We start from the raw sequence: 72,089 nt of genomic DNA, 5'->3' as shown, positions 1-72,089 counted from the left end.
TGGTGAAACACAGAACCCCCTCCAGGAAACTGAAGCAAGGAATAGGACATTTAATTTCTTAGAAAAGTACGTTTTGCAGCACACAATTGTATTTTTGTTGCATTTTTGCAACACATTTGAATTGTGTTGAGGGTGTGAGGGAACTCTAGCATGCAGAAGAGAGCCAGGGCGGGAAAGGGTGGGTATTCAGCAGGCAGATGGTGCAGGTTGAGGTGTTTCTGGCCTCCTGGTAGAGCTCCAGGTGTGACATGGCAGGAAAAAGGGGTCCTATATGCCATTGTCTGGTACATACTGTTTATAATATGCAATAGTCCATGATGACTTCTTGTTTGACGTGTTTGCTTTCATTTTCTTTTTTAATGTCGCAAATTTGTTCAATAAATGCAGCCTTATATTTTCCAAAGAAAGATGTGTGCGTGCATGTCTTCTTTGCAGTCCCTGACACATGCACTGCCCATCTATTAAACCATGAGTGAGGCTTTCTTTTGTTGAAAGATTGTACTGCAAACTGAATCACTTCTTGGGGCACCAAATGTTTGCAGGTAAGGCACAGTGACAGTGAATGATTTGCCCATAATCATTCACTTTGGTTAAGTGGTAAAGCCAGAATAGCTTTTATTTAGGTGCTTGACCACATATCTACCCTGCTTAAGTTGGTACAAATATGTGTTAAAGTTTGGTTTTGAATACATAAAATAATACTGTATTGTATACATATTTCTTTAAAAATGCACAGGTGACCTGATAAATCAACCTGACAATGTATACATCACTGTAGAAACGTGTTGATGGGAAAAGATTAAGGAGATCATTTTGTTTTCATCCTGAAATGGACGGAGGAGAGGGACCACTCCTGTTTGCACATGGTTGCAAACGGGCCCGTCCATGCAATTTTAATTGTTTCCACCAAGTACTGGAAAAGTAAATAGTAAAACACAGGTAAAATCGCCTTTGCGATTCATTACTCCATTACGTGTCTGGAAACATGTAAATCCCTCCCACAATTAACGTTTGTGGAAGTCATCTACCTTTGGAAACTGCCTGCTTTTACCAGGTGCATAAATGAGGCGGTTTTCATGGGAATCCATTAGTTTTCCACCAACACAAAAATACATGCTAGTGGAAAACCAATCAGATATGTCTGGGGGACCTTCAAGAGCAGGCAACATGTTAAGTGAGCTCTCCTCTCCAACTTTGCCTGCCAAATCATACAAAATCCTGCACCACATGAAAAGTGTCGGATAATCTCTGCTTGACTTGGAAAATGACCCCCTATGATTGTAGCTTTATTTTCCTCATCCTGAATGGAACCCTACATGTTCCAGCATGCAATTTAATGAGAATTTACATAAAACCTCAGACACAAAGTGAACTGAAATGCACCTCAAGGTCATTGTTTCACACAGCTTGTTCTGTATCCCATAGTTTCCAATCACCCAACAATCACACTTAAATAGCTTATTAAAATCTGATATAATGATGAACGGAGGATAGCACAGGGGCAACGCGCTGGTCGTGCAAGCAAAATCAGGTAGAACAACAGAGGTTTGAATCCCTGATCTGGGCTTAGAAACCAAACTCTGGTTCGGTATTAGGCGCAATATAAAAAAAAAAGAAATTAAAGAAAAAAGTGCCACAGCAATGATCTTTTCCCATCTCGAATCACTTCCTGTTGTAAATAAACTGCTGGTAGGACACATTAAAACAATAAGACCTCACTGGGAGAGCCTGTGCAGCTCTGGCTGTCTCTCTTTGAGGGGTGAGAAGCACAGCAGTGGTGCCACCTTGTGCCCTTTTGTTCGACTGTTAAATACACCTCTGATTTCACTCTGAAGGTAATATTTAAATGCCACTTCTTAGGTTTAAAAGATATGCCCATTTTATACTTTACCAGCAACATCACAGTAAACGCTCCTCTCTTGTGTTATTTTTCAGGTATTCATGATTATCTTCTGAAAGGCAAATGTTTATTTGGGTGTGGGAACCATCCTCCCCTCTCATTCCCTGCCCCTCTATCACTGGTGGGATCCCACAGTAAATCATTTCTTATTGCGACACTGCATTAACATCCAGCGCCCAGCACATAATACCTTCTAAACATGACCCACAATAATTCATGATGTGTTCTGTTTGCATTCAAACTGTTATTGTTACTCAAACAGTATGAGGTTATCAAGTCACTACTTATCAGTTTGAATCGTGAACATTTCTGTCAGGGCAGGCTAGGCTTCCACACAAAGACAATTATGGTCAGAACCCACTTGCAAGAATGCATGAGAAGAGGTTATGACATTGGAACATGGGATGTTCACGTAAGACCTTTTTGGATTAGCACAGCCATGATTGATTCCCTAGGTGGAGTAAGCAAGGCACCCACATCTGGGCTTATACATTTCATCTTACTGAAACCAACATACATTTGCAAAGCCAACAGCTTGGCCTTTTGAGTAGGCATGGGATAGGCATTTGCCAGGCACTGCCATAAGGGTACCACGTGACCATGAGATTGGAAATTCTAGAAACTGGTGAAAGTACCTGGGCATTTGATGTCATTGCCTGGCAAATGTCTGTGTAATACATATATATATAAACCAACATGTTTGGCTTTGTGATTGCTTGTTTTAGACAGTGCAAGGAACAGAGGCATGGCACAGATATTGCATATGAAATGGAATGTGATATTTGATGTAATTTTGTAAAGGTTCTTTTAGAACCATACGCAAATAAACTAAACTTAACAAACTAAACTAAGCTTATAAATAACCAGGATTCAGAAACATTACACCAAGAGCTCAATTATAGTTGCATTTAAGTCATTAACACCTAAAAGAATGCATAGATGTAACAATGGCAGGCACTATACAGCACAAACATTGCTGCTACTGTGCAATAGATCTTGCTAAAATAGTTACCAGTAGGGTATGTTTGATCAGGGAGGGGCGGGTTGTTGGTGGGAATGCCATAGGGATTAACATGGCAATGGTTATTCGAGGAGTTTGTGATTGACCAAACACTCCCATACGATGCGTGTCCCACCTCACATCCCATCTCCAGCCTATCTGTGCGCCAGGGCAATAGCTCTGGCTTACACCTAACAGACAAAACTAAACAAATATGGATGCAAGTCTCTGAATCAACCAGAACCACCAGCATTGCTTTGGCCAGCCTTCCAGGCCATTGTTTGCGAATTAGCCTTCACCCTGACACTAATGGGAACATCTGTGCTCAGACTGCTAGACCACAAGGCCTACAAATGCCTGCCTTGGCTTGTGTTTCAGTGGCCTAGCAGTTGAGGTTGAACTGCACCTTTTGGTGGCAGAACCAAGGCTCATTTGCTAGTGGCCTGTCCCCTTTTGCAATGGCAAAGACATACTAACGACTTATAGCATGGAAGGCTTCCCAGAGCAATGACAGTGGTCATGTTAATTCAAAATCTTGCATCTATCACTTTTGATTTTACTACACTCTCCCCTTTGTGAAAGGGTTGTATGTGATATAATCGTAGGTACAAACATAGAGGGTGAATTGATATTTTTTTAAAAGGCAATAAACACCTTTCCCAATGTATTTTAGGACTGGTGCAATTATATAAACAAACTCCAGTCCTAGAATATTGGGGGAAAGTTATGAATAGTGCCTTAAAAAAATATTGTGTCACCCTTGATGTTATTTTCCCAGTGATTATATCACTGGATAACGTGTGTAAGCAAAATCACCTGTCATTTATTGTTTTAGACAGTTAACCATTTTATTAAGTGTGATGGGAATAACTGTTTTGTTCTAAAAAAAAATAAACATACATTAAATTACAGAAATCAACTTTTGATTTTAGGTTTGAGAAAAGAGTTACCTTGTAACTGAGATGTTGGGAAATGTGGGTAAAATGAACAGTGCAGTTAAAAACAAAAGCAACCCATGGGGCCTCATTACGACTTTGGAGGTAGCCATGGCGCTATTTGCGCCATGGCTGCCTCCAAAACTGTGTCTGGGTTCCCTGAATGGGAATGGGAGGGAGCTAACAAGGGGCCCATTAAAAGAGGGCCCGTTGTTAGCTCCCTGGTTCCCTCGCAGGACCCGCTATGGTCGTCTGGATAAACCAGACGTCCACATCGGGTCCCACGAGGGAACCTCGTAATAGTGCGGAATGCGTTTAACGGCGCCGGCACCATTACCGGCGCCGTTAAACGCATTCCGCACAACTTGTAATGAGGCCCATGCTCCTGCTAGAGAGTGTAAATGGCCCTGCATCTCCCTGGTCATTTGTGTTTTCATGGCTGTGTGGCATACATGACTGCCCAGGCCAAGCAAACGCATCCTGGCCAGGCCTACTGCAGTGCAGACCTTCAAGATACTAATCGTACTAAAGTTGCTGCAGCATGTTTACAGTGAAATCCCCCTTGCCTTCCCCACTCACTGCCTTTAAAGTGGGGTTTCACTATACTGGCAAGGGCTCCGTTCTAGGGATGGCCTGGTGTGGCCTTGGGGAGGCCTGGCGGACCTGTTTACCCATTATTCCATCCTTGTTGAGCATGTGGAGAAATTTAAAAACCTTTATTTTTGTGGTGGGTAGGGAGTGAAATAGTGGATCACTTTTCGTTTCTGGCAGCTATATTATTTTTGGCATGCTAGATGAATGTTGAAAGTTATATTGAGGGCCCACGTATGGATAATATTTTCCTGGATTTTGAGTTATTTTCGTTGGTGCTCTAACATGAGATCCTGATGTATTTGTATACATGTTTTTTGTGGGCGGTTTATATGTCTTTACTTTATTTTGTTATTTGTGTTATATATAGTGTTCCATCCAATAACATTAAGGGTTTAGGGAAGGAAGCTAATAATCCTATTGTACAAATTGTTAATGCTTTTTTTGCAGCTCACAGTTTTTCCAACACATGTACAATCTGGTCGACTTTTGCACTTATCTTCTTTTTAAAAAGATGCATTTAATCGAAATGAAGTTAGGGGAACCACATACCTAGCTTGATAATTGAGAAGGTGGTGGCTAATAAACTAATATGCCACCAAGATAATATTAATCCCTATATGTTCTTTAGTATTCAAATTGTAAGGTAACCGGTTCCTGATCTTTAATTGTGCAATTCAATACATTAATATTACATTATTTTAAGTGTTCACAATTTTCTGTATGTTCAGTAATTCTTACATGTAAATTGTTCTTTTGCAGCCTATTTTCCAAATACTTTCTCCGCAAATCTATTGTCTCATTATTTAACAGTGTATTGTGCATCCCTCTCAACTGGATCACATACGTCATTGATTTGCTGTTCAAACATGTGTTTGTTTCCAATTTATTGTTTGAATTCTATATTTGTATCTTTTTTCCAAATTGAAGTAACCAACCCTCATTTTACTTTGCTATTCCTCAAATTTATTTTAATTTTCAAATTAATGTGCTGCAAAAAAGAAATATGTTCTTTTTCTAATCTGTTATGTGATTAATTTATTTCATTAATCAGCAATACGTTTTCTCTATCATTTTATTCCCCAAATGTGTCCAATCTCTCCCTTTAGTTTCCTGTGAAATACCTGCTCTCATGAGTGACTGCTCCTCATTCTCTTTCTCTTATATGACCAAAGAATCTAAACAAAATTACCATCTCTGATTCAAGATTGAATCCTCTTTTTAAACTCCAAATCTGACTACGTCAGTTTCAAGTGGTCCTTTCTGTCTATTAGCATCAAAGAGATGTCATGTATTACGCTTTCCTAGCCTCTTTCGTTAAGGGCAAACCACTCTCTTGGAAGCAATTGATGTGTTGTTCCAGTCCCAATATCTTCATTCCCCTTTCTGAAGCTCTCTCTTTAACAGCTCATTCATCAGACCTATTTCCTGCAACTATTCCATCTCCTATCAACCATTCATACCATTGTAAATTGTACACAATTCCTCAGTTGCAGTGATTTTCTTGATAATTTCCTGAATTTGCTCTAGCAACATTTAACTCCTACGCTGAGCGATCATCAGTACACAGGAGTCATCAGTGAACTTCATCAATGAACAATGTTTTAGGAAAGGGTAAGGAAGGGCCATCCCAAAGTGTCTCCAGGGACTTAATGCAGAAATACTGATCTTCCACAGGTTTAATAATTTAGTTTACAATCTGAGTGCGGTAGAACCCATCCCTTCTTTGCTCAAACTCTTGGTCTCGGGGATGTAGCACCCAATTTGATTCTTGTCCTCATACTCTCAGTCATGAAGACCCAGCTTGTTAACATACTTTTTTGCAACCAGTAAGTACATCATTCACCTTTCCTTGCAGTACATAATATGTCAGACTCAGACATCTTACCCTCTAGCCATGGGTCACCTCCATGTGCTGATGATAATGCCTTTCACACGCTCTAACACGAAAGTATTCCTTTATCCTTGATTAGGTTTTTTCTCAGACTGTTATCTCACCCACCTTCCGTGGGTCGCCTTCCTAGGCCAAGGTCTCCTTTGATCTCTCTCCATGTCTTGTTATCTCCCAGTATTTGGGTGTAGCCCTTGACAGGCTTTCACGTTTCTTCTCCTCAGGGCCTTACCCCTTTTAAAATCTGAACTATAGCGCTCATCAGACTTTGGGCTTCAGGCTTTCTCTATTTCCACTATCCACCGGTGTCTGAGTTATATCCCTCAGCAAGCATTCATCTTTTTATCTTTCTTTGGCTCTGGTCTCCACCAGTGTTTGAAATATAGCTCTCAGCTGGCATTCAGCTTTCTCTCCGTCTCTCAGTCTGGTCTATGCCATTTTCTGAGCTATACCCCCCAGGAGGCTTTTGGCCTTCTCTCATAGTCTGCTCTCTGCCAGTGTCTCAAGCAGTCAGTATTCTCCTTCCCCCGTGCTCCTTTTTGGCTACTTCTTTCCTGGTTTTGCTATCTGGACTGAAGCCCAGTCCTTGCCATCTGTTGCAGTTGTCTGAGCTCTTTTATAGTCCCTTTGATTATGGCCAGGATTTCTTCTTTACCTCGTTCTCTGTATATGATAGATTATCCCTTATTTCTATGTTTTCTCTGTCAGGAATTCCCATTTTTTGGATTGGTCTTCAAATGAGTGGGTGACTGTTAACTTGACTCAGATAACTGGTCTTTGCTACTTGCTTCACAGAGATGGCTGAGTGTTTAAGAAACAGATTCCCCATTCTGACTTCAGGTTCAAGTGCCATGGTGAACACGCAGTTCCATGAGGTGTGGATAATTGTATGCCCCTGCCTACCACGCTCCAGCTTTTAAACACTAGACTCTATTTTGTGTTCTTGCTTTCCACCTGGTGTCTGATTAGATGCAACTGTTTTCCTCAGAGCCATCTCCCTCTCAGTTTATGAACAGCCTAGGGTTTGGATGAGCTAAATCAATAGAGAGTTTTTACATGTGAATGCCTTGATGATTCCTGAATTGGAGGCTCAACCCAGTAGTTGCTCATTGGGCGGGTTTCTTGGCTTTTGTGAACCTAACAATGCATTGTGTTGGGACTAACGCACCACCTCAATGTCTTTGTTTTGGTCTCTGTTACCTTAGAGGAACTGTTTCTTGGATCTACCCCTTTCATTGTGTATTTTACATGACAGGGACGAAATCTGCTAGCTTCATCTGTTCTAGTCACTGATTTCTGAGACAGGCTGGTAAATCGATTAAATCTGCTCTAGTGCGTAGGCAATTTTGTTTGTTTGCTCCCTTTATTTATCTAAGAACACCAACTAGCCACATTTAGACTTTATGCCATCTTTTATTGTAGGTTCATTAAGAGTATTACCCAATACAATACGTATAAAAATAGTGGGGATGAAATAAACCACATGCACTCCCTTAATGCAATGTAAATCAACTTTGTAATTTTCAATAAAACAGAATTTAGTTCGGAGTTAGCAAACTTCCAGATACATATATTTATAGTGCAGTAAATGAACAGCACAATAAATCACTCTCAACCTTTTCTTTCCTCAGCACTGAAATAAATTGTTAATCATTTCTCAGTTCATACAGTTTCTTAGATCAGTATGCAACGAAATCAGCACATTTAGAATGGCATCTGGCATCCCCAATGATTGTAGCGAATGCCACAGCTTTTTATGGTTGGCTCTATCAAAAGCTTGACTCAGAGCCATAAAACCCAAATAGATAGGCAAATCATAGCCTTTGGTATATTTATCCAATATCAAACTGAGGTTCAGGATCTGGTCTACTGTGCCAACTCCTGCCCTAAACTCATACGGCTCCTCTGGCAGAATGTTCAAAGTTTGAGCCCAATTGACAATGTAGATGTGAATCACCCTTCCCAGCCATTTTATGGGGGAATCAATCAAAGATATTGGCCAGTACAGTTAAGGTCCAATCTATCACCTTTTTGAAATATAGGAACTATTATAGATTCCTTCCAACTATTAGGAAACATATTGCTAGCCGGAAGTGCATTCAAGATTTTAGCAAAAACCGGCACCCAGACAAGGTGGTCCTGCCTAAACACGCCCGTCGCCACCTGATCTGGCCCCGGCACCTTACCAGGTGGACTGGAGAACTGGGCTTCACTTGTTTCCTCAAACTGAAACTGGTGTAAGCAGCTTACTATCTCCAGGTCATCTCCATCATCCCTGTGATTCAACAACCTGGAGAAGTGATCAATCCAGGTTCTAGCTGTAGGATCCACACCCGAGATGTATTCAATTGGGATGTTATCCTGGGACACGATATTCAAGAAATCACTTTTGTTAGGTTTTTTGCTGCTGTGTCCAGCTGCTGCTATCACTTACACTTCCACACTTCTTTTCCCTGTTTCAGTGCAATTCTATGAGATAGCCCCGCCATGGCCATACAGATTTGATTTCTGTTAGGGTTCTTTGCTATGGCCAGGATCTTCGACTTCCTCTTTCTACATTCCTGGTTATACCATGGTGAATCAGAATTTGTCCGTTTAACAGACCAGTGGGCACTAGTCAAATTTACTTTACAAATATCAATAATATTATTGAATACTTGTAGAGAAGCAATATCAGATTCTATACTAGACCAACAGATCTCAATGGATGGAAGGCAAGCAGCTATTACATTTTCAGAGCAGGATTTCTTATCCATGGCTGCCCATTTTAACTGCCTCCTTCTATTGAATATATGGTAATTACGGTCCGATTATAGGATAGAAAAAGTATTACTATGGCTGAGGTGTACCGACAATATCAAGGGGATGTGATCGCTCTCAGGGTGCTGCACAGTTCATAAATCCTGCAGAAGATGCCAAACATGCATATACACCAAAAAGAAAACTATTCTTCAGTTCCACCTAGAGGTGCTAAAGGTATATTGCCCTGGCCTATCTGCAGGTAATCTTGCACTTACAGCTCGCAGACCATGTTCAACAAGATTCAACATAAACGTATCATCTGCCCTATTTGAAGACCCATCTTTCATAATCGGTGGCAGTATGTTAAGAGCTGCATCAATTTCCTGCATTGCAGTCAATGCTGGCAAACAGTTGCCATGCCTTATATTAAAATCGCTCCCTACAATTATGAATGGATCCACAATACATTTAGCAGATACAGGAATACTTGGACTGTCAAGACAGTTCAATAAGGAGGCTATATCAGGGCCCAGGAATGTGCGCTGAGTGGCATTATAGAAATGAATGACCGCTATCGCTGGCTCCATAGTGTTAGTAATGTTTATCCTTAATGCTGTGTCAGAAACAGGTTGCGGGCTATAAGCAATGCCAGTATAGGTTCTAACTTATGTAACAAGACTGCCTTTGTTTCTTCCTTTTTTACTCATAATTTCTGGAACATGGTGCCCATGAAAGTTAGGAAGTTGTATGAGTGTTATATCCCAATTCTTTTACAGGAGCAATACATACAAATTTGATATAAATTCAATAAACACGCTATATTCCATGATAACACTCTTAAACACCCTTCTGCCAAATAATTTGATGCTATACACCCCCCTCTGAGGTGGATTGCCAAAGAATGTTTTGTACACTGGATCCCTGGCCTGTGCTGACAATTCAGATCTCGCTGAGATGTGTAGCACTCTCTCTAGTGTTGCTGGGGCCATGTCCATCAGTTCTTCCGAACCAGACAGTACCGTGTAACCCACCCTTCCCCTTTGCTCAATATGCGCCTCAGTGTCCACAGCAGTGCCTTCCCTGATCTTTAAAGCCAGAGCTGGTAGGTACCAATGTTGATGGAGATGACATTGCTTAGCTGACTTAACCAATAAGACCTTGATTCCAGTAGATGAAAGAATTTCATGCTTGTTCATAATTATATTGTGTATACTAGTGTACTCCGAGACCCCCGGCTGGCCCATAGAGCCGAGGTTTGCTCAGAAGTACTTTAAGACGAGATAGCTGCACCCTTGAGATGGATGGGGGTGCAGATTCATTACTCCAACACCAATCAATAAGGACAACTCAATGGTTTGGCAAAGGGCGTCCGTTTAATGACAAGTACAGAAAACGGGGAGTCATGGATATCAGCAGTGATGTGATCGTCCTTCTCGCTTCAAACTCCAACTAACTTTATGCAAGTTGTAACATTTATACTCAAATATCGTCATCACGCACTGTTTTCTTAGTTTTCTTGTGGTTCCAAGCATATTTACAGGTGTTACGCTCACCTGGCTCCCACAGAGGCGTCGATCTGAACGGACAGCTGCGGTCTCCACCAATGTGACACGTAGGGCCGAGATGACGGACTGGACTGGCCCTCCTAGCTTCGTTTGCTTGGCCCGTAGGAATATTCTTCTGCAAATGGAGTAAGGGAATTAACCACCCGTGGAGTTGAGTGTATATCCCCCCACCCCGCTGTTCTCCCCACGGATCACCTTTGATGTCCCCTCTTATAGTCTCACCTGATGGTTTGAAAAGATGAGCTCTCCATCCTGCATTGAGCGCAGGGGCGCGTTGATAACCAGTTGCTTCACTGGCTCGAAGGAATTGGTGAGTTCCAGTATTGACTCCGAAAAGTATGTAGTTTGTAAGAGTTCAAATGCCTTACTTTCACTCTTGTCCGATTCCTTGCAGATTACAGCTTGACCCTAGTGAAGAGTTCCTCGTGGCAACTGGTAATATTCTGGTAAGGATTTGTATTTCCAACACAGTTCGATAAATAATGTCAATATGTAACCTGTTACTTTCTCCCTTATTCAGGCGCTGAGAGAAAGTATGAAGCTTCGGGGAATAATACCTCCCGCGGTAAAATCAGGCAAGTCTATTGTGGTGAGGAGGGTTCCCCTTGATAGTCCCTTTGTTCACCTTGCTGTCCATTTATTTCCCCTTAGCGGCCGGGGTTTGGAAAAGATGCAGTGGAAGCTGCGCCGACCCGTGAAGAGGAATAGTACCCCCGGTGGTAAAATCAGGTAAGTCTATGGGGGGGTAACTAATATTCCTCTGTGTATTCCCTTGGCTCACCTTGCTGTTCTTGTCTTCTCCTTAGGTGCCAGAATGCGGCGGGAACATGCAGGAGGATGCGGTGGAATATGAAGATGCTGCGAAGGCCGGTGAGTTCAGCGCGGCGCTGCAGCAGGCGAGGCGACGCGCATAAAATAACTTCTTTCTTCCAGCTCGAAGGCGCGATGGATCAGGAATTCAGGTAAGGATCAAAGGTATTGCTCTTGTTCTAACCTTTTCTCCTTCTTTCTCCCTTTTTCTAGGAGCTCCAAACTCGAGGCGGGCATGGCAGAAGACTGGATGCAGACTTGCAGGCACGGTGAGCGTTACACTGCTGGATGCAGAATAACACAAAGCGTGTGCTGCTCTTCGGGCGTGGTTTAAATAGCCTCCAAAGTAGTCCCAGGTAAGTATTCCTCGCCAGCCCCGCCCAAGTAAAAAATTGTCCCTAGGTAAAATAGTCCCTTCCAAGCCTCATTTGGCTTGGAGCTCTTGCAGCCTGGTGTGCATCAGGTAAGCTTGCAGCATGGTCTGCATCAGGTAAATTCTACTCTATGAGCCTGGCGCCTATGGCGCCAGCACTGACTCTCCATATGAGCCTGGCGCCATAGGCACCAGGACCACACCCAAACAGCCCCTAGCAGGGGTTTCTGGGCTTGCTCAAGATAATTTGATGCCTGCTTCCGGGGTTGCTGGACCTGGTCTGGGTCCCCAGGGGTAGGCATCATGACAGCACTCCCCCCCCCAAGGCCCCTCCTAAAGCCGTTCTTCCCCGTGGTTTTGGTTTGTCTGGGAAATTTCAGTGGAATCTTTTCACCTATCGAGGTGCATGCACGTGGTCACTAGGTTCCCAAGACCTTTCCTGTGGTCCGTTACCTTTCCAGTCGACTAAATAAAAAAGTTTTGACTTCACCATCTTGGAGTCCAGGATGTTTTTAACCTCAAATTCGGGTTCCCCATCTATAAGGATGGGGTTTGGTGGCTTGGTTAGTCTTGTCCCTGGTTGCACTGGCTTCAAAAGTGACACATGAAAGACGGGGTGAATTCGCATATTAGCGGGTAAGTCCAACTTGACGGCCACCGGGTTGATAATGGCCTTAATAGAGTAAGGTCACAAATGCCTAGGGTTAAAGGTCCATGTTCCCTTGAGAGGTATGTGTTTTGTGGCCAACCATACTTGATCCCCTATCTGGTACTGTGGAGTATCACTTCTATGCCAATCAGCATCTTTCTTATATTTCTCCTTTGCTTGTTTGAAATGTGCAGTTGCCTCCTTAAAGGCTTGTGTAATCGTAGCGTGTAGACGGTCCACTGCGGGCATTTTTAAGTGTTGGGGTGAGTCAAGGTATGAGGTTTGAGGATGGTGCCCATATAGGGTATAAAAGGGGCTTTGTCCAGTTCCAGAATGTATTGAATTATTGTATGCGTATTCGGCGATCCAAAGAATGTCCTTCCAATTACTCTCAGTCTGATGTAACATACAACGCAGGTATTGTTCAAGAGTCTGGTTGGTCCTCTCCGTTTGACCATCGGTCTGGGGGTGGTGGCTGGTCGATAATCTCACGTCGATTTGTGCCAATTGACAACATTTCTTCCAAAAATGTGAAATGAATTGACTGCCCCGGTCAGAGACCAACATGGACGGAAATCCATGTATGCGAACAATGTTTTCGAGGAATTCTTTGGCCAGGATTGAGGCTGAAGGTAATCCTTTTAAAGGAATAAAGTGGGACATCTTGGAAAATAGATCCACAATAACTAGAATGGTGTTAAATCCATTACAAGGAGGTAGATCAGTAATAAAGTCTAACGATAAGGTGTGCCATGGTGTAGGCGGAATGTCTAAAGGTTGTAATAGTCCAGCTGGTTTTTCCTTTTGACTTTTGTTTTGGGCGCAAATGCCACAAGATTTCACAAATGATTTAATATCCTTTTGCCAGGTGGGCCACCAGAATTGTCTTTTAATTTTAGCTTCAGTTTTTGCAATACCTGGGTGCCCCTCCATTAGGGTATCATGATAACGGGAAATTACTAGCTCTTGTAGTTCCTTGTGTGGCAGAAATAGCCGTCCTTGGTAATAAGGCAGATCATTGGTGACAGAGTAGTTTGGGCCTTTCTTTACCCTGTCCTGCAGGACTGTGGAATCAAAGAATTGCTGGATCTTTACCTGAATGTCCTCTAGTGTCTGTAGACCAGTCATGACAAGAATCCTTTGTTCGGAAATTATAGGTACTGGTTCTGGGTTCACTTCTGCCTCTCCCATCCCTATTCGGGATAAGGCGTCTGCTTTACCATTCTTACAACCTGGTCGATAGGTTATCACGAAATCGAACTCGGCAAAGAATGCTGCCCATCGGAGTTGACATGACGATTGGGCCTTGGCTGTTTTTAAATACTGTAAGTTCCGGTGATCGGTGATCACAGTAATGGTATGCCTGGCACCGAGAATATAGTGCCGCCAAGCCTTGAAGGCGGATTTAATGGCTAATAACTCCTTGTCGGTAACCGCATAGTTTAACTCGGGTGCCGAGAACTTTCTGGACCAAAATGCTACTGGGTGAAGCTGGCCAGTTTCAGGGTCCTTTTGAGACAGGACAGCTCCCATGGCTAGACTGGATGCATCAGTTTCCACTAGGTATGGAAGGTCAGGGCGCGGGTGCTTTAATACAGGTGCAGACATGAATTTCGCTTTCAGCTCTTGGAAGGCATTTTCAGCTTCTTCAGACCGCATAAAGCGTTTACTTTTTCGCAAGAGTGCTGTAATGGGATGTACGACATGTGAAAAATCTGGGATTAATCTGCAGTAGAAAATGGCAAAGCCGAACATGCTTTGTACTCCTTTAACTGAACTTGGTGATGGCCACTGAAGGGTTGCATCCACCTTTCGTGAGTCATTCGGACTCCCTTTGGGGTCAGGATAAACCCAAGCAATTCAACTTCTGTGACATGAAAAACGCATTTTTCTAGTTTTGCATATAGTTTGTGCTGGCGCAATTTCTCAAGGACTGCTCGGACGTGCTTCGCATGGTCAGATTCTGAAGAGCAGTATACTAGAATATCATCGATATATACGGCAAAACAAACGTCAATGAGTTCACGAAGGACATTGTTCATGAAGTATTGGAAGGCTGCTGGTGCATTGCACAACCCAAAAGGCATCACCTGGTATTCGAATAACCCATACTTAGTGCGGAAAGCAGTCTTCCATTCGTCGCCTTCTTTTACACGTACCAGATGGTATGCCCCCCGGAGATCTAATTTAGTGAATATACAAGCGTCCTTCACTTGGTCTAGTAGTTCAGAGATCAGAGGCAATGGGTATCAGTTCTTAACAGTTATCTGGTTCAATGCGCGGTAGTCTATGCACGTTCTGAGGTCACCTTCCTTTTTGGGCACGAAGAACAAAGCTGAAGATGCAGGGGACTTGGATGGGCGAATAAAACCATTGGCAAGGTACTGGTCTAAGTATTGTCGTAGGTGAAGGTTCTCAGGTTCCGTAAGGGCATAGATCCTGCTACAAGGGGGTTGTGCACCGGGTATGAGATCGATTTGACAATCGTATGATCTGTGAGGAGGTAAGGTGTTTGCCTGTTCTTTTTGGAAGACATCCTGGAATTCTTGGTATTCTGAAGGTAGTTGCATGACTGCTGTGGTTACTGTGGCCAGGCCTACGTTCTGATTTTTCTTTGGGTAACAGGTTTGTGCACAATCCGGGAAGGTTATTCTCTTCTCTCGCCAATCAATACAAGGATTATGTGTTTACAACCAAGGTATCCCCAGTATTATTTGAAACTGTGGTGCTTTGATTAGATCAAACACAATAGTCTCTCAATGCCCATCCTGACCCAATAGTGTCATCTCTGAGGTGGAATGAGTTACAGGCCCATAGGCAATTTCAGTTCCATCGACTGTGGTGATGACATGTGAGGTGGTTTTTTGGCAGAGTGGTAGATTCATCCTGGAAGCCAATTCATAGTCCACATAGTTTCCTATGGACCCGCTATCAATGTATGCCCTTACTGCGTGCATACGCGATGGCTGCCCTGGATCTATGAGGACCATTGGTATGATGAAATGCGAGGTCTGAGTATCCTTCTTCAAGCTCGGCAAGCGGACCTCTACGCTTGTCGGGCGTGGTCGTTTCCCGAGTCTGACTCCATATAGCTTTTATCAGCAGCTCCTACCACTTTCTTGGGTGGTTTTACAGGGCAATCCTGTAGAAAATGCCCAGAAGTTCCACAATATAGACACAATTGCATTTGACATCTCCTTTCTCTTTCCTTCTGGGTTAAGGGTCCTTTAACCCCTCCGATTTGCATGGGTTCTGAAGCATCTGCTCCTTTGGGGTTAGCGTGGGTTTTGACCAACACCCGATTCTCAAACTCTCGATCAGCCTTTCTGTTCTGAAGTCTGTGATCTAACTGGACCACTAAGTCTATATATTCAGCGCAGTCTTGAGGTGGGTTCAGGACTTGAGCCAAGACATCCTTGCGTTCTCCTCGAAGCCCTCGATGAAATAACATGATTCGTTTTACCTCAGGCCATCCAGTTTCCACTATCAACCTATTAAAGGTTGTGATGTAGGATAGAAGGTCCTGGTTACCTTGTCGTAGGGACAAAAGTTCGTTATCCAGGGCCTGTCCTAGGGAGTGCCGGGCAAATAGTCTTTCCATGCTCGTTTGAAAGCCCTGAAAATCCCGAAGAATTGGGTCATCCTGAGTAACTAGTGGAATTGACCAATCAGCTGCACTGCCGCTGAGATATGACAATACAAAGGCTACCTTGGCTTAATCGTTTGGGAAGGCTCCAGGTCTGCATAAAAAGTGCAAGCGGCATTGGTTCATAAACACTGCGAACCTTTTGGGATCCCCGGCAAAGCGTTCGGGTGGAGCTATTGGAATATTTCCTGGTAGGTTTATTTGCACAGGGTTACTCGATAACACAGGAGCTGGATTTTCCCCGGAACCAGGTAGGGGTGCTTGTCCAGCCTGGCTTTGCAATAGTTGCCTAGCAAGGTCATCAGTTCGCTCCTTTGACAAAATCAGTTCTTTCCTAAGAGCGTTGGTTTCTTGACGGGCGGAATGCACTTCAGCCCTCAATTCCCCTAGTAATTGGGCCAATTGGTCAGTCTCTGAGGTATCCATAATGCCCGGGTGGGAATTTGTGGGTAGGCTTCGCGTTCTGTTACGCTTACCTGGCTCCCACAGAGGCGTCGTTCTGAACTGGACAGCTGCGGTCTCCACCAATGTGACGCGTAGGGCCGAGATGACGGACTGGACTGGCCCTCCTAGCTTCGTTTGCTTGGCCCATAGGAATATTGTTCTGCAAATGGAGAAAGGGAATTAACCACCCATGGAGTTGAGTATAAATCCCCCCACCCTCGCTTTTCTCCCCACAGATCACCTTTGATGTCCCCTCTTATAGTCTCACCTGATGGTTTGAAAAGATGCGCTCTCCATCCTGCATTGAGCGCAGGGGCGCGTTGATAACCAGTTGCTTCACTGGCTCGAAGGAATTGATGAGTTCCAGAACAATATTGACTCCAAAAAGTATGTAGTTCGTAAGAGTTCAAATGCCTGACTTTCACTCTTGTCCGATTCCTTGCAGATTGCAGCTTGACCCTAGTGAAGAGTTCCTCGTGGCAACCGGTAATATTCTGGTAAGTATTTGTATTTCCAACACAGTTCGATAAATAATGTCAATATGTAACCTGTTGCTTTCTCCCTTATTCAAGCACTGAGAGAAAGTATGAAGCTTCGGGGAATAATACCTCTGGCGGTAAAATCAGGTAAGTCTATTGTGGTGAGGAGGGTTCCCCTTGATAGTCCCTTTGTTTCACCTCGCTGTCCTTTTATTTCCCCTTAGGGGCCGGGGTTCGGCAAAGATGCAGTAGAAGCTGCGCCGACCCGTGAAGAGGAATAGTACCCCCGGTGGTAAAATCAGGTAAGTCTATGGGGGGGTAACTAACATTCCTCTGTGTATTCCCTTAGCTCACCTTGCTGTTCTTGTCTACTCCTTAGGTGCCGGAATGCAGCGGGAACATGGAGGAGGATGCGGTGGAATGTGAAGATGCTGCGAAGGCCGGTGAGTTCAGCGCGGCGCTGCAGCAGGCGAGGCGACGCGCATGAAATAACTTCTTTCTTCCAGCTCGAAGGCGCGATGGATCGGGAATTCAGGTAAGGATCAAAGGTATTGCTCTTGTTCTAACCTTTTCTCCTTCTTTCTCCCTTTTTCTAGGAGCTCCAAACTTGAGGCGGGCGTGGCAGAAGACTGGATGCAGACTTGCAGGCACTGTGAGCGTTACGCTGCTGGATGCAGAATAACGCGAAGCGTGTGCTGCTCTTCGGGCGTGGTTTAAATAGCCTCCAAAGTAGTCCCAGGTAAGTATTCCTCCCCAGCCCCGCCCGAGCAAAAAATAGTCCCTAGGTAAAATAGTCCCTTCCAAGCCTCATTTGGCTTGGAGCTCTTGCAGCATGGTCTGCATCAGGTAAGCTTGCAGCATGGTCTGCATCAGGTAAGTTCTACTCTATGAGCCTGGTGCCTATGGCACCAGGACTGACTCTCCATATGAGCCTGGCGCCATAGGCACCAGGACCGCAGCCAAACAGCCCCTAGCAGGGGTTTTTGGGCTTGCTCAAAATAATTTGATGCCTGTTTGCGGGGTTGCTGGACCTGGTCTGGGTCCCCGGGGGTAGGCATCATGACAACAAGTGTAAACTGGTCGAATGTCTTCATCTTGCTTACAGCTTTAAACTTCTTTGCATGTCAACATCGTCCTTTCCCTTTAGGTTCACAATATCCTTATTCATGGCGTTTCGTCTTTTTGCATCATTCTCGGGTCGTCGGGTGGTTTCTTCCGGGACTGTACTTAGGCAATCTTCATTTCATTCCATTTGTTGCTAGGGTTTTCTTAATGGAAACCTTACTGTCCATGGTTTACTTGGTATTGGTACTTCGATAGGTGCTGTTCTTCTGAAAGGCACTGGGCAGAGCCCTACTGCGGCTCTCTTCAAAATGGACGATTGGAGTGCAGGCTTTATTTGGGGCCTCCTCTACACTCCCCCCTCTGGGCGATTCATCGACCACTTTCACTTCCGTCTTTGTATTCATCTTACTCGGTTCTTTTGTATTCATCTTCACTCCATCGCCTGGGTTCATTCCTTCTTCATCTTCTGGATTTATACATGATGGTTTGAAGAAGTGTCTCCTTGGAGTCCATATCTTTATTACTCCTTTCAGGCTTCCTGCGGTCCTTACATGTTCATCTTTATTCCATGTCATTAGTTGACATTGACCATTTGGGCTGCAGTAAACCCATCTTCCCACATAGTTACAATGTTTCCTGGGGTAGAGAATCTTTGTTCCCTCTGGTGCGTGAATGCTGGCCTTCACAAAGTCTCTTATTTCTTCATCAGTCAGGTCCTTAGGCTTCCATCCTGGCTTGACATCAATCATGATCTTCATCCCTATGGCTTTTTTCACAGTCTTCTGGCATTGAGAGATTATTATCTTGATAACACAAAAGCCTAGTAATATCATCACTAGCAGGGCTCCCAGGAGCTTGAATGCATCTGCCATCCATTGTGGGACCTATGAGAATAGTGATCCAAACCAGCTGTCATCATCCACTTCGTCAGTTTTATCAATCATCTGGTTCTGCAGTTTTGTCAGCATACCTATGGCTTATGTTTAAGTTCCATTTTCCTCATCATGAGAAGGTATAAATGTGCAACATGATTCTCCGATTTTTGCACAAACTCCTCCATCCATAGCTGTGATCATGTCAAGCACATATCTGTTCTGCAGAGTCATCAGTTGGATGGCTGTTAACTCTTTCTTAATCGCATTAAATCCTTTAATTGTCGTGTTGATCGTCTGCAGTAACTCCCATCTGGTTATCTGCAACCATTTAGTATTGGCTCCAACCTGAATTCTTGGCATGAAAATAGTTGTGAACACTGATAAGGTGAGGCTGAACAGCCTGTGTTCATATGGGATTGCATGAAAGGCGTCTTCTGATTTGGCAGAGAAGTAATTCTCTCTCTTCATCTGAGTTAGCAGTTCCACAGATCTCCTTTTCCTCAGGTGAGCATCTGCTTTTGTGAAACTGTCAATGTTCAGGTCACTTTTTGGGATCACAAATGCTGGAACGTGGACGTTCACTATTGTGCATATACCTCCCCAGTTTTTTGGCAGTCTGATTTAGGCTTTGGATCCACATGCCCAATAATGATCCATGATTACTGAAGTTCCGTGCACCATTCCTGGCGCATCTAAAACTCGTCCACAGTTCTGGTTCTCTCCCATTTTTCTTGTGCCATTATTCCTAAAGCAGAATTTTGGGTTTTCTAGTGGCACTATCTGCAAGAGACCTCCTCTGTCTTCGACCCATGTCAGTAGTTTTGCAAGCTTTGGCCATAATGGCTTGCATCCATTCTGTACGATGTCGATGGTGCCTTGGTAATGACCAGAGACCATCCAGGCTCTACATATTACTACTCCTTTCTCCCATTCATCTGGTGAAAGCATTTGGCCTCTGTTTTTTCAACTTTGAGCCTCTTCTGGAGTTTTTCCTTCGACATTTAGCTTCGGGTTCACTTCCCATCTGATTTCTGCTCCTTTAACTCCAGGCTTCTCGTACCGGATTACATGGTTCCTAGTATGAGATCTATTTCTTGTCTTTATGTCTTGAACATAAACATCTTCATCAGGATAGGCTGTTTCAGTTGCCCATATTAGGGAAGCATCACTGCCCATGAACTGGCCTCTCGTTTTGCACATGGCTACGTGTGAAAAACAGTGTGCTGTCTGGACATCGATTTCTACAGCTACGAAGATCTTGGACTTCCCCATGCTGTATGGTAGGAGTACACAAACAAAGCATTCCCCTTCTGAATTTCATCTTCCTACTTGTTTCATGTGTTGATACCAAATGTTGTTTCCCAAATGTGCTGTGCTGTCCAGGTAATCGTTTAGTTTGTTGTCATTCCTGTGCATACTCCTCTTGATTTTTAAGGTTTTCATGTAGTTTGCTATTACTACACCCCTGAATGCATCTGTATGGCTCTTTCTTGCTGCTGGATCCTCAGGTATCCCAGTCTATGGTGCAGGCCTCCTCATTTGAGCCATTTGAGTTGGGGAAAGTCTGACAATTCTTTCTATTACCTCTTGCCTTTTCCTGGTGGCCAGACGGATTCTGCTATCAGCTATGCTCGTGAGATTTTCTTTGAGTTTGTCTTCGTCTCCATCAGTGTCATCTGAGGGGTGTTTATTACTGTTATTTCTGTTGGTTTCTCTCGAGTTCTCTCGAGTTCTCTGGAGTTGCTCTCCAACTCCTCTTGTCTTTCCACAATGTCTGTTGTGGAGGTTCTCATAGTATGCAGTCTTTTCTTCTCTGATGTTTTGGATTGGGGTTCTGCAGTCATTGTGTGTGCATTCTGTGTTTGCATGCGTGTGGTTGTCTGTAATCTTGTCACATTCATGCTTTGCTGACCCTGTCTCCGGCTTTCCCTTTTTTTTGTTACCCCAAGTGTGTGTGTGTGTCATTGCTAATCACATCCATTTCAAGTTCATTTACTCCACCATCAGATCTTCTAGGGACGGGAATGACTATGGAAGGTATGGGTGCCTTTGTAGGCTTCATGCATGCATCATTATGTGGGTGCACTTTAATTGGAACGCTTTGTGCACCAATAAAATGACAGTAAAACAATAATAAATATAACACACAAATACATTATGCCCCTGTATGTCTGGCGACAGCATTTGCTTCCAGAGGAATATGGACGTCGTTCCTTCTGGGGGAGGACGATGTTGCTGCTGTGGATTCCCATCTCGATCATTCGCCAAAATGTTAATTCTTATGATACTCCTTTAAACAATATTGTCTCTTCGGATTCCTTGTTGTGAGTTTCAGGTGTAACACAGTTGTCCCCCCTCTTGAAAGTAATAATTGTCTATTATCTCAGGATACAGTTATTTTACTAAAATATGGGAAGTGTCAAAATTAAGTGATAATCCAGCAAGTCTCTTTACTATGCATGTTCAAAGTATGTCAGCTCCCAGTCCGTGCCCCTGATCTGCTTTAGTCCCAAAGACATGTTGCCTTTGTTAATGGAAAACAAGAAGGGAAATCTCTGGCAATGCTCTCTCGATCTGTCCCTTGGTGGAAAGTTTTTAGAATCTCCTCAGATAGTTCTGCTGATGGTTAGAGAGTTGCACTTGTAGTATTATTCCATGCAAGAGCATGCACATTTGCGCAATATTGGCTGGGTCTCTGAGTGAGGATGTCAACATTGATCGATCTCCCCCTAGCTCTGGAAAATCAGTGACTAAACAAAAGAGAACATTGTGGGCGAATCTACTGTCTTCTGGTGACAGGGACATCTGTCCCGTTTTGCTGATGTTCAGGTCTGTATGCTTTCATTTTAATGTAAACAATGTCTGCACTGTCCATTTGCATGGAGTGCAACTAAGACACAATGTTATTTAGAAGTGTGCACAGACGTTCGGTATTCGCTGGATCTCCAAGAAGCATGAGCGTGTCTGTCGTTCTTCCGACAAGATTTGGACAGTCTTTTATTATTCAAAAGAACAATGTATTGACAAGCTCATTTACTTCATTCTCTGCTTGGGACATTTGGCTTCTCCTCGCTGTACTCAGGAAGTAGGAGAAGTTGTTCGGCAATTACAGTAAGCAGCCTTCTTATTGTCTTTTCGTTTTCGGGATCTTGAAGAAAGTCAGCGACACTGGCTAGTCTCCCCACCAATGACTGGTACGATCTTAGCACTAGATTAAAGTATGCCACCACGTCTTTGGTGATGCTGCTACTGTGGGACACCATAAGTGATTCCGAATATGGCCTTGGTGTGGAATGAGTCAAGATACTGTATTTTCTTCCAATTTATGTGTCCTCATTCAAAATTTGGCATGTTCTTTCCTCGTCACAGTTTTAACGTGTCTTGATTCAAAGTTCAAGTTCAACAGACTATGTTGTGGCTTATACGTGCAATTCTCTTCTCCATCCTGCAACTAGGATGCACAGAGTGTCCTTCGTTTATGTCCTTATCCCCTTTTTAGCTCAGAGGAAGTGTCCAATTTTAAGCCACAATTTGCAAAAAGTTCTTTGTCTTTGTCTGGCTGGTCATGCATCCTTTTTATTCGTCATGGATCTCGTCTGCATGTGTTGTGGTTCTTCCCCATTGCTCGTAGTCTCCTCGCGTTGGGATGCAGGCAGGGGGCCTTCTCCAATGTAGGGTTTGATATTGCCCAGAAAAATCCAAGCTCTCCTGCCTTGTAGTTTCACTGCGGAAGGAGTGCAGTGCTCCACTGTAAAGGGACCGTTAAATCTTGGCTGGTCCCACCTTTTCCTCGTATGGTTCCTTACAAGGACGGTATCTCCAGGGAAAACTGATGGTACACCAAGTCCTTGAGCTGTGTCTGCAGTAGTATCTCCTTCTGTGTTCTGTGCTGCTCTGCACCCTTTTCGTTGTCGCTGCAGCTGGTCTGAAATTACAGTAAGGCAAGATGTCATGCAATTCAGGTAATTTTGCATTTCATACCCTAAGATTTCTCCTGTGGACTGGGCATCACATCTAGCTCTATCTCGCAGTGCCAGGGGAGTATGCATTCTTCTTCCTGTGGCGATCTCGTGTGGCATAAGATGATGGTCAGAACCAGGTTGGTTCCGGAGTGCATACAATGCAAGAGGAAGGCAGTGCAACCATCCCTTTCTTAGAGTAAGCTTCAACTTGGCTATCCTTTCCTTTAATAAGCCATTGAGCTTCTCACATAACCCGTTACCTTGTGGATGATACACTGACGAAAACTTGTGATTTTATACCAAGCAGCAAGCTAATCTGTTCGAATGTCTCATTAACAAAGGGAGGTCCATTATCTGGTCTCATGACATCACACACCCCACACCTTGGGAAGACTTCTCTTACTAAAAATGTGGCCGAACAGGGAGAGTCTTGGTGTGTAAATGGACCTGCCTCTATCCATCTAGAGAATGGACACACCACAACAATTAAGTATCTGCACCAGTTACATACTTGAATCATGTCGGCGTAATAGACATGCAAGTGCTGAAAAGGCCCATTTGGCGTGGGGATGACTCCTCTCATTACTTTTAATGTGTGCCCAGCTGTGAATTGTTGGCAGGTTATACAGTTCACTATAAAAAATGCAACATGCTGGGTTAAATTCGGTATGAACCAGTCTTCTGCGAGCGTTGCTGCAAGATTCTCTTTTGTCATATGTGCTGGGTAATGTAGCTGCTCCAGCGCTAATTTTAACAGGGCTATAGGCATCACCGGTTTACCAGTGCTGTCTTGCTGCCACATAATGTCAGAGGGGTTTAAAGAACACCCTTGCAGTTTCCATAGATTTTTCTCTTCCTGTGGTGCCTCCCCTTGGAGTTTGATCAACTGTGTTTGCCCTAGATTCTTATAGCTTTCAGGTGTAGCTCGTGCAACCATCATTCTCTCATTGGTATGGGTGACTTCCACTTCCATGATCGTCTCATTCTTCGATGCCATACTTTTGGCTTCCGTGTCTGCTGCTTGGTTTCCTCGTGAGATAAAATCTGTCTCTTTCGTGTGGGCGGTGCATTTCACTACTGCAATGCCCACTGGGAGTTGTAGTGCCTTCATTAGCCTGTCCAATAAGGCTGCGTGCTGCACTGGCATGCCGTCTACTCCGAGGTAGCCCCTACTTTTCCAGTGCGCTAAGCCTGCCTGCACTTTTGACATCACATAGGCGGAGTCACTGTACACCGTTACTTCCTGGTCTGCCTGATTCCCAATGGCGAGTATCAACGGCAATATTTCTGCAGCCTGTGCCGAATAGTGAGATGGTATTCATGCACTAAGGAATACTCGAAATTCTCCATTTGCGGTGTGTGTCATTACAGCTACCCCTGTATATCTTTATCCATCGTTTTGATTGATTCTTGAAGAACCGTCAATAAAGACACTTTCTCCTTCTGCCAAAGCATTTTCCTTCACTCTGGGGATCTCATCATTGAATTATTCATAATTTGCACAGTCATGGATTTGTTCTACTTCAGTGATTGGCTCTGCTATAAACATAGCTGGGTTCACTATCTTACATCAGACTACTTTAATCGATGGATTCAATTTGATCACCTAATAGGCAGAAGCTTTCTGGGATGTCAACGTGCCCTTTGGTTTCTCTAGAATAGCAAATAGCGAGTGCTCGACGTACAACGTCATTGAGCAACCCATCACAATGGTTGTAGCATTCTCTATGGCTGCTGCTGCGTGAAGCGTCCTCAGGGTCATACAACTGAGTGCTTTCAAAGCGCTCATCCTTTCCCTTTCCCTAGGGTACTTTTTCTAGTCCCATCTCGTCATATATCTTATTGATTGTCTCTCCGATACTTCTGGTGTCAAAGTCATCTTCTAGAATTACTCTAGATGCGCCTGGTACTGAATCGTACTCAGGAAAGAATTCTTCTATACCTTCCCATTCTACTACTGGATCAGGTTTTCTAACTTCCCATTCCAGATATTCGAGATCACGTGTTCTCTGTCTTCACTTGCGTTCTATGTCATCATCAAACTCTCTACGTTTCCTTGCTAACTCTCTTCTTCTTTTTTCATTGTATCTCTTTGTATTTTTATTCTCTTCTCTCTTATCTTTTGTTCTTCTTCTTCTATTCTCCTTTGTTCTATTCTTTCCTGTTCATCAGCTGTTCTTTGCTTTCTTTTTTCTTCCGCCTTTTCCTGTTTTCTGGCCTGTTCACCATGGTATAGCTGCTCTCGTTTCTGCCTATCCTTTTTTCTTGCTCCTTCATCTTTCAATCATCCTGCCTTTTCCTTATCCCTTCTTTCTTGTTCGTTTCGTTCTTCCCTTTGTCTCATGTCCTCAATGCCTGTACCATCGAGTTTCAATAAAATCTGACCTCCCATCCATTTGTTCTGTGTGAATGCTATCTCATCAGTTCAATCCTCATCTCCTTCCCATCTCTTTACCTCTGTTCCTGTACCTAGAGATGTACTTGCTTGTGCTTGATCACCTTTTTCTTTTTCGTGTCTCTCCTTGTCCCTCGGGACTTTGGAGGTAATATTTCTTTGCTTGTCTTGCTCTGGGCTTTCATCACTACTTTGCGTAGGTGACTCATATGACGGGTTGCTGTATCCTGTTGCTGGTTTAAGTTCTCTTAGTGGATACAATCCTTTGTCTTTACTAGCTTTGTTTTTTATTTCAGACGGGGCGGGTGGCGCAGAGGGCTCTTCACCCCCCACTTTGCATATATTCAGTATCCAATCTAACGGCGGTTCCTCCTTTCTTTCTTCCTGGTACATCTTCCAAAGTTCTAGACTAGCCAGGCACTTGTCTAGCTTTTTGCTAGTGTACGTGGCATGTAAATATGTCGTCATGTGCTGCAGGACCGTTTTAGATAGCTATCCGCCTTTGGGCCATGGCATAAACATTTTGCCTGCGGTCCCTTTAACCCATTCCGCACTGTACTGTTTAAGCTTAGGTGTGTGTTTTGGCAACTGTTGGCACATGTGTATTAACAGATTAATGTCTTCCATGCTTAACTCGTTTATCCCTTATTCATATAAAACTTGCTTATTATTCACTTTACACTTTATTACAATTGCATCTTAACAATCAACAATATGAGCGAGCACCAATTGTTGGAAGCTCCAATCCCATTATTTCAACAATATTTTTACTTTAATCTTGCTAAAAAACAACCATGAATCCATGTCATGCAACAGTTTCCCTTTACAATCGTGCAATTTTCATGCTCTTTTTTTCACAAAAACAGTTTTCGACTATGACGTCACGAGTTAACTAAAACACATAAAACAAACAGACAAACTCTGGCCAGCCACATGAACTTTATGTCGTCTGCTCTCTCAGACGCATTTTACCCCTATGTTTATTCTGACATGGAATTCAAGCCTATCTCTTTCAGATCGGCTTTAATCGATCTGGTCTCCTAATTCATCCTTTTAATCAGGACTTTAGATAAGGGCTTCTGCTACCATTCTTTAAAATCTAGGAACTGGGTGTATACTCTTTGTCGCAGCCACACTCACGATAACTCTTTATATTGCTCAGCCACACTCGAGTCAACTTCTTTGCCCTTATATATACATTGCACTGTTATTCTAACGTTATTTTTATCCCGCCTCCCTCCGTTACCTTCCTTTTACTTGTTTTTGGAGCTATGCATGCCTTTGCCAAAACATTCAGTCTTTTTTACTCACCGTTCGCATGTCTCTCATCTACGGACACTCCGGATCATCGCTTCTGCGTGCAATTGGACGGATCCGCTACTCGTAGAAGTGGGAGGGGTTTTTGGGGGCAAGCAAAGAACCCGTCACACCTAACCTGCAGGGTTTTTAGTTAATCTATCCACTATCTACGGGGAGCTTCTCGTTCTATCAGCCGGATGGCAAAGGACGTGTGATATTGCAGAGGACCCGAAGTTACTTATGGCGACGGTCAATGGGTATCTTTATCTAATCAAACCATCTAACTCTGCTACCAAGTGAACTGGATGATCTCTCAAACAGCCCTTTAATATGAGTAGAAGTACCCTCGAGATAGATGGGGATGCAGATTCATACTCATGCATCAAATAATTAAGACAACTCAATAGTTTGGCAAAGGGAGTCCGTTTTAATGACAAGTTCATAAAACGGGGAGTACAACGAACATCAGCAACCGCTCGATCTTCTAGCTCTCTTCACTTTAAAAAAAACACTATTTATAGCAAAAACTTGTCATTGCTGACATAAAACCTGTGCACGTACTAACGTCATTCTACGTGGCAATCTTAAAAACCTAACATGCAATGTGATTGGTTATAGGAAGGTAACTTAACATAGGTACTATGGGCCTCATTACGAGTTATGCCGGTAAGGGAAAAATGATGCCGGTATATAAATACCGGCATCATTTAACGTTCCGTAGCATTCTGACCCACAAACCCGGTATTAACGGTACCGTTATTTACGGTGCCGCTAATAGCGGCACAGGCGCGTACACGCGCCTCCTCAGGTAGTAAATACCGGCATGCCAGTAATAGGGGGCAATCACAACCCACGCAAACATGCAAATACCGGCATTGCGAACACGGTAATAACGGGCTGCATGATTCCGGAAAAACAGGCATCGCGGACCACCCGCAAACAGCAACCAAGATACAAGGCAGCTGCCACAGGTGCACACAATCCCCACAGGTGGAGTCAAAGGAGGCTGTGCCAGTATGAACTGAGCACACCCACACACCACAACCCCCCCCGGCGTAGCCAATGCAGAGTTGGCCATCACAAAAGGCACACAATGAAACACCACACCCCTTCCCACACCAAAATGCCACCACTAGCACCATCAAACATGGTGCAGGAGGACCCGCCCATAGTGATACAACCACAGCAGCAACAACAGGCAGCATAGAGGAGACGCAGGAGGAGAAGGAGGGCGAGACATGGCCAGCAATCACCACCAGCGCAGCCACCAGTGCCACGTAGGCAGCCACCAATCCCTCGCACCAGACCCAGCCCATGTAAACCAACCACTGAGCAGAAGCACACCCTGGACCGGTTGGACCGTGACACCATCACCACCATAGTGGACATGACACAGAATGACATTGCCAGCCACATCGAGATACGCACTGCCATCCCCCCACCAATAAAGGTGGTTACTGTGCAACACTTCCTGGCCACAGGCACCTACCAACACGCAGTGGACCAGCTGCATGGCATTTCACAACCACTACTCTCACGCATGCTGGACCACGTGCCTGGCAGCCTGGTGAGTTGCACAACTGTCCCATGGCTCTGCTGTGGGGACCTGATCAGTGCAGATGCAGAAGGGGGGGCTACTGCACCTGGGTGGCAAGGGGGGGAATAGTGCACCTGGGTAGCAGTAACCAGTGAGTGGAGAGTGCATGCCGAGCTAAACACTCCAGACCTGAACTAGCCAAACCAAACCCGACACATCACTGGGCCACAAATGCCAAACTATGCATATGGATGACGACAAGTAAGAGCCACAACCAGGCCACCATGGCAATGTCAAGCAATGCAGGACTGAACAGGATGGTAACCCTGGCAATGTGGCCAGTGTGAGCATGCACAATTGTGAGCATGCATAGAATACACATCATGAATTGGAGGCCAACCATTGCCTCACTAACACAGCACATCTGCCTCAGCATGCATGTTTACACCCTGCATCATCTATCAAACCACATCCAGTGTCCCACACCTCATTACAGTATCCATAGCATCTATGTGACTATTGCGTATACGTACAGGGACATGTGCATGCCCACAGCAAATAGCTGCCGCCATGACTGAGTGCCCTGAAAGTTGGCAAGTCAGAGTGACACACACCTATTCCAATCTGCCTGCAGGTGATGGAGGATATACCTTCAGGCCGTGGCTACTTACCCCAATGCGTAACCGCTGAACTGGCATGGATAGGAGTACAATCGCGTGCACACTCGTACCCGTGTTCTGCCTGAGCATACCTTTGGCCTGTCAAAGCGCGGTTACGATGCCAATGCAGTTCTGGTGGTGCACTCCTATATAGGCCTGAGGGGGTGGCAAATATCACAATGGCCTGTGTCATGCTGCACAACATGTGCGTCCGGAGGAATGTACCACTGCCAACTGACATAAACATGCATGGGCCGGGTGACCATGAAGGGGATAGAGATGGAAGCGAAGGAGCCCCACCTGCCAGTACATGATGCACGGGATGGCCATGCTGTACGCCAAGCACTAATCCACGTGTACATCTGAAACGCACGTACCATGAAAGGAATGTTCCAGTGACACACTGGCTGCATGTGGGCATGCACACTTGTATACTTAGCAGTTCACAACCGTACGCTATCACACATTGAATGTACATGCACAAAATTAAGAATGTCCAGCCATTGAATTGCTTGCAAACAACGGGTGTATTATTCACATACACGTGATAATATTAACATTCCCCTCCAAACACCCCAGTGAACCCCCCTCCCACCCCACAAACCCTCCAAACACCCCAGTGAAATCCCTCTCCCTCCACACAGATGCTAAGTGTCCCCATGTGTGCATCGGACAGTGCTCCCTTCCACAATGTGTCCTGCAACAATGTCATTGTTCGTGCATTCATTTCTTTTGCATCTTGGTGTTGGGTGGTGCCATGGCCGGCCGTCGTGCGCTCCTCCTCATGTGACGCACCGGACTGGATTGGGCCGAGGTGGCAGGGGTAGTTGTGGCGGAAGTGTCAATTCTCAATGGACTGCCTGTGTCAAGGTGTGGCCGCTGCATTGGAGCGTTACCTGCACGGATGGCCTCCGTGAGTGTCCCCATGCACTCCTGGAAGGTACGCGTGGATGCCTCCACTGCTGCAGTATTGGCTGCTATTGCCCTCACAATGGCACTCATGGCCTCTCTGCTTGCTTCTACCTGCTGCTGCATGATCTGGAGCATGGACTCCTGCCGGGCCTCGACCCTTGTCAGGCGGGTCTCGAATGATGTGACGTCCACAGGTCTGCAGGTTGCTGGCAGGGTGGAGGTGGGCAGAGTGGAGGAGGGCAGAGTGGAGGAGGGCAGAGTGGAGGAGGGCAGAGTCGTGCCTTGCAGGGTGGTGGTAGGTGGCTGCGCGGAGCCATCCTCTGGGGCACTGTCCTTGAACAGCGCAGTGTCTGATTCACTGAGGTCTGAATCATGCAGGCACGGATTGTCGAGGCACTCAGACTCTGCTAAAGGTTGGGGGCTGGCAATTGGGCTTGGGGTGGGTGTGCCAGGCATCATGTCTGATTCCTCTTCCACCTCTGTGGACACAACGTCCTTGGTGGCTTGCGGCAGGGCTACCACTGTTGTGGTTTTTGGTTGTTGGTCAGTGGGTGCAGGTGTTCCCTGCAGGGTTGGTGCCTTGCGTGGCACGCTGGCTTTGGCAGATGACTTCTCCTTGGACGGTTGTGTTGGGGTGTCCCTGGACCCCTTTTGTGCACTGGACGTGCTCGCACCCCTGTCCACTGGTCCACCTTAATCGTCAGTGCCTGGGGGATAGAAGAGATGCGGGTCATCAGTGATGTGGTCAATTGGCGGCTGTGATGTATTGTGGTGGGATGTGTCCATGCATTCAGCCATCATTTCATTTCTGGTTTGTTGCTTTGGGTGTACTGAGGGGGTATGTGGGGGATCAATGCATGGCTGGTGGTGTAGCATTAGTTTGGTCTCTGTGTGGTGGGTGCATGGGCATGGTTGGGTCATGTGGCACCTCTGTTGGGATTGGGGTCGTCACTCTGCGTCCATGTGGTGCGGGAGGTGACGATGATTGATCTATGGGTATGTTGATGCATCGCCTTGCCCACTCTAACTTCCCCATCAGTTGGGCCACATCATGTGTTGTGATACGTGGTTGTGATGGTACACTCACTTTCCTCTGTGGTGATTGCTGTCCCGACCTCCTGATCTCTGATCCCCTCAATGCTTTTGGTGTCGATGAAGCGACTTGCCGTCTCCTCCCATGGCATCAATTGGACTGGGCAGTGTGGCCCACCGCCTGTCACCCTTGCGGCTCTCCGATTTTCGGACAGGGTCCTCCGGAAACGGAGGCGGAGGTCGTCCCACCGCTTCCGGCAGTCGCGCACACTCCTTCGGGCGCACCCCACTGCTGTCACCCACTGCGCTAACTCGAGCCAGACCTCTTTTTTGCGGGTTTGGGCCGCATGCTTGAGGTCTGTGCAGCGTATTACGTCCGCATGCTCTTCCAGTGTGTTGGCGAGCATGGTGAGCTCAGCGTCCGAGAACCGCTGCTTCCTCTTCCTCTGGGTGGATTTCCTGCTGGCCTTGGACATGGTGATGCTCTCCTGACACACGACGACACGGGAGGAGTGTTGGTTGTGGAGGATTGTAATGGATTGTGTTTTTAAAGATGGCCGCCGGCCCATTTCCCGTTCCTGTGCGATGACGTAATTTCCGGGTCCATTTTTTGCGAACACGGTAATACCACGCTGGTATTACCGTGCCGGTATTTACGGGTTAGTGTGAGGCGGTAGCGCAATGGGTGGACCCGCGATGCCGGTATAGGGGGCTTGGAGGCCCTTTACCGGCATGGCGGTATTGCCACTACCGGCATGGGGGAACGCCCGTGCTCGCGCACTCGTAGTCATCCGCTATTAGCGGGTTCATACGTGCACGGACCCGCTCATTCCGGCATGCCGGTAATGAACACGGTTTTACCGGCAAACTCGTAATGAGGCCCTATATCTGTATATGGTAACGGGGAGAGGGGACTGGACAATAAATGTCAGGTGGGGCAACTAAGCCCTCCCTTCAAAATGGCCACTATGAACGTCACTAAAAGTATGACGTCCCATTGGCTCTACTCACTATAGGACCTTAGATTACATGATCCACTATGATTGTGTTGGCATCAACCCCACTCATACTTTTCCACCTACGTCTAGCAGCATGCAGAAAGAATATCCAGGTGCAGAGAAGCTCATCTGCACGCCAGCTTCCCACCAATTATGCTACAATCATCACCTCAGTGGCCATGTGTCAATTACTGCTTTGTAACTTGGTCTTGTGTCTGTTCTGTACTCTGAGAACATTCAATGTGTATGGGCATGGCGGGGATCCATACGTAGGTGTGAAAGACTCCTTCTTCCAGCCTGCCTTTGTCACGTGACTGAACATCGTGAAATTGGCTTTTCTCTGTATCTTTTCATATATTTGATTTAAGTCTACCAGTCTTCTTACATCTGTGGCTTTTCTTGACCTTTCTGAACAGGTTCCTCTGTTCTCTTCTCTCCTTAATTGTATCCAATGTCGGCCTATTCCATTCAGATAAGACCGTGGTTTCTTGGCATGGTCATCATTAGCTGAGTTTTGCTCTGTCTTGATTCTCAATTTTCTTGCTGCGACAAACTCCATCTGAGGCCTTTTGTAACCTTTGTTCAATTCTGCTTATGTGCGTAGTGGACTTACATTCATACATAAAGTGCTTCTTGAGGTATATACTTGTAAACATTGGCGCTTGCCGCAATCTATCAACTATAAAGTATAAGCAGGCTTCACAATGTCTTTGCCTCTTGCAGTTACTTGCATCTGTACATGTTTAAATTAAATGAATGTCTTCATCATGTATGTGGCATAAGTTTCTTCATCTTGACATTAACTTCTTTACCTTAGGCTCAAGATGTCACTTATCCATGGTATTTCGTCTCTTTGTCAGTATTCTTAGGATAGTATATCTTCTATATGTGCGTCATTCCGCTTTCTTATGATGTCACCATTCATCTTGCTTCATTATCTTCTTTGCTTCTTCAGGTATTTTATTCAAACAACCATCATACTGTTTAGGATGTAGGTATGGCTTCTTTAATGGATACCTTACTGTCCAGGTTTTCGTAGGTGTCGGTATATTAACAGGTGCTGTCATCCTGATAGGTACTGGGAAGAGCCCAAGTGCTGCTCTTTACTGATTTTCCTGTTCTCCATATGTCACATACTTTGGTGTGAACCCAATAGGTAATGGGAGGGGGGCAACTGGAGTGGGGACGATAATCGACACTTCCTCTTGAAGGGCAAACTTTGCCCTAGTACTAATAACGTGCACATTTTGCCCTTGCACCAGTGCAATGTTTCTGTAATCTGGCCCCAGCTGATGTGAAAATAAAGTTTGTTTATGACATGTTTCTTATAGCATCTCATTAATATACTAATTGTATACATAAGTCTAGCAAAGGACTTCCTCTGCCTGTTTAATGAACATTAGCACTCGGGTGGGCGCCATAGCCAATCATCTTACACGTATCTTGTGTTGTATCCCACTATCCAAGCTTGCGTTCTGAGCAACTTTGGAGCTGCAAGGGCCTGCCCTGCCATTTACCGCCTGCCTCTACTTCCCCCCTTTCCCCGCTCCTTCACCCCCCAACCCACCCCACCCCTCTTACCAGATTCCTCTGGCTTCCATATGTTGGCTGCCATGGAAATTGAAGCGGTGTTCTACATGAGGACTCGCCTTCTATTTCCATGGTGGCCATCTAAGGTGAGTATTTGTTTGAATGAATGCAATGCCGTGATCACGGGACCCATTCAAACAGATATATTGCTATCAGCACTGCGGATTAAAAACCAGGGGTGCGGATAATAATATTACCCTTGATGGCAGCCCAGTTCAGGTGGTAATGGCACTAGGGCCCATCGTTAGGCCCCTTGATTCACTCTGGCCTATAATTTGGGCCCCAGGCCGTTATTGCCTGATCAGGCCTGCCAGCTCGGGCATAATTGCTATAGTATTATTTAGCAGAGCTCCTTTAAGCCCCATCCTCCAGTCTGTCCTCTTCTCATTAACTGTCACTCCAAAACATAGTGACCTACTAGCCTCTTCTTTAGTTGTTATTTCATGTCTATGTGCCAACTTGTTTTCCCACGACAATCCGTGGAACGTGGCATTTATTGTGCTGCGTGTCCCTTGCCATACCCGTTCCCTGGCTGCCCCTGCCTCGCTGCCTTCCTGGCTCCTCTGGTGCCATTGGCCTGCACATCCTAAACGCGGTTCCGTCCTTCCACCCAACATGTTTTCTTCTGCACCTTCCTTCATGAACCTTTGCTAGCGTCCAACTTCATCTGCCCCATCTTCCTCTCTTCTTTACAACCCCCCATTATTTTGAGACCCACCCGGACTGCAGTGCTGACACTGATCCACCCTGTGTGTCTTCTGTTTTGACCCCCAATACACCATCTTGTTTCAGCTACTACCCCCACCTTCTTCGTAGCCACCCTCCCGCACCACCTCTGCTCTGCCAAACAAGCTGTCAATGCAGGTGTCCACTGTATTTCTGTGCTGGTATAATTGCACATATGTAAAAACATACTGGTGCAATTACACTGTGCTAAATTTATATCATGACAGTTATTTCCAAGGATCCCTTCTTGGGAGGGCTCATGTTGCACAGTCTATAGGTAAGTCTCTGTGGTCTCTACACCTGGTTGTTGTTACCTTCTGGGGCCTACAAGAGACCCCAATTCTGTACTGGTCTCAGGGATATATTCTTCACTGCCTAGTCTGTTTCCTCTGTGATGTGGTTATTCTCTTCTCAATTGTCTTTTCTCTTTTGAAAGACCTAAGTAGACTCTCTGCTCATTGGTTGAGGTTTCCTGCCCAGTGGACCAAGGACAAAGCACAGGTTAGCTCCCAAAGCCCTGGAGGCAGAGTGAGAGGGTTTCCAATTTCCCTGCCGTGGATTACCATTCATAGTAATTTAGCTCCTATGGCCAGCAACCTAATCTCACTGCCTCCACTTTTCTCGTCCCTACCTTTGTCATTAGCTTGTTTAGTCCTTCTGAGTCTCTGAGGATGACTTCCCCATCCCTCTCCGCCTCTTGGTTTTCCATGGCTTATGCCCCCCTTGGTCTCATTGCTCTGGCTCTCCACTTGTCCACCTCTCAAATAAATGTTTGTATAACATTCGAGTCTCTTTCCTCTAACTCCTTCTAGTTCCTCCTCCACTTCTTCCAATGATATAGATTTTCCTTGGGGTCTTCTCCCAGAAATCAACAGTTATCTCGTCCCAAGTGATTCTCCACCCATAATCTCATGCTCTGTTTTTCCCTCTTATTCCGCCATCAGTATACATCATCTTGCTGCCTTCACGCCATGCTCTTCCATCCTATTCCACTCTGTTCATTCCTCCCAACACTCCGGTTCAAAACTCTCGTCAGTAACACTCTTTTCCCAAGTGCTTTCCATCCCAATCTTTTACCTCTCCAACTGTTACCCTCAACCTCCTGTAACTATTTCACCTCCTTCTCACTACTCCTTTCTTCACCCCACCTGGTACTTCCCAGTTTCCAGTCAATGGTATCTTCGCATTCTTCACTCCTTTGGGTATTGCTCTATCTTTTTACTTTCTAGATAGTAGCCCCTTCCAAAGTTCCCCTGACCCTCACTCTTTCTTCACCCCTAGGGGTGCCTCCCATCAATGATATCTTTTTTCTCCTTCTTGGTCACTTTCTTTCATTAGTTTCTTGACCCACTTCCCTTCTTTGCCTCTGTAGCATATAATATTGTGGAGTCCTGGATGTCATTCTCTGTCAATTGGCCTGTTTGTATCCCGTATGTCTTCACGGGTGCAAATATGTCTTTTTGCATTTTTCTTTGGTATTACCATTATGTGATACAGCCAGAGTGTGGGCCCTCGTGCTGGCTCTACAATGTCTTACTTTAAGAGCATACTTAGTTCTCCTTCCACTTCTGGTTCCATAATGGATGTGTATCTTGTCTCAGGAGGATAGTTCAGGGGCAATATGCTTGCCTTGAAAACAATACGACACGGACCAACACAGGTTTGATCCCCAGGTCTGTGCTTAGAAACCTCTGGGTATTAAGTGTGTTATAAATACCCTATCATATCTTCTAGTGAGTCTGGCCTTCAAATCTGAAAGCTTGTCTAAGTGCAGCATTATTTTGTTGCCCTGCCTGTTTGGTTGTTATGTTGAACTCTAGTAATACAACGCCCATTTTCTGTTCTGTTATCCTTCCCAGAACACAGTCAGGTGCCACCTCGCTCAAAGAATTGCTAAGTACATGTATTTGCCAAATTCTGCCAATGCTTGTAGCATACGTTTTTCAATAGCGTTTGTCTGCCTTTGTGAAAACTCACATATTTGGGGGTGGGAGAGTAATTTATCTTGCATGTTTTGCTATCCCGTGTCACAGATGATGTTTATCCTATCTCTGGTGTCTATCACACACTAGGCTGTGATCTCAAATGGTGCAGCCAATGTTTCTGTGTCTTCCTCACTGGTCTTTATCATATAGATATATTTATATGCACTCTCACACTGACTCAGACGGGTCATTCCCACAAAATCCAGTCCAGTGAATGAATTCTCTTCATGTTTTCACTGTTCTGTTGTTTTGGTGTCCTGTTGTTTTTTTTAATTGTTTACTGATTTGCAAACATCTGTGAAATGGTAGCTTCACAATGTTTGGGTATTCTCCTACAGTATTAGCATAATTGTTTATTTTTAATTGATCGAATGGTACGTTTGACTGAATTCGGGCAGTATCATTTGATCTATTAAAAACAAACAATTAGGCTAATACATACCGAACATGTGGAGCTGGGGTTGCGGGGTGTCTCCCACTACCCATGATCGGTATGTATTACCCCTGGGGAGTTGCAGGGGTGTCCCCTGGTTTCTCAACATGGAAGGTGGGGGACCAGAAAAAAACAAAAACAAAAAAATAAAAAAAGGGACCCTGCAGCATCGGATCCGACCCGCGTTAGAGGAACAGATCTGACGCTGCGGGAGTTGAGGGCACCTGGCGGCAAGCACACAGGTAAGTAGGGGAGGAGGTTGGGGGTTGGGACGAGCACATTTGGTTTGAGGTTTGATCCTCTGATAATTGATGGCATCTGGGCAGTTTTTTTTAGACAGTTTGCCATGCTCAATTATCAGATGATCAAACACCACCAAACCGTCTCCTACATGTGAGAACATACACCCATGCATGCATCATGTTCTCCCATGTGTTATCTTTTATTTGCTCTCTCTTGTCCTCTAACACTTGACATGTGCATGTCTTTAGGCTTCTATTTTCCATTTGGGTGGCTTGCGGATATGCTCTTGCTCTTTTCCTGGGCATGGTGAGCAGGTTTTCCAGTGTCACTTTCCGTAGCCTCTTTCCCAGAGGGATGGATGATCATCCTGCAGTTCTGCCTAGTTCAATCAGTGTCTGCATCTTGTGGCTCCCTAAATGTTCGGAACTATGACTCCCCTGATCCCTCATCATTGGATATGCTAGGCAGGGTTTATGGAAAGTGTAGTCAAAAATATCTGGGGAGCTATAGTTTGCTTCTTCATTTCAGGACACAGGGATTTTGCAATGTGCTACCAGATTCAGTAGCATCATGGCAAACATGTCTACTAATTTCCCTGGATATTGGAATGCTGTGCTAACCGTGTACCTTTGATAGTCTAGATTCCTGTGAGGGTCATGGTAGACATTAGAAAAGGTGAGAAAATGAACAGATGCAAATTCAAATTCCAATGTACCAGAAGCACCAATAAAGCAATGGGTGTACCAACACGCGTTTCACGCCACACTAGACAAGCTTTGTCAAGGTCAAACTACACATTAAGAAGGTTATTCTTGCACCAGAGTCGTGTGGGAGCAGTACTGGTGTCACTATCGGCCATCAGAAGTGGGCCGATGTGTGCATCAAAGATGCCCGCATTCATATGCCCTGTGTGCATTTTTAGTATTTTTATTTTTATTTTGTTAAGACAACTGAAGGGGGTGCTCTATCTGACTCTAAGTGGCAAACTTATACATGCCCTCTACCTGAAACGATATTTTTAGCCAAGGGAGTACACCCTTCGTCCAATTAAAACTCGAACAGTGCAGTCATATAATGTCCCTGTGGCAACATAATGGCTGTGGCAACATAATGGCTGTTCATTGCACGGTGCTGTTATTTTTTTTTTTTTAATTGAATCCATCTGACCATAAGAAAAGTTAAAACCCCTGAAACAAGGCCTCTGACACACGTCAGAATGCGCCTTGTGGCTACCTCGGGGGCCGGCACCAGTCACACCTGTAGCTCATTACAGCTCGCTGTAATTAGTCGTTCACAGGAACACAGTGGGTCTTGTGCAAGCCACCTTTCCAGCTGCAGCCAGCTGCTGCTAAACACGGCTATTTTTAACTGAGAAAGTCGCGAGTTCTGCTCAAGCAGAGAGAGAGTACATCAAACAGCCCAGCCTCAGCCAGGTTTCACACGTGTGACCATATTGAACGGTAATTGGAAACAATTGCTCCTTATTTACTGGCGAAGCTTTGTTCCCTCGCTAGGTGTTAACGTATCTATACCCTTGACACACATTATTCAAAATATAAAATTTGTTGCTGCTCGATTACCAGCAAAAGGAGATTTATTATGTTAAATATAATTTTCTGGCATGCGCTTCAGTGTTGAAGTCCGTCCATAAAAAGAAGTGCTTAATCGTTCTTGAACTTTTAGCAACGTTAAATTACAGGACTTCTGCTTTCTGGCCAAATGAAACATACTTAAACTTGGAAGAGGCTGTGGACAAATTAATAGAAAAAGCATTAAGTCTACGCAGATTGCTTTGTACCATAAACAGCATTGCACCTACTTGAGCTTGCAAAAGGTTTAGTACTGTTCACTGATTCCTGGAATCCCAAAGCGCAAAGTAACCCGCAGCGCAAACAACGAGTTGCGCCTGTAACGCCCAAAACACGCACCCACGCAAACAAAAACTAGCACCAGCAAACAACCTTTGCACCTGCCTTTGCTTCACCAACCAGCACCCTGGCGAAACTGCGGACCATCGCCCGTAACTCAAGTCACCACACCAGTGAAACTGAGGACTACCCCCCCGTAACTTAAGTCAGCACCCCAGCGAAACTGCAGACCATCCCCCGTAACTGAAAGCAGCATCCGAGGAAAACTGCAGACCATTACATGTAACGCAAGGCAGCACCCAGTGAAACAGCAGACCGCCCACCCCCCCCCCCGGTAACTCAAGTAACCACACCGGTGAAACTGAAGACCACCCACCGTAACACAAGGCAGCACCAAAGCAAAACTGCAGACCGTCCCCTGTAACTGAAAGCAGAACCCCAGTAAAACTACAGACCATCACAAGTAACGCAAGGCAGCACCCAGCAAAACTGAGGACCGCCTCCCGTAACTTAAGTCATCACCCCAGGAAAACTGCATAGTGACCCCTAGGGGTAGTCCACCTTACTCTCCCTAGACCCACTCACCTCTGCCCATCACCCCTGGCCACCCCTTCAAGTCCTGACACCTCCCACTACCCCACTCACCTCAGACCAATTCCAGGCAGCACCCTGCTAGTCTGCCCTACTCCCACTACCCCCCACTAATCTCCGCCCCCAAACCCAGGCAGCACCCTCATGTCCTGACAGGCCCCTGCTTGTCCACCCTGCTTCCACTACCCTCAATCACCTCCATCTCAACCCCAAAGCAACAACCTCTCAGGCTTGCCTCCACCATGAAGTACACCTGCCACATACCCTCTACCAGCATGATCAGCTGGAAGCAATAATGTTGAATCCAGGATGTATGTTCTTCAAAGATTCTCTGGTACACCACACTCAGCTGCACATCAACATGACAGCAAACTGTTGCACCACCTACACTCCACCACTCCATGTACATGGGACATGGTAATGCAATGCAAAGTGTCGGGGAAATTTCCCGGGGGTCAGCAGGGCTGCTCGTGGACCTCCGGGTTGGGGAGGCCCCAACACCTCTCGCGTCCCAAAGGAGTATGAGGCACACACAAGAGCAAAGAGTTACTGCTGTTTATTGCAGAAAACAGACAGGGACAGGTTCTCGGAGCATGGGTACCCAAGGAACATCTCTCCGGTGATGAGCTCGCAGGCCCTTTTTCTAGCCAGATGACGCAACTATGTGCGTCACCTGGGAAAACTAGCCCCTAAACCTAACGCTATCTCAGGTTGGCTCTCCGAGTAGTAGGGTCATTATAGACCCATATAGAAGGACCCAGGAGGAGAGCAAGCTGTACTGTAGTACCATCTGCTCTTCTGAATACTCTTCTTTGCCACTTTATTAATCCTGAATGTACTGTTGAGGTAACATATGCGCTGTCAGAGTATATTGTTACTCTTTTCTCGTTGCTTTCTTCTAAAGCTATGATCAGTGTCACCAACTCTGCTGCTTGTGCTGAGTATTGTTGGGGTAATCTAACACATTGGACTAGAACGTATGTCCAATCCTCCCTCAATCGTACTACAGCAGCTCCAATCCGCCTCATACCATCACTTTGGTCAATTGTTTATGAACAATCAATATATTACACCTCACCCCACTCTAGAGCATTTTCTTCTACCTTTCTAGTGGATGAGTAAAATTCAATTGCATGTGTACAGTCATGTACAAATTCTCCTTCGGCCACTTCCTCTGCTATGAACTGCACTCGGTTGACATTGCTACACCTTACTATTTTCAGTTCAGGTCTAGAGAGAATAATCTCATACCCTGTTGCTCTCTGAGTGGTCAGTGTGCATTTTGGTTTGTTTAATATCACAAAGAGGGCGTGTTCCACAAACAGTGTGGTGGAGCATCCCATAGTAATGGATGATGATTTATCCACTGCGAAAGCTACAGCAGCCAAATGTTGCTCGCATGGAAAGTGTCCCATCAATACAGGATCCAAATGGCCGCTGTAAAATGCTACTGGTTTGTGTCCCATGCTTGTCTTTTGTGTTAACACTACTTTCATCGCAATGTGAGAATATGTAGAACTCATTATCATAGTTAGGGGTACCCAGAACTGGTGCCGTTGAAATGGCCTCTTTTAGTTCATTGAATCCATCAGTCATTTCACTTGTCCATCCTAACTTTCTCGCTACCCTGTGTGTCTCTTTGAGAACCTCTAGTAGGGTTCTATGTATGTGCTGTAGTCGAAAACCCATGCTCTGCAATAGTTGCATAGGCCAAGAAATTGTTGCAGTTCCCTTATCGTTTGTGGCTGTGGTGTATTATTTATTGCATGTGCTCTTTGTGGTGCAATGTTCCTTCCCTTTTGTGAAATTATCTGCCCGATGTATAATACTTGCTCCTGACAGTACTACAGTTTCTCCTTGTCAACCTTGTATCCTTTCTCAGCCAGACTGTGAGCATTTTTTTAGAGTCCCTCCTGCACTTTTCTTCAGTGGTGCTGCAGATGATGATATCATCCACATACTGTAGCACCATGCTTTCCATCTCTATGTTTCCTAGGTCCATTTGTATTACCCTGTTAAAGATGGATGGTGACTCACAGTACCCTTGGGGTAGTCTAGTGTGTTTCCACTTTGTGTTGCTGTATGTGAAACTTGTTAAATCATGTGAGTCAGGGTGCAAAGGTATTGAGAAAAATGCATTTTTGAAGTCGATCACGGTGAACTGTGACACCTCTGCTGGTATTCCGCACAGTATTGTGGCTGGGTTAGCTGCTGTCGGGTAGCTCCTTGTAGGTCACTCTCAACAAAACATAGACGTTCATCTGGAACACCATCTCCCCACCTCCTATGTCGTCGGAGAACAGTTCCTTATCTGACACCTGCGTCAGTTTGCATCCCTCAGCCAACGCTATTTCTGCTCTTCATGCTTTCCCTTCCCCATCCTGAGCGTGAATTGCAATGCAGTTTTTGGGTGCCACAATACGCTCGATGTCCACTGATATTATTGCACCTTCTTCCTGACTAGTCGGCGTTTCCGGTCTGAAAAGGTATGCTGCTGGCCTCCTCCACACCTTGCCCTCAATTCCCGGTAGTGATGCTATTGCCATGTCTGTCCCGTATTGGAAGATGTCCCCGTCCACTGGTTCTGCCCTCGCCACTGTCTTGCCACAGTAAATCTGAAGTATGTGTCGTGCGGTGAGCATGTGCATGTCTGGCGTGGAACACACTATTCACTTGTCAGTGAAGGATATAGTCATGTTCAATCTGCTCATTATGTCTCTCCCAAGTATATTTACTTGTGATTGTTTTGAGTATAGCAGTGGCAGAGATAGGTTGTGATCTCCGACAGATAAGGAGATGTTATCAGTAAAAAGAACCAGCCCTCGAGCCCCAGAGAATCATTGAGTGTGCATGGTATCGCCTGACAAGTTGAACTTCCTTTCCCTAATACAGGATCTAGTGGCCCCTGTGTCAACTAGGAAGGAAAATGTTTTGTCACCTATCGCCACCTTTATGCGTGGTTCCTCCGCAGGGTTAGGTGTTACCGACAGGATGGGACACAACAAGGACGTCTGTGGGCTTTCCTATTGGGGTACAGTGATTGTCTGTTCCCTGTGTATGGGTTGTGACCCTGTATCACCACCTTTCCCATTTGCGTCTGTGGTATTGGCGTGTCTGTAGGTAGTTGTTTATTGTCCTGTATTTGTGTGAGCTGTTGTACTGTTTGGGTGTGTTGTTGTTGTGCCGTCGTCATTTGTTGTTGTGGTTGCTGTTGGGCTGGTTGGTGCTGTATTTGGGGTGTACGGGGCGTCATGTATGTTTGCTGCTACGTTTGTTGTGGCACTTGTTGTACCAGTCCCCCTTGCTGTTGCATGTGTGTTTTGGCTATTTGTTGTAGCTGCGGTTGTTGGTAGTCATTTTGTCCCCCGTTGTAACCCTGTTGCCCTTGCTCTCCCCATCCTGCTTGTGTCAGCCTTGCCCTACATGTGCGTGATACGTGTCCTACTAGTCCACAAGTCCAGCACGTTGGATGCTCTCGTGCTTGCCACGGGTATCCTCCAGTGTTGTCCAAATACCCCTGCTGTCCGTATTGGTTATACTCTCGGAATCCTCCCACTGGCACGTGTCCTGTTGGACCTAATCCCCTCCCTCTTGCTAACCCACCCCTTCCTCTGTAGTCATATAGCCATTGCCCATTGGCATGTATCCACCCCCCATTGATTGTGTGTATATATGTTGTGCTGTGTATGGGGGTGGTGGTGGCAATTGCTGTGTTGTAATTTGCACTTGCTGTGACAATGTTGCTGATTGTTGCGACTGCTGTGTAATGGCTGGTGTTGGGGCTCACTTGTGCGAGGCTTGTTATTAGTGCACCTTCCATGGCATATTTTGACAGTTTCATTTGGACCAGTTTTGCCTCATCTGCCTTTCTATCTTCCTCTTTCTGTTTCATCTTTTCTTGCCATAGCCTACAATGGTGTACTATTGTTAGCTGCATTTCTGGCCATGCTTTTGCTTCCGTTCCTACCAATTTTTTTAACTGCCTCTGTACTGGTTCTGGGAGCCCCTGTTTCAGTATGTGGTAAACAATTGCTAATGTTTTGTCCCACGGTTCCCGTGTTTCCAGGCGCCACTTCTCCTGAATTTCCTGGATGTAATTAACAGGGTCCTTGTTCTCACGCATTTTGCGTGACGTTATTGCCCCTATATCTGAGGTGTCCGGATATTGTACCCTCAGCGCTTTCCATAGTGCGGATCTGCAATTTGCAAAGGGTGCCCCGTCATGTGAAGTGTCACTGATCGTCACCCCTGGGAATCCTGCCCTCTTCCAAATGTCATGTTCTGCCTCATCCAGTATAGAAATTAATAACCCCTTGACATCCCCAACTGCTAACTTGTGTCCTGCAGTTAGTTTCTCCATTTCATATATCCATTTCCAGCCCCTCCGTTGAAGGATGGTAGTCTGCATTTAATATTCTCTTTGTCTGCATGCTTCCATGGGACATATTGTGGCCTTGCTCCACCTCTCTCTAATAATGGCATTTGTGTGTATTCTCTCACCTCATCTGGAGTGCGTCGATGTGGTAGTGTGTGTGTATACTTACTTTCCTCTTCCATGTCAGAAAATTCCTCGATAAATTTAGTAAGGTGTTGTACAAGCCATGTGTCCCCTATGCCCTTATGACCTCTTCATTTGCCCGGCTGTTTCTTGTTCTGTGTGGTTGCTGATCCCTCCATTCTGCGACTTGGGAGGTCCATAAGCCTATTGACATATGGCGTGTGTTGTGCTGGTGGCATCATTTTTTGTAGTGTCCCCTCCCCTGGTGAGTTTTTGCCCTCCCATCTTGTTGTTTCTCCTTCTTGTGTTCTATATTCCCATGACGACCCGCAGCCTGTGCGTGTGATATATAGTTTACTTAGCCCTTCTCCATTCCCGTCACTTTGACCTACGCAGGGCCCCTCCTCCTCCTCACTACAAAAGCCATCTGAGAATGTCAATTTTGAGCGTGGACGTGCTCTTCCCACTGTTACAGTTTCAAAATCTATATCTGTGTACTCACCTGTGTCCTCCGTGTCTCCCCGTACTTGTGGTATCACTACCTCACTACCACTACATGCATTGATCTTGCTGCTGGGTGCTTGGCTTGGTCCTCTTAGCCCTTGATTGCTTTGTTGGTCTCCTTCATTCTCTAACACTGTTCTTTCCCTGCAAAGTTCATTCATTATCTCGTGACTTACCTATTCTAGCACCCTTGTGTCTCTATCCTTGTCATTCCACGTCCCACCCTCCTTTGCCAGTATACTCTCTATTATTCTCCCTTCCTCGTACTTCTGTGCGCTCTCTGATATAATCTTCTTCTTCCATAGTGTCATCTCCTTGTTGTTCTCTTCCCTTTCCTCTTCTTTCCTCCTGATCTCCCGCTGCTCCATGCGTGCTACTCTTTCTGCAATCCCCCTTATGCGGTCCTCCTCCCTTTTCCTTCTCTCTTCCTCTTGCTGGTTTAATCCCGCTCTCACCCCCTTACCTTCTTGCCTCTTCACCTTTCTCTCCCGCTCTTCTTGCTCGAGCTGTCTAATCAACACGCTTCGCGCCTCCCTCAGCTCTGCGACTTTCGCCTCCAACACCACCTCCTCTTCCTTTGTTATGTTTCCCTCTTCCCCTGTACTTACTTCGCTCCCTTATCTACCTTTTTTATCACTTCCTCCTCTTCTCCTGTTACCGTCCAGCGAAGCTTCAATAATACCTGTGCTGCTATCCATTTGTCTGGTCCTATACTCGCCAAATTTATTTGGGTAATTTTTATGCCACCGGAGCTTACCTGTGCCTGTTTGGTGTCTACTGTACTCCCTGCACCCAGCCCCTTTGGTAGTGGTCTTCTGGTGCGTATGGGGGTGGTCTGTATGCAGGGTTTGAGTGTCCCTCAGAAGCTGTTAATTGTGGTCATGTTGCTTCTCTTAATTCCCTCATTGGATACAAACCTTAGTTTCTTTCTTCACCTCTTTAATTGGGGTTGTCTCTCCCTCACTCTCCTTTTTTACCTCTGCAATGGGGTATGATCCTTCTGCCTCTTCCTCGCTATCTACAATTGGGAGCTTGGGGTGTGCTACACCCACCCCCCTCCCTCACCTCCTCCTTCTTTATCTCCTGCATGCTCAACATCCCTGGTGCATACCCCTGAAGCATTCTCCATAGGTTGAAAACTTCTAGGTGGCCTGCTACCTTCTTCCCCTTATAGGTGTTAAATAGGTATGCTAGCAGTGAATGTTGAGTGGTCATGTCAAAGCTGCCGTTGGGCGGCCAAGGTATCTGATTACTGTCAACTGTCCCTTGAGTCCATTCAATACTGTACTTTACTATTTTATCTCTGTGCGGTATTAGTGTTGCGCAGATGTGCTGGAGTGTTGTTGTTAATGTGCTGGCCCTATATCCTTCCCCTATTCCATAATACACAGACATTTAGAAATTTGCAAATTTTGATTACCACTGTTACCTGGCCCTGTAATTTGGGGACTTCCGACTTTCCGGTGTGAGGAAAAGCAATGTTGTTATTGCAATATTTTCGTGTTGGTCACCAATGCTCTCTTATTTCTTACAACGTTATCACCCCCTTTACACCCCTACCGGAGCTAGGGCCCCCTTCGACCCATGGTGTGCGAGGCCCCCTGCGTACTCATGCCCTGCGCAGCGTGCTTTTGAGCCGCCCCGCCTTCTCAGCGTGGCCGTTACTCGGCGCACCTGCAGTATTCTTCTAACCCCACCTCTTTTCTCTCTGTCCCCACTGCCTGCGCAGTGTATGGCCGTCTCTTCCCACTGGTCACACCGCTGCTCAGTGTGACCCCTTCGGTCGAGGACGTACCGGATTCTCCGTGCGTGGCCGCCTGTCCACTTTCACCCCTCCTTAACCAAGTGCCATTGCTCCAATTACGATGAAGAAGACTGCGGTGTCCTATGAAAATCCTATGGGTGATGTCACCATCTAATACAATGTGTTACCAGTACGTACAGTAGCAACATGAAATGCGTGCCAATTTTGACAATGTTATTCCCCACAATACCCACAGCTGTCTTCCCACTGCACCCTGAGTGGAGTATTCATTAATCACTTTCGTTATTATAATTGTGCTGCCTCCGCTGCGTCGCCTCATGTGTGATACGCCCTCTCCCTAGGGGGGATTAACCAGCCAACTATCTTCCGCACTGAGAAACAATCTTGCTACCTCTTGCGGCAATACATCATCTATTCACCGAGCTAAAACACTCAATTAAAAGGAATCCTCATCTATTCATCAACCTACAACGCCAACTCATAGGAATGCCATACCCCCTGTACAGGTGTCAGTGATCTAGACCAATCAGCTGAACGCCCCACCCAGCACCCAGCACTCTCTGCAACAGCAGAAGGGACGGCTTTCACTCCGTTCCCCTCCTACACCTTATACATCGATCACCCCTCAATGACCAAAACCTTTTCTTACACACTGTAAAACCACCCGCTGCCTTTTCACAATTCCTCCCGCCACCCGCACAACATTACACTGCTGGTTGCGTGTGCCATACTCACATCGGGCTCTTGCCTGCTGGTGCCGCTCGGCTGCGGGCACCCTTGCCAATCAGCTTGGCACCTACCCTCGTCTGGACCACGTCTGGACACTCTCAAACCGCGGGCGGGAAATTTCTGAAGTCGGCTCCCGACGGGCAATCTCCGGTTTGCACTGTCTGGTCATCTCTGCAATGGTTCTGCAGTCCTCCAAAGGGGGCAACGGCAGAGGGGGCTGGGTTGCCGGGCCACCTTGACGCAAGTGGTCTCGCTGTGGTCTATCTCACCATCTCAGCAGTGCCTCCAACTTGTCGGGGTAATTTCCCAGGGGTCGGCAGGGCTGCTCGCGGACCTCTGGGGTTGGGCTGCTCCAACTCCTCCCGGGTCCCAAAGGAGTATGAGGCACACACAAGAGCAAAGAGTTACTGCTGTTTATTGCAGAAAACAGACAGGGACAGGTTCTCGGAGCATGGGTACCCAAGGAACATCTCTCCGGTGATGGGTACGCAGGCCCTTTTTCTAGCCGGATGACGCAACTACGTGTGTCACCTGGGAAAACTAGCCCCTAAACCTAACGCTATCTTGTGTTGGCTCCCCGAGTAGTAGGGCCATTATAGACCCATATAGAAGGAAATATTATTGGTAGAGAGGTGGTCCGGTGGTATGCTTGGGTCGTCCCTAAAAGTTGCTACATGAAAATAGTTACATGGGGAAAGTTTGTAATTGGCTGAACTATAGTGTCATCAGTGGTTAGCACCTCGTATTCTGATTGGTTCATCTGCGAGCCCCCAAGCCTGGGACCATCGCTGTTCCCAGCTCGCGATGTACCTGGTGCTCGCAACAATGTATGACTATGTGTCAGTGATGGACAATGGACAGGTCTGACTACTGGCTGTTGGGTGTCCCTTTCCCATCACTGCCGGTGTCCAACTTGTAACTTCGTTGTTGCAGTCTGGGTCCCAGGCGTGAGACCCCAGAGCTTCTCTGGTCCTTGGAGCTTGGCATCGTATCAGGTCGCCTGGTCACGTGTTGGGAGACTGTGGCTGAAGCAGAATTAGGGGTATTTGATTTGTATTTTAGCTCCGAGGAGTGTTTAGCAGTGGCAGGTGTAACCTTGGCACAGGGAGCGCGGCGTGTAGATTGCAACTTCGTGGCCTTGGCTGTGAGGCTCTCATCAGGGTTTGTTCTGCATGATTAGCACCTCGCAGCTTTCTCTGAGCTGCTCCGGGCCAGGGGACTCTGGTTTGCGGCCTACCTTGGCCTAGTCTTTGGGTTGCGGCATACAGTCCATAACACGGGGGTCGCAAGGGGCTACATGCGTCCTTATACATTAGTCCATCTACAGGGTGACATCTTCATGTTTTTAGTAGCAAGGAAGCGTCTGCAAGCATATACACAAGCTCTTCTGGCGTCTTGCGTTTTTGCGGTGCAGTAGTTAGCCTATGTGAAAAATAACAACAATGCATGTGTGAGTGTGAGTGGTCCTCTATGTCATAGCACTGAGTATGTTCTTCGTGTGGGTTGGTGTGTGCCTGATCCAGGTGCTTGGTGGCACGTGTGCTCTTGTCCGTTGGCTATGTCATCATGTCATCTCTAACAATGGCGTTATTTGTGGGAGATGTCTATTCGAGTTGGTCCATATGGTCGGTCTCAGCTTCACCCGAGGTCCCACCACGTGGTTTGGATGATGTGCAGCTGGCCTGGGTGTGTGGGGCGTGGCCACGGTGGATCTTGACATCCGGGGCAGCGGTCAAGGGGCTGAACTCATCCCGCGGTGGGTGCTTAGGTCGTGATGTCATAGGCCATGATCTGGACGGAAATCGGGGGAAGGGATCATCCCATTTTCCCTCTTCAAAAGCAATGTGGCATTTGCATAGTGCTGTTCTGATATTGCAATGCCCTCAAAGTGCTGTAACAGAATGTCCTGGAGGACACAAGTCTGAGGAAATACTGATTGGTTTGATCCATCAAGAATGTCTGTGTACATTTTTGCCTGTACAAAGGTTGGTAGGTCAGTTGGGGTGACAAAGTTCATGCCAGTGACTCAAGCATTACAGGCCTATGGATGGGTGATGTGAATGCTGTCAGAGAGTGTGTGACTCCAGGAGACCTATAATGTGTCCAGGTGTACTGTACAATCAATGGTGGGACTCATCTGCATTCTAGTGGTATAGGTGATGCATGATTTGAGAGCAGGTAGTGGCTGATTGCAGATGTGGGTGGGTGGGTGACCGTACCTTGGAAGGGATACAGCAGTCTCTTATTGAGTACACATGTGTAGCCCACTAATCCACAGTGAACATCCAAAATGTGAAATACCCATAACGGTGAAAGAAGTGTTGGCACTTCCACATTGACAATCAAGTGCCAGAGGAACACAGAGACATCAATGGACTGGAAAGTAACACAAGGTACAATAAACTCAAACTGCAGTAGCCAATGTGCAGAGGTGACTGAGCTGTCACCAGATACAACACACAACTTAACCAAGTGTAACATGTGGCAATACACATGAACAAGTGAATATCCATCCCAATGAGAGACCCCAAACACCATCATTAGATATCTCACACATCACCACAGCCAACCCTGTATGCACACCATTACACACACACACACCAAAAAACATCACTCCAACAACACCAACACACAACACTAAACACACGGTGTCCCTACACAAGAAAAGTAATCAGATAAAAAGGCATTGTCACCTCAAGCCGTCTGCTAGCCCCACTCCTGTGTGCAAAATGCATGTGCTCATGTCCAAGTCAATTAAAAGAATGCCAAAATGTCAAGCACTAACACAACACACAACATCAACAAACACATGAACACATTCACCAATGGAGTACAAACTCAACCATGCTATGCGACTATCCCACACAGATCCACACCATGTACACAATTGAACAACCTGCCTGTATTTCTAAACACGCAAGTAGGCAAGCAACACATGTGCATGACAAACCTGTCAAAAACTTCAATCCAAAAGCACTTCACCTCCCCACATCTACTAGAGCCCAGCCATGTACATCAAGCACAGATGCAACATCCATCACACACAAGGAGCATGCACCTATGTCCCCCAGCAAACATCACCGTAACATGACACACACAGTGAGACCCCAACCCAGATGACTTCCATAAGACCTATGGACTTGAAGGAACATGGAAAAAGCAAACGTGTATATGGACAAAGAGAATGCAACAAGTGTGGCATATATAACATAAACACTTGTATTAAACATATTTACACATGAATAAGGGGAAGGTAAAATGTCCATGGATACAAATACATAAAAGTCAAAAATAGAACCTAACACTGAAACTATGTACACTGGCAGTGGGCTAATCTGATGGTATGTTGGCTAGGGCTTCCACCAGGGCCGACTCCACCACAACATCCTCATCCTCTGTACTTTCCTGAAGGGCTTGCAGGGTGTCTGTCCAAGAAATCTCCCTCCACCTACTCCTACACTGTGCAGGACTCCATCAGGATGGCAGACCACCCCCATGCCCTTCTCTCATCCACCTTGGCCCAGGGCCTCCAAATGGCGGCATCCCTTGCCTGCCACCTCTCCACCACCTGCTGCCTTGAAAAATACACCCTGGTCGACACCAGATTGGCCAGCTGCATCCGGACCCCCTGCCTCAGTTGGGCCAACTGTGCCTCCTCCAGGTGGCAATGTCCCGTAGTATATGCCTCTTCACAACCACCATCTGCTGCTGCCTGGGTGTGAGTGCTCTATGGATAGACTCCCTCTGACCAGATGACAGTTGTCGTTGTGGGAGTACGGCACCTGCACTGCCTGAAGTGCTTTCTGTTCCTCCATTGCCTTTTCCTATGTGGACTCCTGTGCAGGTTCTGTGACCACCTCTTCTGCCAATGTAGGGTCTTCCAAACTCAACCAGGGACATGGGAACATCCAGACAGGGTGGTGGTGGGACTGGTGCACAGAGGGGCATGGTGGGAGGTGGCACTGAAGCTGCAGTGGAGGTCAACAGGCTCACAGAGCGGGAAGTGGTGGATGGGGCCATTCCAGTGCCCAGCCCAGAGAGGCAACCCAAGATGAGTGCAGTCCTCAACTTGCCCAGGAAGACGGATATCTGCTTGTGATGCTGTACAAGATCCATGTGAAAAACCTGGACAGCATCACAAATAGCTGCCGTCCACCTGGCAATACCTGCAAGCGGGGGCTGCACTACTACTCAGATGGCCTCATCGGCCGCAGGTGGGGGACCAGTCTGGGTGGAGGCATCACAGAATGTGGTCACTGCTGCAGCAGAAGGCCCAGGGATAGGAGGTTGTGCAGAACCCTTCACGGTGGACTGCACACCCTTATGTCTCTGAGCTAGGGGTGCAACCTGAACACCCTCTATGATGCCCCCATCTGAATCTGTGGCCTGGGCTGCAATGGCTCACTTCCCCACCTCCACCCCATCACCCAGAAGCCTCTAGAGAGCCCTCTGCCCTATGTGGCCGCTGTGTGGCAGCACCCTGTCCCAACGCTGCTGAGGAGTCCCTCATGACAACCACCTCCTCGCCCGATGAAATTGGCGCTCCCCCAGCCACATCGTTCTGTGAAGAGGACTTACCAATGGTTGGGTTGCAGGGGTTTGTGCCTAGGTCTGGAGACCCTGTCCCTGCTCCTCTGCTCAACAGTGCTGCTTCTGCCCTCTTCGCCAGCTGCAGCAACTGTGGAAAAGGGGCTCAGCCTAGTATACAGTGCACAATCAAAATGCTTATTGTATTATATATATATATATGGGTTCAATATTTTGAGTGATACACCACTCATATCACACCCCTTTTCAAATACCCCGATCATGATGGACCAGGAATCAGGCTGGTTGGTAAAGGTAATATTTATTTATTTATTTAAAATTCAAATCAAACATATGGTTTTAATATATGGGGCAGCAATCACCAATGTGGTGACAATAACAGAATAGAAGGCATGTAATACACTTAAATTCACTCTTTAGCAACACAGATGGAAAACATCAGCGAAAAGAACACTTGGCTTGTTTGGAAAGATAGCACTTAAGCTACGATTTCCCACTGCAATATTCCTCAACCCACAACTAAGCAATTCTAAATAGATATAAGGAAGCAGCAGGTAATCAGGAATAAGGAATAGAAAACAGAATTTGAATCCAACCTTCCCTCCCCAAACAAGAGAGAAAAACAGATTTGAAACCCTACTGTTTAAAATGATATTTCGGAAATGGGTGAATAAAACACTGAAAATGTGCAAGAATCCCTAAATCAGTACAAATTTCTATGGGAGCAACATTGGAAAGATACTAGCAATTATAAGAAATAATTTGAGCAAAAGTAAACAATTTGGTTTTGAATGGAAGGTTGAAAATCATTTAGAATAAAAATCACACGTGTAAAACTTTGCAAAAATGTTGATTCCCGCCTAAAATTAACCAAACGGTTTTCAATAAAAACTGGTGAAATTCTTGAGTGCGGTTTTTGGGTTGGGATGTAGCTATAGGTCTTAGATATAATCCAGAATTGAGATGAGGTCTCTAGCTACCGAAAATCGGGTAGTGAAAACAGAAAAGAAACTCAGTTTGGAAAATATTGACAATAGTTTTACTCTAGACTAGAGCATTCTGTCTAGAACACCAAAGAGGGACACAGTAAGCTCTGGAGTTGATTCATGACTTCAACCCCAGATCCCCAGCGCCCGCTCTGGCGGAACCAGACCGACCACACGAAATAGGATTGATAATTTAGGATTTACACAAGATAAAAATGACTAAAGAAATGGCGCTTTAGCAAGATAAATCAAGACAGTATTGCAATAAGGATTCTGACCATTTTACTATTTATTAAGGTAAGGGTAGGATGGTTTAGAGATTGGGATAGGACAAGGCAAGGCAAGGTATGCTATGGTTTTCTATGATTCCTACTAATACTTACAGTCCACTTTAATTTAGGATTTTGGATCGTCAAGGGTTCTGGTCATCACACGGATCGGGTCTAACCAAGGACAGCTGGGCAAATCTGGCGTAACAGGATCATTTGGGCCGTTCTGGTCACCTGACTGCACTGGACTGCACTTCTGGTTACTGGATACTACAGATCAGTGGGGTGGCAAGTTGCAGGCAGGCATCTAGTAGCAGCAAGCCATACTGGATCAGGATGCTTCCCTTGGGTTTTTGGGATTTTTAGAATTTGAGGCCTAGCTGAAAAGGGGTTCAGCAATGCACAAGCCTATGCTTTGCAATGAAAATCTGGAATCAGGATCAAACAGGATGAAGAAATCAGGAGCAGGACGCCACACAGGAATTCAGGAAGAAAGTCAGGAATCAGTGTCTGTGTGTGCTGTCAGAGGCCCTAATTTATCATGCCAGATGACATCACTACAGTATACAGCAGGGGCAGGCTTACTACCCACACCCATAATGCTAGGATTGAGCCAGAACATAGTTTCTGCCTTACCCACAGCTGACTGGATCACAGAAAAAGTATGTCATGTTTATGGGGTGACTTTTACAATGTCTAGAAACCTCCCCTAGCTACTGCAACCAAAATCAAATTTTGCCACAAATATATATTTATGCAGTTATACCCTCTGAGAAAATCAGATACACAGGTTACATATTTTGTGCGTCATATTTCAATCCAAACCCCAAGTCTGTGGGACCTGGTTTTGCCTTTCTGCTACATTTTGTTAATTTTACCCATCAAAGATTTTGCCTAAAATTACCCAATTTTGTACACAGATTCACAATTACCCCTGGAATGTGTGTACAAAATGTTATGTTCGCAACATCAATACTTTCCCCGCAATCTGTCATTTTTTTACAACTTTTGTTCCTTATGCAGTAATGAGTTCTACCAAGTTTTCAAAGAAATAGCATAACATTAGATTTAGAACTACCAACTTTTCATATTTTTTACCTAATTCTTGCTGTAAAGTTAAATGTCTTTAAAGTTCAGTTACAAAATAGGCTTTTAAAACCAAATGTCACTTAATCTGTTGTTTTCCTTTTCCCCACATGCAAGCAGCTGTCAATTCCTTTGAAGCAGGATGAGGGGTCTGTATCTGGATTGAAGGTTTTATTGCCCCTCACACTTTACAGGTGAGAGTTTCAGCCTGCTTTTGTCCCAGCCTGGGGTAAAGACAAATGTCTGATAAGCTTGGGAAGTCCCTTGTCCTGGGCATTCAAAGTCCTCCAAGCTAGCAATTAGCGCTTTCCTGTTCCAAAGGTTTATGAGGTGTCACCCTTTCTCAGGGCTAGCAACTGGGCGAGCAAGTTTTTTTTATATAGTTTGTCAACTTAGCCTGAGTTTTAGCTTTTATTTTCTCATTTTACTTTTCTTATGCAGTAATGCGTTCTACCAAGTTTTCAAAGAAATAGCATAAAATTAGATTTTGAACTACCAACTTTTCATATTTTTTACCTCATTCTTGCTGTAAAGTTCAATGTCTTTAAAGTTCAGTTACAAAATAGGCTTTTAAAACCAAATGTCACTTAATCTGTTGTTTTCCTTTCCCCCACGTGCAAGCAGCTGTCAATTCCTTTGAAGCAGGATGAGGGGCCTGGCTCTGGATTGAAGGTTTCATTGCCCCTCACACTTTACAGGTGAGAGTCTAAGCCTGCTTTTGTCCCAGCCTGGAGCAAAGACGAATGTCTGATGAGCTTGGGAAGTCCCTTGTCCTGGCGCATTCAAAGTCCTCCAAGCTAGCAATTAGCGCTTTCCTGTTCCAGAAGTTTATGAGGTGTCACCCTTTCTCAGGACTAGCAACTGGCCGAGCAAGTTTTTTTTATATAGTTTGCCAACTTAGCCTGAGTTTTAGCTTTTATTTTCTCATTTTACATCTTGACTTAAACCTATGCAATCAAAACAGTTTATAGATGCACTTTTACCAGGAACAAATCCTTTTACATTTCTAAGTAAGCAGGCCTTTACTCAACAATTTACTTTTAACTAGGCGATTTTCTCTCTTCAGTGAGAAAAAGCACATTTTACTATTTCTTTAAATTCGGTTTTCATCTCCAGCAAATATACACTTTCAGCAGCTATTGTTCTTTTCTTGAGTGCTGGAGTTGTTTTGAGCATGGATACATTTAACAGGCATCTATTTAGAGTATTTCTCTGTACAGCAGATTCTTGATACTCTTGCACAGAAAATACACGTGTTTCCTGTGTACAATTAAAACAAAGCCCCTGGTTGATTCTTCAAAGATGCTTTTGACAGGAGCTGTCATTCAAATGAGTCCTGGTTCCTCTGAGACACAATGGATGATCCTGGACATTGCAGGGCCTTTTAAACCACAGTGGTTTGTGAGAAATTGATGAATTTAGCGCCAAGCAGCACTTTTAAGGTTGAAAGTTGTCATTTTAAAGAGGCATTTTGGGATTTCAGCAAAGTAATGCTGTCTCTTTCACTTCACTCCATGTTAAATGTTGCAGAGCACACTGGCACATTCCTGCAGTGAGTACTCTTTTCCACCCACCTGAAATGTGTGTGGCAGGGTGGTGCAGCCATTTTCTGGTTGTCGCAAAAAACAGTTTAGAGATCCTGGCGCACACAGGAGTCAGCGCGGCCATTTTGCTGTTTCTTGCCCCAATGCAGAAAAGTGATGTAGCATAGCACAGCCGAGTGGGTCAAAATATCCCACAAGTACTACTTATTTATGTTTTCATGTATAAAACGCACTAAACACAGATGCATCAAGATGCTGTTACAACCAGTTAAGCAGAATCTTAGGTGAGCATAGAATAAAAGTGAAAATAAAAGGAGAGAGAGAGAGAAGGGAGAGAAACAGAAACCGTGAAAAACAGAACGGCAGTAGGGGCAAGGCCCTCAGTGCAACGTTAATTGAACAGCCAGGTTTTCAGTGTTCTCCTGAACACCCAATATGATGGTTCAGCTCTCAGTGCCAGTGGGAGTGCTTTCCATTGTCTAGCCACACAGGTAGGAAAGCTTGCCCTCCAATTTGGCCCTTTTGAATTTAGGTAGCATAGGCCTGTTGGTTTATGCCAATCTCAGGGGCCTGTCTGATTGGGCTCTAGTGATCTTCTGTGAGAGGTAGGGTGGGGGTGAGTTGGAGAGGCACCTGTGTGCAGTGGATAGGGTCTTGAAAATGATGCGTTCCTGATTTGGGAGCCAATGTGCTCCTTCCTGGCACCCGAGATGTGTTCCCTTTTGGCTATGTTGAGGGCAGCTCTGATGGCGTTGTTCTGAATTACCTGCAACTTTGTAATGTTGTGTTTCGAGGTGCCAGGAAACAGGGCATTGCAATATTCTAACCTTGACCCAATGATTGCTTGGGCAATGGTGAGGCAGCTCTCCTGGGAGAGGAAGGATCTGGAGGCATTGATGAGTTTCGTGGTATGGGCGGCAGATGAGGCAATGGCGTTCACCTCACATTTGAGAGATATTGAATTCCCATGAATTCAGCAAGAGTCAACCATCAACTGCCACACACAAGCCCATGCAATCAGCATGATTACTGAGACACAAGTGTAGGCACAACAGTGATTTACAATCATGAGACATGCACATGTCAACCCACCACATTGACATGTAGCCACATACACATTTAAAACAAATCATCACACGTCACTTCACCAATGCCAAAGTGACCCAAGTTGAACCTGCAGGTAGGTCCATGGGAACTGCACCTGGGCACATATCTCAGAACCATCAATGCATGGCTCGCAAGGTTATCTTGTCCACTCGCATAGACATGCAGTGACGGAAAGGATACAAACAGGATGGACACAAGTTGTCATACATGGGACAAGGAAACTTCACAGCCATGGCCTGCACAGTGGCACAAAGGTGTGGGGTCACAACATGCAAAACTAGCGCCATGCCATTTGACGCCCCAGAGCAGTACGCTCCCAAGAGGTCTGGGGACCCTGACTGCATTATGGAGCCCTACAAGCATTTCCCTGGGACACCTACAAGAACACGTGTCCTGCCTTGCCCTTCAACTGCTGGCCTTGCCTAGCCACTCCCACAGCAGCCATACCTATAGTAACACACCTGATCTGGTGCCCTGGTACCAGCACAGAAGAACCCCTAAAGCCACCATGCCACATGTCCATCACACAGGGAGACACTTACCACATATGAAATGCATGCACTAAGTGGGGTCCATGGAGCTTTGCTGAAGACAAAGGCGGGACCCAGCTGGGTCAGCTGTGACTCAGGGCATCTGGTGCGCCAGGCACGGCCACGTGTGCAGTCAGGCCTGGTGAAAGCAACTGGCCGTAGCAACAGATGGACATGGGGCCATGAGGCAGAACCACTCATAAGGACACCATCCAGGGTCCGGCCTTGAACCACTAACACTGTTACATTGTCTGCTAGTGGCATAACACTGTCTGTGGCATCAGCTCCATCAAAATTGCTAGTGCCTCCCAGAGCTTGCTGGTATGCTTGTCAAATTACGCCACTTTTCCCATGTTCACTGTTGGATGTAAAACTAGCACTGTGCACTGAGGATGTCCCACATCACTCAGGGTGACAGAAGGAATTCTGGACATGTAATGATGATCCACTCAAGTAACTTTCCTTAATGTAGAAATCCCCTATATCTGACATGAGTATGTATCCAGGTGACCGTAGCCCATTCGTCAGGCCTTGGGTCTGTCTGTGTGACCTCAGTGCCAGGGAATGGCCCAATACTGCAGGTTGTGGCCCGCTGGTCATGCATGTGCCAAAGCCCCAGCCGGACGGGTGTGAGTGAGAGCTTGGGCCCAGGCACCAATCTTGTGAGAAGGAGATGGCTACTTCACATGCCTACCACACAGGTGTGGGGAAAGGGTGTGTTATCACCCTAGATTGCAGTTGAAAAATGATTTTGATTGAGAACTGCAAGGGCATGACTCTCGTGGGCCAGCAAACACTTTGCATTGGGCAGGCCCTGTGGTCAAACCACCATCCTTGCACCCTCACAGGACCTCTGGGGTACTACTGCACTGCCCTGACCTCTGCACTGCCAGGTGGGGAGAGACCCCCATGTAAGGGGCACTCCCAGAGGGGGCATGCTCTCCAGTGAACACTGTCCCAACACAGGTGGCATGTTAATGCCTATCTCAAAAGCCATGGCTGAACCAGCAGTTCAATGCAAGTTGAACCGAGTGTGCAAAATGAACTTGTGGATTGCTGGGAGCCAGATGAACAGACTGCCCTGCCATTGTGGTGTAAGTCATTTTAGGTTGTTTTATCAGCCAGGCACCCTACTGGGTTGCAAATAAACCTGGTCACCCAGAAGAGCATACCCAGTAGGCAAAGTTCTGTTGTCACTTTGTCTGTGGCAGGCCCTTGTCCATCTTGGGGATGTGCGTAGCCTGAATGTGTCTGCCTCTTGGAAAAGACCACTCCCTGTCCCCCAACAGCATGGCCCTGGGAGGTAAAACACAGGGGTAGAGGGGTGGGCAGTGGGTCCCTTGGTATGGGGGACAAGCACTAAATACATGGGAGCATAGCAGGTGCGGGGGACCTCCCCGAGCAAGCTGGTCACACCATAGCTGGCAAAGCCACACAGTTCCATGCATTTGACTGACAGATCACAGTGCAGTCCCTGAGAGGTTGATGCTCCAGCATGTCACTCCCAGACATCTATACACATGTGTCAGTCTAAGCTGCTGGGTGAGGATGATGCAGCAAATGTGTGACCCATAGAGGCCTTGTGCATGTATGTTCCTCACATGCCCCCAACATCACAATCTGTCATCTGTACCTATATAAGTACATGTAGTAATATACTCACATTGCATGCACACAAGTGCACCAACTCATCGAAAACTGACGATGTGCTGTGGAGGGGTGGTGGTGGAACAGAGAGGTGGAAGTCCCTTGTCAGCAGTAGAGGTAATCAGAGAGCCTCACAGGTGAGCAACAGGAAGACAGGCATTGGGGAAACAGCAGACACTGCAGCAGACACCCCAAGACAGTGCTGGAGGGCATCAGACACTCACAAACACTAGGCAGTAGCAGATGGTGGGGATACAGGGCAATACAGGAAGGGAGGAGGCAAAATAAATGGTACAGAGACCGGAGGAAAAAGTTCTGTGTCATGATGCAGCGTGGAGATGAGAGCAAAGGGCCTTAGCTCGTACGTTGCTACTTGCTGGACGCAGTACGCCTCCATGGGCCACAGCAGTGATGGGGCAATTTAAGAGGTGTGATACGCATTCCCGGTTGGGCGTGAGAAGGTATGGAGATAGAGGACTTACTATATCTGACATGCATTTGGGGGTGATTCACAAGCCGTTGCCTTTATGTTATGCATACCCAATATTTTTGTTTGAGAGTGCCTCTATGCATTGTGTATGCCTTTATCGCATCACATACACATTTCTTTGTTGCTGAGGTGCACCATATGCGTTGTGTAATGCATACTTACTTTATAGGGTGCCTTGGAGCCTTGCAGGTCCATCACATAGCCTATATATTTTTGGGGGTGTGCTTCTCCATTTGCTGACTCTATGAGTGGGAAGGCTCTGAATGGGAGAGGACGGGGGTGTGGTGAGGACACACATGACCCTGCCCCAGGAGGAGAACGTGGTGTGGCACACAATATCCTGCCCCAGGAAGAGGATGTGGTGAGGACATGCATGCCCCAGCCCCAGAATGTGGGGAGCCTCTGCCCACAGGTGACTCGGCACCAGGACGAGGACATGGTTGGAGGCCTAGGGGTGGCACAGCACTACAAAAGGCCAGTAGGACCAATAGGGGACACCCTTCAGAGCAAGAAGATGCACCACCCTATGATCAGCCACAGGTATAGGAGAAGGAAGAAGTGCTTGAAATCCTCAAAGACTATGCGCAGGAACACCATGTGGACCTCTATCACTCGGCTGGTAGCACCCATACTCCCGCTCAAAGAATGAGGATGTGGCAGGAGGTCATGGATCTCATCAATGCTTGTGGTGCAGATGGAGGACCTGATTCAAAGGACGAAGAAGCTTTGTGGCAACCTGGCCTCTGCCCAGGCCACTGGAGGGGGACCACCAGAGTAGCGGAATGATCAGCAGTGAGCAGGTACTTGGCATGGGAGGCATGGATGCCTATGTCGACAAATCTGGTGAGTGGCATTTGTGCGTATTGTATCGTGCTGCTAATTTTGCATGACCGGCTCACATATGTGTTGGAATACAGTCAACTGCAGTTGGCAGCCATCCGTGGGCACTGCATGAAGGCTACTGTGTACACTTCCATCACCTGACCTGCATTCAGGGAGGAAGTTGCGTGGTTTCTGTGCATGGTACATGTTGGTGTGACAGTACAACTCATTGTCTGCTGGCTTCCACTGCTGTGCCAGTACTCATATGTGTGGCAATGGCATGCAACACACATCTCATTGTAATGTAATGTAATGAAACAGCGTTTATAAAGTACTACTAAGGCTATCAGCATCTAAGCGCTAAGGAAACAATGTGGACTGCTGAACAAAAAGCCACACCCTCACCTCAATTAAACTTCAGCTGCTACAGAACTAGAAGAGATACGTCTTCAACTCTTTCAGAGATGATAGATGATTTTCAATACTTCGCAGGCCAATTGGGAGTGTATTGCACATAATAGGCGCAAGGCAAGAAAAGGCACGGCCTCCCATCTGACTTCTTTGGAAACGGGGGACTCTCAGAAGCCTCTGGGATTCGGGCCTCAGGCAACTAGAAGGGACCTACGGAAAAAGCTCGGCCTGCAAATATTCAGCCCCATCTTGATGCATAGCCCGATGGGTAATGCACATAGCCTTAAACTCAATGCGGCTATGCAATGGGAGCCAATGCAGTTGATGAAGAAGTTCAATGGAATGAGACATCCGACTCGCTCCTAGTGCCAGGCAGGCACCAGCATTCTGTAGTAACTGCAGTCTGGAAATCAGACATGCCAGTTGTCCCAAATAGATGCCATTTCAGTAATCAATAGCTCCCAATATTGAGGAAGTGACCACCTTAGCTGGAGATTCCAAAGGGAGAAAAGGTCAGAGTCTTCCTCAAAGTTTTTAGTTTGACAGACCCTGAATGGCAGACTGATACAATTTGCAGTTCCTGAGAGCCAGAGGCTTGAACTTTGATGCCCAGGCTTTTTACTTAGTTAACAGGGAGTGGGCGAGGACCCAATGAGACTGGCCAAAAATCATCGGTCCAGAATGCCTGAGATTCAAAGTCTCCCATCACCATGACATCCGTTTTTTCCCCACTTCCACAAAGGACAGTAGACTTAGAAGGCTGTGCTGCAATCATCCCCCTTGACCTATTGGCAGCCTCTGACACTATCCACAACAGCATCCTTATTGACAAACTCAACTCCCTAGGCATCATGGACTCTGCATTAAGATGGTTCACCTGTTACCTTGCGAACTGTTCACAAATCTTCTTCCTGACACCCGTCTTCCCTCTTCCCCCACCCTGTCTCCAACAGGCTGCTGCAGGGGGAAATCCCTATCCACCCTACTCTTCAACCTGTTCCTATCCCCATCCATATCTGCTCACATGACCTGTCCTGCTGCAACTATGCAGATGACACCCAGATCCATCTAAAACCATCAAGACACCAACTAATCCACATCCTGAACTCACCTTAGGATGGACAGATTCCAAACCACTGCGTGACAGCTTACCATCTCCTCCTAAATCCTGGTGAAAGTTGAATTGAGTTGCGGTAATGCAGCACTCTTCCACCAACCCACACCCAGGCTGTGCTCCCTAAACACCACTTCCACAGAATCCAGCTCAGTATAGAACCTAGGATACAGACAGAACACTCTCTCCACACATTTACGCTGCTTGTAGATCCTGTCATCTACACCTCCACATCCGTAGATGATCCTTCGCTTGCATATCCAACCCTCACTGAGTCAAAGCAATGGCGGCTATCATCTTCTCCCACCTAGATTGCTCTAATTCCATTAATGTGGGAGCCTCTGCCTATCAGCTCATGAAGCTACAACAGACCCAGTACAATGCAGCCTGCTTCATGCTTGTACTCACACCCAGGGAACACATGACTCATGCACTGCAGGTGTTCCACTGGCTTCCCATTGTCCAACACACCACCTTCCGCGCCATTTGCATCACCAACTGTCCCCTCCATGAGATGTACCTTGAATTCCTCCAACACTTACTCACAGGCTACCAACTGTGAAGTGTTAGTAATGTGAGTCTCATGACTGTCTTTAGTTTTCTCAAGATTTGACATTTTATTTTACACAAAATTAAAAATAAACCCTAACTAAACCTACTCTCTCTGGGTATTCCCTACCTATTCTAGGATCTAAGGGAAACCAAAAAGCAGTCACAAAACTAAACCTCACTCTAAACAACATAAACATTCAAAGGAACATAAAAACAATAAAATAAAAAGGTTACCAAGCAGCCAGTGTCTTGGATGACTTCCAATGGTACTGGGTGGATGTTGCTCCCCCAAGAATGTCCCAAAGTCAGTTTACTGCAAGGAAAAGAAAAGTCTTAAACAAAGTCTTGAAAAGTTCCAAAGAAACAAAAGTTCACAAAAATAAAAATCCACTGATCACAGTTCCTTCTTTGCTTGATGACAAATGATTCTCCTTCCCAGTTTCACAAAGAAAACAACAGTACCAATGGGGATTCCTGGATGGGTAAAGTTGAAGACAAAAGTACCACTTCTGTCTACATCAACTCCTTTGCTTTCAACTTCTGTGGCGTCTTTTGTACACATCATATCAGGATGCTTCTGCTTAATGTTTGCTCTCCTCAGCAACTCCTTTCTACTATTTGTGCTGTGTGAGCAGGCTTCCTGCCCACTGTTGACTCATGCATCTACTACTTTCAATTAATACAGTTCTGACAAGAAATGTTGACACCACAGTTCTGCTACTGCTGCTACAAGTTCCAATGATAGAAACATGTACTGCTGCTACTGCAACTTCAACTGCAGGCAACTCCAACAAGCCTTCTTCAACCTCCACAGGTAGGCAAGGCACTCTTCTCTCTTGTATGGTCAGACAGGGAAGCCCCTTTGCATTTCCTGCTGTCTTGCAGCTACCACAAAATCTGCCTCGAGCTTCCAGACTATGGGCCTGATCACGAGTTGGGTGGTATTCCAGATGGGATACCGCCCAACTTTATTAGCATTAGCACCAACACATCCAGCGGTATTACTGCCAGATCACGAGTTGGGTGCTACTGTTAGTCCCCATTCCCCATTGGGTCCATTGGAACCAATGGGGAATTTTCAGTGCAATTACTGCGCGGTAATACCCCCAGCGGTAATTCGCCAAAAATGTGCATTTTCTGGCGTATTTACCCCCAGCTCTGAGCTGAGCATAAACACGCTAGACTCGAGATTGGGCGGACCCTTAAATGTGGCAGTAACACTGTTACCACTGCATTTAAGGGCTACCACCCAACTCGTGATCAGGCCCTATTTCTCCTCCATTCAAATAGTCTCAGCCAATCAGATTTAAAACAACTTCTTTTTTTAAGAAGCCCCCAGCTCAAGTCCACAGCTTCATATACATCTTTTCTCCAATGGTTACCCCAAAGCTGCTCTGCCACTCTAAATGAGCGGGATTCACATTAACAGAGTTCACTCTATGAGTTTGGGTAATGCTTGTTTTTAATTCAGCTTCCGCCACAGCTACGACTTCTACTGCTAGTGTTTGATATGGTACAAGATGTGGATTTCTCCATACAAATGAAATAAGGCACACACAATTTCATTTTAGTCTTGAACTGTCACTACGAAGGATGTACATTACCACCTTTCAATCAGCTTTCAGCCTCCATGGTGTAGGGAAACACTGTTGTATGTGCAGCCTCTTTAAACTAGGCATGTACCATTTTGGAAAAAGTCAGTTCTGCTTCATTAACTTGATCGACAGCGTTCTCCTCCTTAACAGGAGCCACGCGACTGCTCAGCAACAAGTTATTTTGAATAATGGGGAAATGAGAGGCTTTCACTACACAGGGGTACTTCAGCTTGTTAACAAAAGTTTGTTACATTTCCTTTATTAGAAAGATTTCCCACTTCTATGAACCACTTCTACTCGCTTAGATGTATACGCGAGGGCATATAAAGCTGGTTACAGTTACCAGTAAGGTATTTCTGTTAATTCAGAGTTCGGAGCTTCCTTTTCCAACTCCCCAATTTCCGGAAGAAGATAAGGTGGTCCTCCACCTTATCTTCATGCCTCTTTCCTTCCCCAAGCATGTTTTGACCGGCTTAAAACATGGCTCTTTCCTTCCCCAAGCCGGTCAAAGGCCATACCCCATGCAATGTCCCAGCACAGATTGTCCTGCTGGGGGCACATTGCCAGCCAATGGCAGTGTTGTACTGCATGTCATGCCTGTGTTGGTTTTCAAGAGTCTAGCGTTTTTGGGACGGCAGGGTCCCTGGACGAAAGGAGTACACCAGCTGATTTGCACACAGATGGCAGGGCAGCCTGCATGTATGTCGCCCTGCACTCCACAGGGCCGATTTAACACACAAGGATTATCTACATTTGTGCTGCTTGGCACATGTGGACCCCTGGCAGCCTTTACCTGTATTAGGCATACAAGTCACTTGTTGTTTACTGTTGATTTTCTGTATATTTTGTCAACTTCAATGTACTGCATGACTTTGCTTTTCAAAATTGTTGTTCAAATCTTGCACAGTGAGTGACTACAATGTATGTGACTGTATGTTGTGGGCACATGCATGTAAAACATCATCCCCTCCCCACAGCTTCTGTTCATCCTTTGTCCCTGCATGTGTTTGCACTACACCCTATGATTCCCTCACCCTTGGAGGGAACTGCCCATCCTGGGCGTGGGTTTTAATTGAGGGGGGAGCGTCAACTGGGGAGTGATGACCTGTCCAAGAACCTTTGTGTCCAACGGGGGAGGTAAGTGGATGGGGCTGAGTATGGATTGGTGGTGTCAAAGCCTTAAATGCATGAGGATTGAGGATCTGGGTCTCTTTTTGGGTTGGCTGCCATAGTATGTTAACTATACGGGATGGGGGATGAGAAGCTGAGGAATCCCCTTTAGCAGGTGGCCTTTCTTTCCTAGTCTGACCATCACCCTCTCTCCCTATTGTCCTCCTTCACCCCGTGAAGGCATCATGAAGGAGATACAGGCAACTCAATAGATTTTCGGCTATAAACATTTATTAACAAAAGGAGGGTTGGAAAAAGGCCTAAATTGCCCTATGCTAAGGTGGGATGTCCCTACCTAAATAAAGCTAATGATAGTCTGTGTCAGGAAGTCAAAATGAAATGTCTGTCTGTGTCCAAAACCTATACGTGCCCTCACATCTAATTGTATACAATGTGTAGGATGTTAGCAACAAATGAGAAGTGTTAAAAAAAGTTCAGAGCTTCTTCCAGCTCTTAGGTGGAAAAGGGGGTTCTCTTCCCCAAGGTTCAAATAGTTCACGTTACAAAAGAGGGGTTCCCTTCCCCGAGCATTGAAGTATTTCAATGTTCCAAAATAACACCATTCCTTGGGATACACCAAACTTTTCTGGTTTGGCTACCTGTCACCAATTTATAAAGTTCGTATTCTCCATTTTAGTTCACACAGATTTTCCTTTAATCAGTCACAAAATGGCTTTTCCTTAAGTGAGTGTACTTAGACTAGGCGCAGTTGTCGGACCACCATTCACTTATTTAATAGATTTCACCTGCAAACACCAAAGTAGGTTTCCCAGTACACTTTCCTGCTAGGAAACGTATTCACTGTTTCAGGTCTTTTGACCAAAACATCTGGCGCCCCTTTCACCAGGTTTCTCTTGCATACAGGTTTTCGTTTCTCAACCATTCATTTCTTTCAGTAATATGCAATACTATCTGCTTCACTCTTGGCAATGCTTGCTTGACTCTTGCCAGTGCTTGTTTTCCTCTTAACAATGTTTATCACAACCATTCACTTATACTTTCTTGTTTGGCGTTGTTTGTTAGCATTCCTCTTTCCGTCAGTTCATAACCAATTCACTTCACTGGTATCAACGTTTCCCCTGTTTTTATCACAGTTCATGAATTCACAGTTGTGTTTATTCACAATTTTTTTTTGGCTTAAGTAAGAGAGTTCATGTAATAGTTTCTTTTATCAGCTTGTCATATATGATGAATTACCCACTGAAACCCATGTCGTTACGCCCCGAGGCTCCCAATGCTCCTGGGCAGACTCACCAGTGTCGCTTGGTGTGTCCGACATATGGTGTGAAGCTGCAGCACTGTTCGTGTCTCCGGGAAGCGTTCCCTGTTCTGCTGGTCCTCCAGCGGCTTCATGGACAGCTTCTCTCTCGACCGCCGGTATAGCCGATGCACCTCACTGCCTCTGTGACTTCACCAGCCTCTTCTCTGCTGTGGTTGGTTCGGTGGTGCTGCATTGAGCTTTCACCCACTTTCTCAAGATGCCTCTGCAATTTAGAGGGAAGCACCAGTTTTTATCTGCAGAGCTTTCTCGCGTCAGCCTGCCTTCCACTTGATTCCTCCTGCGCTTGCTCTGCATCCCTCTCCTCTTTCTTTGGACTTCTCGGGTTTCGCTTCCACACGGCTGCTCTCTTGTTCACGTCTCCCTTCTTTTTCCAATATTGGCCTTTAACTATCCCACCAGCTTGATTAGGTCCTTGGCGACTAGACTGCTTGGGGTTAGTTCTGCAGTCTGTTGTCAGTCTTTGTTTTATCTTCCTCGTCCCAGTACCAATTTGGTATTTGTGTGTGTAAGAATCAATAAAGAAAGGATGTATGGCTCTGGTGTGCCCCTTCCTCGTCCCAGTACCTGACTAGTATTTACTGGGAGAGGAGTTATGTAAAATATAGGGAAAGGAATGGTAGTAACCTACAAATGCCAGGGGGATATTAAACCCATTGGAAAAGTGAAATGAGGGATACAGTGTCTCAGCCAAGGGTGCCTCAGCCCCACTCCCTAACAGTGGAGGCGGCTTTCATAGGGCGGGGGGGCGCCACCCCCCCTCCAAGGGCCCCCACCGAGGTGTGTTGCTCTAAGTAATTATTAAAGTTCTGTTACTTAACTTAGACAGTTAAGTAACAGATTCAGAAGTTCTTCTGAATTCTTGGCTTGTATCTGCCAGCCGCAGCGCTGCAGCGACAAAAGCACAATAAATAAATTAAATACCATTACTGTCCGTGACTGACTTATCAGGGCTAGCTGCCACAGTGGGGCGCGTCCTGTTTTACGCTGCTTTTCCTACAGCTCCACGCACTTTACGTAAGCCCATTTAAACGAGGAGGGTGGCGGGGCGCTTGAGTGGTGGCCCCGCCAGTAATAATAGGTGCGCAAACAGCGCACCCAAGATTCCATCCTCTGTCTCCTGATGACGGCTTTGCTTGGTGCATAGATACAGAAATGTCATTGGTTGTTTGCCAGCCAATGACATTTCAGTGTGGGGGTGGGGTGATGGTGCAGGGTGCATGCGCCACCTTCACTTCTTGGATCGTCGTCACATCGTGTTCAACTTGAGTCGGCGTACCTGAAGATTAGTTATCTGCCCAGTGCCTACTACTACAGCAGGCCAAAGAAGTTTGCAGCACGCCGGTAAGTAAACTGTTGGCCGTATTACTAACAAGGCAACCTGGCCTAGATTCCCCCAGGACAGTGCCCAGGGTCGGAGGACCGTCCAGCACTGCCCTGGGGAATGCAGGGCCTAGTTGGACCGTGCGGCTAAGCCCTGCTGCATGGGCGCCCGGCTGGCTCTCTCTCTACTAAGTGCTAGCGTAGCACGAGAGCCCAGCCGAGCGTCAATGGCCTGGCTCTGGTCACAGACCGTGACAAGTCGCGGTGCTCCAGAAGGAAATGCTGCTGCGGTCTGTGGTGGTCACCCACTGGCAGTGAGTGACCACCACAGACGGCGTGACATTTACGCTGCTGACATAGATGATTTTTATTCAGGTAAGCAACTTAATTTAAAGGCTGCAAATACTTGCAGCCTTTAAATAATGTTGCTTAACTGAATAAAAATCATCTATTTCAATCACGAACAGGTCTTTCTCCTGGAGCACTGCACTGCCTGGGCCCCTGGGGAAAAGTTGTTGGACGGCCGACCGCACTGGTGGACACTTGAAAGTGTGGTTGTTATTGACATATTTAATGAGCTAAGCATTTCCAGTCAACATTGATGCATTTGCAAACAGTCACAGCAGAGACAAGACCCTATAATTGCTGTCCAGCCCTTTTGGAACTCTTCACAGAAATGAACCTGTGTACAATGTACATGAGGGTGGATATGGATGAAAGGGGAGAGGGCGAATGAAACAGAGCCAAGATGCACCTTTGATATCGTAGGTCATGTACACATGATGGAGTTTATTATCCGTATTGTGGGAATAATAAAACAAAATGTTATTTTCAATACCTCTCAGTTTTAAAATGCCAAACAATTATGAGTTTCGATTACACGTGAAATGTAACACATACACATTGGTGATCATTTTAATCGTGGCTTACGCCACAAAGAAGGCTTATGTTTACGCAAGCATAAAAGGCCGGAGGCCCTACGGCTGCATGAGGCTCAGCTGGTGGTGGGCTGACCCCTCAGTCTCACCAAGTGCTAGCCTAGCACTTCGTGACAAATGCAAGTCTAACTCTTGCGTTTATCTTTTTACAGTAAACAATCGCGTTGTTGGAAACAATACGAATGTTCACTGAAAAGATAAACGCAAGACCAGGCATTTGGTTTTTAATGCAGCGTTGTCTATGCTGTATTCGCCGAGTGTGGCCCTTATTCATACTTCTTAAATAAGGGCCTTGCTCGGCTAACACAGCACTGATATCCTGCCAAATGTTTGTGTACTTAATAAAATAAAAAGAGGCTCTCTGTCTCTGCACTGATGGTTCTGAGGTTTTATGCTATTTCAAAATAACCATTTTCGGTTACTGTTAATCTATTAGAAAAGGAAAGCTGCACTGATCCATGACATTTTCCTTTAAATATAGTGTTTTAATATAGGGCAACAGAAAAGAGATAACTTTAGTTCAAGTCGAACACCATATTGGAAGTTGGACTGTTAGATGACGTAAAACACCCATTTTGTTTTGTACGTGTGTGTCAGTTTCAGAGTTTTTTTTAAACATACCAATGGGTCTGCAGAAACGTTTTGAAACATATGGAAAGGTTGTTTGGGTGAACGATTTTTAACTGAAGGTTAAAATACTTGTCTCGGGCTGATAGTCAAGATCTTTATAACCTACTTACGCTCTGGATCATACACTAGGCTTATGGTAGGTTCTAGTTTGGTTCCTCGTTGCCACAATTATTTCAGGTTGGACATCAGTGTTGATTATTTTATTAGTACCCGGTTGGGAGCGGCAGCTATGATGCCCATCACTGACTGCTGAAGCGCAAGGGCAGGGTTTCAGTGGGTGTTCACTGTGAACAAGGGCTTTTGCAGAGTGGACATCTGACTACTGGAAGTTAAAATAAAATAACATCTCACTATTCTGTCTACATCGTCCTCCACTGCACTTTCTTCCTGCCATCCGCCCACCATAGACCCCAGACTGGGCAATATGCACCACTTTTCTCCAATTGAGTCATTAATTCTCAGAAGACGTCTTTGAAAAAACACTGGCAGGCTGTTCAAGCACACAGTTTGTTGGTTATGCTTGATAAAGCTAGCTCAAAGAGTTCCCAGCTATTCTCAGTATAAGCTGCTGTAAAACACACCATCACACTTGCACATGTAAGAATAATGTACCACCATTAGTATGTAAAACCTAATGCTTTTTATGTCATATTTCAGTGGGTTTGTACAGTAAATTGCACATTTTTCAGGCCATTTTTCAAAGTTTTCCTGGGGGAGAACACCCCCAGTCCCCCATTTTGCATGGTGTGGGACGGCACGCTGCACGCGCTCGCTCCAAAATTGCCCCTAGGAAATGTACGCCCCACCATCTTTCAAACTCACCAACCGCCACTGCTCCCTAAATCTCCTCCACCCAGGTTAACCTCCCTTTCATATTTCTACCCCCAGGCTCAGGAGCCAATAGCAACAGCCTTTCCCTCGCCACCTGCGAGGAGTATATGTTGGGGAAAGAAGTGAGGATGCCCTCAGATTCCTCACAACCCCCAACACTTACTATTTTGCCATCAGTGTGCTTCCTGTCCTCTCTGCCCCTGCTTCCATCTTTTCTTCTCCTTATGTCTCTGTCTTCCCCTCTTCCACCTTCTCTCAGCCCTCACACACTCTAACAGCCCCTTTCTCTCCCACCAACTTCCCACCAAAAAAGTAATTATTGCTCCCCACTCCCACTTTCTCGCTCCCCAGCTGCCCATTCTTCCCTCTGTCTCCTCTCTCCCTGTCCCTCTTGCCCTTTTTCATCCTTCCCTTCAGCTCCCCCACTTGTACTTTTACACCACAGCTCTTCCACTCATCGCTTAGTGTCCCTTTCCCTCCCCTGCATTCAAGGGTAGCCCACAGGCACCCGGGCGTTCTTACAGTAGGTGTGCCTAACTTGTATGCCTACCATCAATACCCCACATTGTGCCTGCCTCTCAGGGCAGACAAGACCCTGTGTCCAGAGTGCATACCATACTCTGGTAGCAATGTGTTTACTTCATTGCCAGTGATTACTCTGTTCCAGAGTTCCTATTTTGGCATTTTCATTGGTGCTCACACTCTTTGAAACAACCTTCTTGTTGTTGCCAGAGGGGGAACCCAGTCCATCTGTGCATGCATGCACCCTCATCGTGTTGGTTGATGCCTGGTCCTGAACTGTGACTTTGCCTGGGGTCACCAACACAGCCTTCCCCATTCTGGCATGCCTCCCACATTCATGGCTGCTGTTTTAGGTGATGGATTTCACCCGCCTTTGGACTGTGTCATTGGTATGCCCGTTTGGGTGGGCCCTCTTTCGTGGGTGTCTACCCCCTACAGGCAGAGAAGAGGCTGAACATCCAGGAAGCTCACTAGTGGCCATTTCAGAGTGGATGGGCTTGGGTGTTGTTTGACCCAGTGCAGGAACTCTCAGCCATGCTGTTCAGCCTTCGCCACTGATCACGTATGTGCAGCAGTTCTGAATGACCGTTCTGTGCAGCGCCAACATCCCCTTTCACCACACTGGTGGTGGTGGTGCGTGGCGTGATCCTTCCCACTTCCAGTTGTGTCTGAGGCCACTCTCTCCCCTTCCAACACCACCCACGGTGCCGGCTGACCTGCCAGTGCACGTGTTGTTGACCTGTCCACCCCCCAAAGTGTTGGTGCTTTGCATGCTCTCTTGCACACCCATTGCTACACTGCAGCTACTGTGAGGATCCAACTAGTGACATATGCTTGTTTTAATGGCTGGCTCACTAGTGTTGATTTCCATGGTGGATGTATAGCTATTACATGCCAGAAAATGCTGACCTCCTGGATTGCATGCATTTATCAGACCTAGAAATATTTGGCATTTCATGTCCGCTTCCGTGACTGTAGCTATACTTGGCCAGTTTGCACCTCCCTGTGACAGCAAACATACACAGTGATGTCTAGCCAGTCAACTTCCTGTGCCTACAATGGTGCTCACAGGTAAGGGTGAATCATGTTTCAGTTCAAGTGAGTAAGCCTGACAAACAGCCACCACATCCAGGGAATGCAGCATTCACGCTAATTGGCCACTCCCAATTTGCGGCGATAGTGACTTGAATCGATATCACAGGATTCTTTTGATTCCCTGTGAATGGAATGTATATATTTCATATCCTTTCATAGGGAATCATTGGGGGCAAGTCTGGTGGCAGCAGCCATGGTGAGTCCAGGTCCACATGCATATGTTACAGTTGCTGCACTTGTAATTGGCCCTAGTTGGATCTTGTGAGGGGGCTGGTGGCAAATATATGATTGTCCCAGCCCTGGCAATTGTCACCATGTGAAGTGCTGTCATGCTGCCCCAGAGGCCAGCAAGCAGGCTTAGAGTAAAGTACACCACAGAACACATTTGTTGTGTTGCACTATGGTCTTGTTGGAAGTACAACTGGTGATCCTGAAAAGGGCATGCACCAGCAGGTTCTGGCCGACATCTGGATGGATTAAAGTTGCCTGTGACTCTTGATGGTGTATCACTCAGCTCACCCATGAATGAATAATGCAGCTATTGCAATTTGTATGTGAGATCTGCAGAACACATTGATCATCTTAACTTTAATCTCACCTTGCAGCTCTGTGTTCCTCATCAGGCTATGTCAGTCTGAGTGTCACTTTAACATCAATTGCCCGAGGGCCCTCCCTGGGGTGCAACTGAATGTGTCACAGGGTCTTTGTTGCCTTTGTCCCCCTAAACTCAGACCCAGATCAGCACCTTCACTGTATCCATGGGCCTGGTGCAGTTACTTGCTTTGAGGGCCTCCTGACCTCCCAGTTGCACACCTCATGGGGTCAGGTGAGGCATACCCACAGCATGCACCTGATGTTGGTGGTGGGATGAACCGCCCAATGCACATTCCCCTACCCAAGGGCAGCTGG

Source organism: Ambystoma mexicanum, chromosome 4q (assembly GCF_040938575.1).
Source record: "Ambystoma mexicanum isolate Mex_15411 chromosome 4q, UKY_AmexF1_1, whole genome shotgun sequence".
Classification (NCBI taxonomy): domain Eukaryota; kingdom Metazoa; phylum Chordata; class Amphibia; order Caudata; family Ambystomatidae; genus Ambystoma; species Ambystoma mexicanum.
Note: the sequence above shows the minus strand (reverse complement) of the source record.